This window comes from Lissotriton helveticus, chromosome 2_1 (assembly GCF_964261635.1).
Source record: "Lissotriton helveticus chromosome 2_1, aLisHel1.1, whole genome shotgun sequence".
In the NCBI taxonomy this organism is placed as follows: domain Eukaryota; kingdom Metazoa; phylum Chordata; class Amphibia; order Caudata; family Salamandridae; genus Lissotriton; species Lissotriton helveticus.
In genome coordinates this window covers 1,921,911,002-1,921,983,090 of record NC_136059.1, presented here as the reverse complement: position 1 = coordinate 1,921,983,090, position 72,089 = coordinate 1,921,911,002, and positions in this window count along the sequence as shown.

Below are 72,089 nucleotides of genomic sequence, written 5' to 3'. Positions count from 1 at the left end.
CACTAATATTCTCCTTAACACATCCACCATCTTGCCAGACTCTACATGTAAATTTTTGCTCCACATTTTTCCAAATTAGGCAAACAGGTCCAAGTGCCTAATTATCTGTAATATTGTGTCACTGGAGTAAGGCAAAATTACCAAAATCACTCTGATTTTCGCTGGGTAATTAACATTTCTCACTTGCCTAATTAAATGCCAGTCCACATGTTTCATTTGATAACCCACTAATGATTTACTAGGCCAACCCACATAAATGTAATCTATCACAACTTTTAGCACTTCCTCCGAATTATATTTATCCTGCCTGTTTTCTTTGGCTAATGCCACTGTTCCAGAGAGATTTTAAAAAGTATGTGATACATTATTTCATAGAGAACACAAATGGTTGAAAGTACACATTGCAAACAATAGACACAGTGATACATTGAACAGAGACAAGTGTAGTAGAAGCACTGTTAAAGCATGCTTTAAAATATGAGATGAAGAAAATACACACATAAGGTAATATTAATACACATAAACTAAATGTTACTAATGATTTAATTATGCACAGGTTGCTTATTAACCTACATTGATGACGTTTTTGTGCTAAGTGAAGTGGCTTAGGCCCAATAGCTTCGAAAAATGTATTTGCAATTCCATAATAGCGAAAAATAAGGATTCAGTGTTTACCGAATCTCTAATTGCGAATTCGCTATTACAGAATCGGATATTGTGAATTACCCATATTGCTGTATTTTGATGACATCACAACCAGGAAGTCTTTGACTATTCAACACACCTGTACATGAGGAGAGGAGGAGGAGGAGGAGGAGGAGGAGGAAGACTGCTGGAGCACACCTTGGAGGAGCTGTTTCTGAAAAGGAGCTGTGAGAAAAACACACCATGGCCAATGAAAAAGCACAAAGAGAAGGAGAAGGCAGGAAGAGAAAGATCAAGTTCAGTGACAAGGAACTTGAAATCCTCACTGAGGAAGTTGTCCAGAGACATGACCAGCTGTTTGGGTAACAATCCCTGCATGTTGCAGAGTCAGTGAAGAGGAAGATTTGGCTTGGGATTCAAGCCAAGGTAAATGCTGTGGGGGGGACACACCATGACATACAAAACCTGCAGAAGAGATGGTACGACTTGCGCAGCTGAGAAAAAGAGAGGGTGGCAGACAGGCTAGCCGCAGCAAAAAATGCAGGAGGGGGACCATCCAGCGAGTGTCCAAACACCCCACTGGAGGACATGGTGGAATCTACTTTGCAGTCAGAGGCAGTTGTTGGTGTGACACAGATCGACACCTCAGGACATGCAGGAACTTCCGAAGGTAAGGCACAGCTAAACATGTGTGTATGTGAAGAATAATCACAATCTGCCGCAAATGCATACCCTGCGTAGTGTAGCACACCTGTGTCCAGTCCACATTTTACTTGCAACACCCTAATGCATTGTGGGAGTTGTATGCAGACAAATGTAAGGGCAAGGCATGGAGGGACTAAAAAAGCACTAGTGCAGCAGAGTACAGCAAGAAAGTGACAACAGTAGACTATTTATATTACAGAAGTAGATGTAATATAACTGCGCAGTGCAATGTTACAAACAAGTGCAAAAAAATTAACTGAACTCGCACTGTTCCAATCACAGATGCAAAAGACACACAATTGATGGACGGAATGCAGAACAAATAAAAATATTCACCCCTAGTCAAGAGATCTTGGTTAAATCCATCATTCTTTTGCTCACCATGCCACCCCAGTTTAGCCCTGGCGATATGCAAATCAGTCTTGACCCTGTGCCTCATGGGAACAGTCCAGCCCGAAATGCCAAGCCGGTCCTCCCATGAACCGGAAACAAGCATCCTAGGACCTGTTTCAGGGGTTCACCCCTCTTTAGCCAGGATAGCTTGATTCCAGTGGCACAGTGAGCCCAGGACCCACATCTGGGCATACCTGGCACACTTAGGGCGAGAAAGCAAAAGACACACAATTGATGGACGGAATGCAGAACACATCAAAACATTCACCCCCAGTCAAGAGATCTGGGTTAAATCCATCATTCTTTTGCTCACCATGCCACCCCAGTTTAGACATGGCCATATGCAAATCAGTCTTGACCCTGTGACTCATGGGAACAGTCCAGCCTGAACTGCCAAGCCAGGTCCTCCCTGGACCGGAAATAAGCATCCTAGGACCGATTTTGGGGTTTCACCCCTCTTCAGCCAGGATAGCTTGATTCCAGTGGCACAGTGAGCCCAGGACCCACGTCTGGGCATACCTGGCGCACTTAGAGCGAGAAAACAAAAGACACACGTTTTGCACCAATCACAGATGCAGCACAGGACAGTGACATGGCTGATGACCATGAGTCCGAGGGACACATGTAATAGCATGATGAGGGACAAAACATTCCAGCATCCTCACCCATACCTGCTCCCATTCACCGCAGGAGAAGTATACAACCACTCCCTGATTTGTAGAGTGATGAGGACAGCAACAGAGGAGCTCACACACAGCAGCCTGCACATACACCACCATCACCACCACCACAGTCAACAATGCTGCGCAGTACCGTGCAGTTCCACAGGCGAAGGCCTAGGGCACTCCTCACGCATGCTGAGGACAATGATGAAACCACTGCAAGTGTTCTGGAGTCCACGATGCTGAGGATCCTGCGCCTGCAAGGGAAGAACATCTGTATCATGCAGGGCCAACTTGGAACAATGTCAAGACACATGTGTGATATTCATGACTGCTTGAGGGAGCTAACTACTGCAGTAGTTGAAGGGCTCAGGGCCAACAGCGAGAGACTAGACCGTGTTAAGACTGCCATTGAGGATATGTGCAGGGTCATGCAGGTTGAGCATGTCTCTAATGGCAGGAGGCATCAGACTTTCATGGGTCCCATGCAAAGTTACACCAGGGCCATTAATAGGCTGAGTCATACCACAGCTCAGCTTTCAAGGCATGCAGTCTGCATGCAGGTGAAGATGGCTACTACTGCAGGGATGTGGCGAGGGGCCTCATCCAGGTCACCACAGCTGTGGAAGGACTACAGACTGCAGCAGCTAGTGGAAGCCTCATATGTGCAGGGGGGGACAGGTAGGAGGGCTCCAGCCTGAGCAGCCTACTGGTACCTGTGTCACATGGCAGGAGGCACAGTACCAGAAGTCAAGCGGGCACAGAGGAGTCACTGATGGGGGTTGCAGAGCCCACAGACAGGGCCACAGGAGTGCATGGCAGGAGGAAGTAGACAATTGGACATGTACCAATCTGGTGACATAACCAGAAATATGTATCCTGACCACACTGATGTTGCAGTACCAAGACAATGAGATTTGATTGTCTGCACCCACACTGCACTTGTCTGACAATGGTATGTGTGCATCAACACAACTACCCACGTAACAAAATAACCCACGTAACCTTCATGAAAATACTGTATTGTGTCGTGATTACTCATCTTAGAAGTAATGTTGCATGATTTCTGCCCGTCTCCGTGTCCCCTCTGTTGCATTTGGAATGCATGCTTCTTGGTGTGGTTGTCTTGGCTGGATGTCTTGTTCTGGCTCGCTATCAGAGTATTCCAGGGGAATGCCCCTATTAGTGGCAATGTTGTGCAACACTGCACATGTAGCAATAATTTTACAGCATTGTACTGTAAAGCCCCACCGTTTTGTGCAGAATGCGAAACCTGGATTTGAGTACACCAAATGTACTCTCAATCACATTTCCTGCCACAATGTGTGCAAGATTGTATTGCTGCTCCCTTTGTATAGTAAGATTCAGATAGGGAGTGAGGATGAACGACCTCACAGCATGTGCACTATCACCGACAGGATGTGAAAAATAAATATACATTGGTTACTGCTATGTTTCACCATGGCAGACAGGTGTGCAAGTCGACAGTATTACATCTGTTTATACAGCAAATAGCCTTCTCCAAATTCACCGGCATAGACGTCTGTGTATCCCACTATGCCTGAAGATGTAGGAGTCATGTGCACTTCCAGGTTAACTTGCCACTATGACTGTGATTATTGTTTTAGAATTTCAGTTGACTTGAATGTTCAGTGAATGGTATGATTTCCGGTTCCGGTAGATGTGCTCATTCACTGAGGGGGGAAATATGGGTACATGTGTTCCATCAATAAAACCAACGACATGTAGAAATTTTGCAACCTGATGAAAATCTAATTTAGTTAGCATCAATTCCTGAGGTGTTGTGGGGAACCTAATGTGGTGGTGTATCCTCTGCAACATGGCATTTAAGAAAGCGTTGAAGAAGCGTGATAGGACACCTTGAGAGACACCACCAGCTGCTGCAATTACTCCCTGGAAGGTCCCTGAAGCTAGGAGATGCAGAGAGCATAGGACCTGCACATGGGTGGGGATGGCATGTGTCCTGCGAGTCTGACGCTGCAGTATTGGGTCTAACTCAGCAATGAGATCTAAGATGGTGGCAGCATTGAGCCTATATTTATCATAAATTTCTTCCTCCATCTGCCCTAGCAAAGTGACGTGCACGCTGAAGATTCTCTCCTGTATCCTCCTTCTTCACTGTGCTGCTGCTCTTAGCCTCACTCTCCTCGCCATGACGTAGAGCACTGCCATTGTGAGACACTCTGATGCATTCTGGGACTGTTTAAGTAGTTTGCTGATGATTCACACTTGATTTGTTGTATGTGAAACTTTTACCACCTGATATGATTTGTTCTTATTTAGGAGGTGCAATTTGCGATTATTGACTAATTCTATATTTGCAAATTGTGGTTGCATAGGAGTTTAGGATTTTGTTGAAGATAAGCAGTACAAAAAGAACCAGGATGCAGCTTAGGTTAGTACAACTCCTTTAATGGCCATCCACTCTCCTCACTGAAACTATTCCCAACATTCTATCTCAAGCTTCACAGCGGGAGGTACCAACATGGGTCAGAGAGCAGGGGTGGACGGAATGAACCACTGGTTGCAACACATCTCCCTTCCTAATAATAAGTGCCCAGCCGGGCGTACAAATAGGAAGAGTTGACATACAGAGATCGGCTCTCAGGGAGACGATTGACAGAAAGAATTCTGCAAAAAAAAACGGGTTAAGGCTGCACTTTTACAATGTGGTCAAAACTCCACCATTGACCATTTTCAAACTGTACAACATTTTTTAACACTTTTACAATCTTACTGGGGGAATAGAACTTGCTGATGTCAGTTCCTAATTTGGTGTTCCTTTTGGCTTGCGCCATGTCTCCCACTTCCCACCTCAGAGACTTCACACCATGTTTCTTATCATACCACTGTTTGTACTTATCTTGATGTTGTTTGACCTTCTCTCCTGCCTCCTCCCAATCTACATCCCTGACATCACCCCCATTTAACCAGCAGGGGTTAAACTTGGTACTAGGCTCCCTTCCACGTAAAGACACAAAAGGAGAGACCACAGTTACTTTATTGGGCGCCGTGTGGTAAGCCCACAAACATTCTCTCAAGCAATTCTCAACATCTTGCCCATTAACAATGGCCAGCTGGATGTTCTCTTTGATGACTCTGTTTGCTCTCTCCACCATGCCATTAGCTTTTGGACAGTAGAGAACTGTGGTCTCATGTTTGATTCCCGAAATCTCCAGACAATTCTGCATTTCCTCAGAGGTGAACTGTACCCCATTGTCCGTAACTAAAATGGAAGGTATACCTTCTTCACAAAATACTTCTTTCAGGAATAGAATTACAGCTCTGGTGTTGATGTTGTACACAAATTTGTGCTTCACCCAGTGAGAGGTGTAGTCAATCAGAACCAACATGAACTTTTTTTGTACACCTAGCATTTGCATGGGTCCAATGATGTCTAATGCCAACTTACTCCAAGGCTTGGTTGGAACCTCTACTGGAGAGAGTGGGGCCTTGTGTATAGTCTTGGACTTGTCGCTCTTGGCGCATGCTCCACATTCCTTCACAGCTTCCTCAGTCATGTTGTCCATTCTGGGGAACCAGAAATTCATTCTCACTCTAGCTTTGGTGGCGCTACGCCCAAGGTGGCCTTCGTGTGCTAAGTCAATGACTCTCTTCCGTAATTCCCTGGGCGGAATTACCCTGTTATTTCGGTACACTTTCCCTCCGATGGCACTCAATTCATTCCGTACTTCCCAGAACTCTTCTAACTCAGCACCAACGTCCCTTTTCTTATTGGGCCATCCTCCTTTGATCTGCTCCATTAGCACCTTAAGTTCATTGTCTTTCCTCATACTGTCTTCCCATTCTTTCTCAGTGATGGCAGGAAAATTCATCATCATTATAGGGCTGTCTGGAGCTTCCTCAGGTCCTTCTTCCTCTGGCAGCGGTGATCTTGAAAGGAAATCAGCAATAATATTTTCTTTGCCTGGCACATGTTCGACCTTGAAATTATAATGTTCTAATCCTAGAATCCACCTGCTGATGCGTGGAGTACAATTTTCCAAGCCTCTCACCGAAAATACACATACGAGGGGTTTGTGATCCGTTCGTATAGTGAACCTCACCCCCCATAAAAAAAACTTAAAATGCCTGACCGCCCAAAAGCACGCCAGGGCTTCTCGTTCAATTACAGAGTAGTTTCTCTCCGGGGAAGAAAGGCTCCTGGACGCGTAGGCAATAATCTTTTCTTCACTACCATCCTTCTGCACTAAAGTGGCACCCAACCCATAGTTTGATGCATCAGTTGTGAGAATGTTTTTTTTTGTTGAATCAAAAGTACCCAGAGCAGGGGAGTTGATCAGATCCTCCTTAAGAGCATTAGCTACAGCCTCTTGTTCTTCGCTCCACACAAAGTCCTTGTCTTTCTTTAACATTTGTCTCATTGGTTCACACTTTGTTGCGAAATTGTCCACATACTTCGACATGTACTCCATGAGCCCTAAAAAGGATTTAAGTTCTTTCTTGTTACGTGGACTCGGAGCCTCCTTCACTGCACGAATTAAACTTCCTTTTGGTCTGAAACCTTGTCCTGTGATGGAATGACCCAGGTACTCAACTTGTTCCACCTTGATCCTGCACTTTTCTTTTTCAACAGTTAGCCCTGCATCCATGAGTCTTCTGAAAACTTGCCTTAGGACATTATCATGTTCTTCTGAGTCTTTACCATAAACCAAAATGTCATCTTGAAAACACATGGTATGTTCTACTCCTTCCAGGATTTTCTGCATGACCCTTTGGAAAATGGCTGCCGCTGACGCAAGTCCAAACGGCATTCTTTTGAACATAAAAGCTCCAAACGGCGTAATAAACGCCGTGAGTGGTCTTGAATCCGGATGTAACTCAATCTGGTGGTAAGCCATGGATAAGTCAATAACACTGAAATATTTTGCAGGGCCCATGGTGCTTAGCATCTCATTTATGACCGGCAAAGGGTGTCTCTCCACCCAAATACAGTCATTTAAACTGCGTAAATCCACACAGAGGCGGATACCTTCCCCATTGGATTTGGCTGCGAGAACAATAGGGGCCAACCACTCAGAACAACTCACTGGCTGAATAATGTCTAAATCACACAGCTTGCGCAATTCATTTTCTAGTGGTTCTTTAAGTTTGAGGGGCACAGTGCGCAGACCATGCACCATGCGTTTGGCATTAGATTTTAGCTTAATCCTATGCTGGAAGTTGTGCAGGCATCCTAACTCCTCTTTGAAGAGTGGGTAGAATTCGTCACAGATCCTTTCATTACCTGGAATATTTTCAGTAAGCAAAACCTGTTCTGGACTATTGGGGTCCAATATGATTCCCAACTCTTTCTGGTGCACCCACCCCAACAGATTAGAACCAGACTTGACAACATATATTGTCCCATAAGTTTTCCTATCTTTGAATTGAATCTGCGCATCCTTCATTCCCAGCAGGGGTATATCGCCCTTATTGTAACCTGAAGGGGAAATAGCAGGATTCTTAAGGTCACTAATCTTACTTCCCTTCATGGAAACATAGTCATCCTTATTGATCAAGGTGAAAGGAGAACAGGAATCAGCAAACATTTCAATGCATTCATCATTAATTAATACATCACATTTAGGATAAATGGAATTCACAGTGTCATCAATATCCTTCACTTGCAAGATAAACTTTTCTATTTTCTGTTCAATACATTTAACTTCTCTATTTGTACCCTTTTCGGTTCCTCTTTTATTTTCTCTTGAGTGCAACTCGCCATCACGACACACCCTGGCAAAGTGCCCCCTTCTATTGCATTTCTTGCACGTGACATATTTGGCGGGGCATTGAAAATAGGTGGCAAAATGATTGTTACTGCCACACCGGTAACACTTAGGGCCCTTTTCTCTGTGTTCTACCTTGGTACTAGCGTTTTCTTTAAACTTCAATTTGTACACATCTAAACTCTCTTCAGGATCACTTATGGTAGCCACTACCTCCCTTTCTGGCCTCATCTCTTTGACACATCTTGCTGTATGCTCCACTGACTTAGCTATTTCAACAGCTTCTTTCAGCCCTGGATTCTTAGCCAACAACTTCTCCTGAATATGTGGATTATTGGTACACCTTACCAATTGATCTCTTATTAGGGAGTCAGTGAGATCCCCAAATTCACATAATTGAGTCAGTCCCCACAGCACAGCAATATAATTCTGTACTGACTCCTGTTTCCCTTGACATCTTTTAAAGAATTTATGACCCTCCAGGACCACATTGATCCTATCACCAAAATGTTTCTCTAATTTCTCCATAGTCTGCACAAACACATCCACTTCCCCCACAGCATTAGCATCTTGCTCAGATACAGGTAAATTTTAATATACTTTACGCCCTTGCACACCCAGATTGTGGAGTAATATGTGTTGTTTCCTTATAGAGTTGAACCTCTGTCCCCCAATAGCTATAAGGTAAGACTCAAAAAGCTTCACCCATTCCTTCCAGCTTATCTCAGGTTCCCCTATGTCATTTAGGAAAGGCGGGGGTTGATTCATGCTTGCAGCTGCCATGGTGGTAGGACAGGTAAAATAAAACCTTAGTACTGAAGGTAATATACACCCAGGTTAGAACTGATGGAAATGAAAACAACCCCCCTTAAGACGAGACCAATCCTATACAGTAGATCTGAACCGAATAATAGTTCACAGAAAATAAAAGGAAATGGTGGAGAGAGGGTGGTTATATAGTTTTGGACCTTTCAACCAGGGTCTTTATTCAATGAGGCGAACTATCACAGTCAAACAACCTGCTTCACGCTGCGCAGTTCTTACTGTTATTCACTTCCACGTCGTATCTCCTTGTCCAAGTTCTGTAGCATAGACTAACATCCGATGCAAACTGAGCGCAGTGTTGAAATGAGAGGAAAACAGGCCCAGAAAGGTTCCCGGGCGAACACAAACTCTCAAACACTATTTCCTTTCCTCAGGCAGGGAAAGACGATTGCGCAAAAGCCATAGGGAGACACTGCCCCCAGATGAGGTGACTGCGGAAGACTTGACAAAAAAAATGAGCGGCAATGTACTGAACCGCCGCGGGGCTGAGACACTGACTTGAACAGATTCTTCACACCGGCTTTTAGAAATCGGGGGCGGGTTAAGGTCACAGAGGCGCCGCGCGGCTGAGACACTGCTCTACCCGCAACACTCCTCACACCAGACTTCTCCGGCAGCGAGGGCAGGACAAGTTCATCGAGGCGCTGCAGGGCTGGGACACTACTCCTGAGGTAAACTCCTCACAAAACCCTCCTCCGACGCTGACAGAATTAATTTCAAAAGGGAGTCCCATTACCTTGGCGCAGTTCGGGGGCAGAAATGTAACTCACCCACGCCGTACACAGTGCTGCCAAAGAACTCGGGTAAGCAACCCAAGACGGACTCCCGCCGATGCCCGATGCAGTGACACTAAGAAACCACTTCTGTCAACCCTCGAGTATTCGTCGTCGTGGCTTCCTCCACGGTAAGGTACGTTGACAGCAGGATTCTATAGTGTGCTTCCCGTCCCGATTTCCAGCGCTCCAAACATCACAACAGCTCTTGGACTTCCTGCCGGTTTCTTAACTTTGCAATCACCAAAATTCTCGGAAGTAAGTACACAAAAAGGAGCGATCACCATTCCAAATCTCTTGACTCCAAATAAGTGTCCGTGTGGAGAGAGCACTCAAAGGGGAGATGGCCACACTGTCCCCTGCACAGGTCCGTCGCCAGTGTTGAAGATAAGCAGTACAAAAAGAACCAGGATGCAGCTTAGGTTAGTACAACTCCTTTAATGGCCATCCACTCTCCTCACTGAAACTATTCCCAACATTCTATCACAAGCTTCACAGCGGGAGGTACCAACATGGGTCAGAGAGCAGGGGTGGACGGAATGAAGCACTGGTTGCAACAAATTTCTTATTTGCGATTCCATGATACATAATCGCTATTACAGATTCAGTAAATTAGAAATTGCAAAATTTGTGAAAAGTACGTTTTTATGCGAATTTGCTTCATGCATTGGAAGAAGCTATTTTGCTATCGCAAGCAGCCTTTTTCTGAGATTCGCAACGTTTGTGATCGCAAATTATCTTGATGCATGTGGGCCTTAGTGTTTTGATGCTCTTTCCTAATGCGCACCAGTTAGAATAGTCAGTGCAAAATTGTGTAAGCAATGCAGTGCAAGCTTGATATTTTTTAGAATGATACTAAAGACATTATAGCGGATGTATATCATTACAACGCATGCTTTTACATCGCATGCCATTACAACGCTGTTTTTACAGCGCATGCCTTTACAACGCATAGTGCTTTTGGGTGCTGGATAGTGAATTGTTTAATTTACTATTCCAACTCCAGTCCCCGTGGATAGTAGGGAAGGTGTTGGATAGTAAATTAAACCTATTCCCTATCCTAAAGCGCCCCCCAGCGCAATGCGTTGTAATGGTTTGCGTTGTAAAAGTTGCGTCGTAAAGGCACTGCGTGGTAAAAGTTGCGTTGTAAAGGTTGTTCACCCATTATAGCTAATGAAAACCTTAGCAATATGTTTTTTAAAACACATGCATTTATATGTATAATGGGAACATTTGTGGTAGTAGGGTATTTCTAACGTTACTCATTTCTGTGTAGTAATATTTTGTGAAAGTTTATACATTCTTTATTTGAAATTATTTAATTTCATTATATATGAAGTAAAGTCACAGCTTATTTCATTTAAATGTTTGAAGCTAACTTAAAGGCCTTTTTCGAGATGCCTTTTCTCTTGTGTTTTGACTCTTTCCCTGATTTAATACAATGGATCGTTCTTTGCAAGTGTAATGTAATTTATTTGTTCTGTACACTTCTACCCCTTGAAATTTGTTCAATGTACTTTCAATGCACAGTGAAATATTATTGTGTGAATAGAATTCTAGCTGTGGCTATAAGCTGCAAATTTGTATTTGTTCTCTACCAATGTAAGGCCTTTGTGGACGCGCAAAACTTACTTTCATGGGAAAACAGCTCAATAATTCAATCATCTCAGATGTGTGGTAAATAAATAAATAATACCCTATTTTTGACTAGACATATATCATAACAGATAGCTCAATAAATAAGAGTCAAGATTCGAGGTAGTAGGAGTTTTTTGCAGGTTTAATACAGCATAAGGACAGGAACAGGACAACCTGCATAGGAACAGGGGCCCAGCAGCTGCTGGGGCTGGGTCTGGGATGAGCGCGCTAACTTTTAATAACAATACATGAGCTTATATACAAAACGCAAACACATAGCATTACATTGCAGTAGGCGTAGCAGTGGGTGGAACAGAAGGCGTGACGCGTAGCAGTCGCGAAAGATAAGAGTAAAAGTAGGTGTAACTGGGCGTATACATAGACATGTGGTGCAGACGTAACAGAATATGTCATGAATGGGCGGAAACATAGGAGGGGGCTACCTAAGGAGCCGGGACCTCTAACCTGGTGGTGCGCGCAAACTGGCAATGACGTGTTACGAGGAGAAGCTGGGGGCTATGAACTCTGTGCTAGGAGCAGAGACTAAAGTCTGGAGGGTCGGAGCGACATGTACCTAAACTCTATCTAGTATCTGATGTTTAGAGAACATGTTGATATAAACTAAGAGTCAGGAGGGGAGAGGCTAACGGACTCTAAGACTGGAGCATGCATTATTCTACATGTAGTGCGTGATGAAGAATATTAAATGACCATTAAATACAGTATTTCTCTTAACATGGAGACGTGAAGGCTAGACAATGACGGAAACTATTGATGCAGTTCAGTAGCTTAAGAATGCAGAGAAGGAGGACTGAACTGATAACTGGAATTATAACATACTTTTGGCAGACTCAGAGGCAGAGCCAAGCTGCACCGGGCACTGCGAGGCAGGAAGTAAGTGAAGGGTCGAGGATACAGGTGGGGGCTGTATCGCTCCTCAGCGAGGACTTCAGGAGACAGGAGCTGAATCTGATGTCTCAGGCCCTTTTGAGGCCTAGAAACGGGGACTTTATAATGGAATAACGTGCACACTGAGAAACGTGGCAACATTACTTTACATAGGCCTGATATTCGTAGTATTCACGAGGCCTGGAAACTGGCATACTAGAGGTGGACACAACTGTAATTGCGTCATTAATCAGACATGAGGAGTACATATGCATATTGATCATGCACACATAACATATGATGGATGACACGTAGGGACACAGAACATGGCAAAATTTACTTTTCCACATTCCCTCCTTGTCACTACGTTTCCATCAGGAAACATCAATATTCATGATACCATCTATCATTTCATACAGTATCATTTGCTCGTCTCGAATTATCCTGGAACGGGATTTAGAACGGGGCTTAGGACTAGGAATACAAGAGGTAGCACAAATGCCGCAAATCGCAGGGCCACATTGTATACAGAGACAGCAGCTAAATATGATCGCTACTGCAATACCTAGAAAGGACAGGACTTTCCATCCCCATGCGGAAATTATATTCCAGAACCAACCGGACCATGTCCAGGTGCCTGGATCTTGGTGTAACAGATGGGCAATTTTATGGAGTCTGGTTATAGCTGAATAAACAGACGGCGCGTTATTTGGAATGAAAATGCAGCAACTAGATCCGATGACTCTACAGGCCCCGCCCCTATCGGCCAGTATGACGTCAAGGACGAGACGATTCTGTAAAACGACAATTCTCATAAAGGATTGCTCTTCGGTTAAGTTACCTAGAGCAGAGGCAGTCTCATCTACTACAGCTTCAAGGGTTCTTGTTAATCTACGAATTAGCTTACTATTTACAATTGTACCTAAATAAGGGAACACACCTTTATCAATATCAATGAATTGTTCTGCAGCAGTTTCAGTATAATCGACAATCGGGAGATTTCTCTTGTGTCTAGTATGTACTAGGAAGGAATTCCTATGGTAGTCAGGTGGGGCTAGAAAAACAGGTGGCAGTAGGAAGGCAATGTAACAGGTTCCCTCCCAATCGAGGGGCAGACGAACATATGCAGTTTGACCACAAACAAAATAAGAATGACGTGAAGCTTTATAAATAGATTTCCCACTGTCACTATACTTGACAGTAGTAGTACAATCACTATGTCCTACATGTACGGAACCCTTATTTCGGACACATAATTCGCCTTTGACTGGTAGTACTGAAATAGCGGGTGAGTCTGGAGTAGTATCAGACTGGACATTCAGGACCATAAAATTCGAAGAATAGTTACCTAAATTATACACTTCATTTTCTAGATCTAAACCTGTTCGGTGGGGGAGACCTTGCTTGTCTGGGAAACATGTGCTGTTAAGAAAAGACATATCTGTTGAGGATGACGTTAATGTGGACCATGCTCCACACGAACCATTATGTGAGAATGGATAAGGAAAGAGTGGCAGAACTCCCTTCGGTGTCTGGAAAGGGGGGAGTCGACCACACACCCAACAATTAGTGGCATTGCTGATCTGGTGTGAGTAATGTAACATGCGGATAAATGAGTTATTACGCATAGCGAGGCGGTAGGAATATTCGTGAGGAGGCAGATCACTAAACGTGTGCTCTACTGTAGCATTAGCAGACTTATTTACATGAAGAACTGGGAAATATAGGAAAAAGGCATAACTGGTGCAGGAAATCATAATGCTGATGAATAATATGAAACTTAGAAAAACGATACATTGAATTGAGTTTTTACTAACTCTCTCACTATGGGGGTCTATTTTATACATGTCAGAAACAGTCTAACCGTTTCACCTAGGGGAGGACTTAGACAATCAAACTGACTGACTTATTTTACTAGACCGGAGTTTTTGCTGATACTCCTGTTGCGGAGTTTTCTCTACCAAGGGAGGGGTTATATCAATGTCATTTGCGGGACAGTCCTTAGGAACAATGTTTTGACAAGTCTTGATATCCTGGGAAATGTTTTTAGAGACCGGTTTCAATCCGTTAAAAAGTTTAACATGAGAAAGGTGTATCCATCCCTTGCGTCCTTCCAACTTCACGGCTGTACGGGTGGTGAGGAGGACCTGACGGGGCTCCTTCCATCGAGGCTCCAGCGGACTTGATCTGTCAAAGTTACGGACCATCACCATGGAACCTGGAACGATTTCATGCGGTGCCACCTCGGTATTGTCTGGAAATGCGGCAGCAACCTGTGAACGACATGAGTTGAGGGCAGACATCAAGGAAGCTAGGTAATCTGTCAGCATATTACATGAAACATCAGTAATACTTCGGGGTCTAGGAGTACCCCACATGTTAGGGGGGCGGCCGAATACGACCTCATACGGGGACAGACCTGATCTGGAATGTGCGACCATGCGCATATAAAACAAAGCGACTGGCAGAGCTACTAGCCAGTCCACACCCTTATCTTTACATACTTTGGCGATGCGGATTTTCAGAGTCTGATTATGTCTCTCGACTAGACCGGCTGCTTCAGGATGGCGTACACAATGAAACTTCCACTGGTACCCTAACAACAGGGAAACGTGCTTCATCAACTCAGATGAGAATGGCTGACCGTTATCAGAATATACGACTCTAGGGAGTCCATATCGAGGGAAAAACTCACGAACCAACTGCTTGGCAGTGGTCGCGGCTGTATAATCTGGGACTGGATATGCTTCTGTCCATCTGGACAAAGCGCATACAACTACAAGGACATACTTGAAACCTCGACATCGCTCCATCTGAATATAATCCATCTGGAGGACTTCAAAAGGGTGGTCAGGAGGCTGGAAACCACCTTGTTCCACCGGGACACTTTTACCTGGATTAAACTGACAACATATCATACAGGTACGGACTTTCTGCTTGGCTGCAGCTCGTAAATGCTTGTTGAACCAAATGTTCTGGATACTGTCTAACATAGCTTTTTCTCCTAAATGTGCTGGACTATGTGCGGTATTAATGATGACTTGAACCATAGAGTCGGGGAGAAACCATGTGGCTCTACCCTTCGTTAACCATCCTTGATCTGTCTGGACCCCTCCTTGTTCAGACCATTTCTTGATTTCTTCAGGAGTAGCATGTAACTGGATATCTATGACATCTTGTGTAGGGTCCTTAACTGTCATACATGTAATCGGATCTGGAGCATGTGTCTGTGTCGGATTAACTTGAATGTCTGGAGTCTGAGCTGTAAGCTTGGCTGTGCGATCTGCTAGATCATTACCTTGGGAAATAATGTCAGTAACTTTCGTATGTGCTTTGCACTTCATGATAGCAATAGATGTCGGTAAGTGTATGGCATCTAACAGAGCTTGAATAAGGAGACCATGCTGAATCTTGGTTCCATGAGAAGTCATGAAACCTCTCTCCTGCCAGAGCACTCCGAAGTCGTGTACAACTCCAAATGCGTAACGTGAATCTGTGTAAACATTAACTTTCAGGTTCTTGGCGTGTATACAGGCTTGTGTCAGAGCAACTAGCTCTGCTGCTTGAGCGGACAGAGTATCAATACGGTGTGTTTCAATAACTTCAGTGTCAGTAGCCACTGCATACGCGGCGACTAGTTCTCCTGTACTAGTTCTCATACATGAACCATCCACATAAAGTGTCAGGTCGGGGTCTGGTAACGGAATATCTGTCAGATCTTGTCTTGGCTTTGTCGTAATGTTGACTACTTCCACACAGTCGTGTGTGGCAGAATTTGAATTAACTGATGGTAGCAGTGTAGCAGGATTCAGGATGTTGCAGCGTCTAATATCTATGTGTGGCTGGAACAGTGTCAATTCATAACCTGTTAAACGTGCAATTGTCAAGTGCTGAGTTTGTGTTCGGTTTAAAAGGACTTCCACGGAGTGTGGGACTTGTACTGTCAGGGAGTGTCCTAAGACTATGGAATCACTTTGTCTGATAGCTAGTGCTGTGGCTGCAACTGACTTGAGGCACGCAGGCAATGCCTGGGCGACTGGATCTAATGTGCTAGAAAAATAAGCACAGGGCTTGTATTGTCCTGCTTGATCTTGTGTGAGAACAGATAATGCTGTACCTTCGCGTTCAGTAACGAAAAGTGTAAAAGGCTTATTGTAGTTCGGTGTAGCTAGAACTGGGGCTTGGCATAGGGCTTTCTTTAACTCGTTGAAACTAAGTGTATGTTCAGATGTCCAAGAGAGGACAGTCGATACGGCTGCCTCCTGTGTCGTTAACTGTATCAGTGGCTTGGCTAGAAATGCATACTGGGGAATCCATTGTCTACAATAAGAAGTAAGGCCGATAAAGGCACGTACCTCCTTCTGGGTTCTGGGCTGGGGAAGACTCGCTATCAACTGGATACGGCCTGGTGTCAACTGCCTACCCCTCTTGGACAGCAAGTGTCCTAAGTATACCACTTGCTGGACACAGAATTGAAGCTTCGAAGGTGACACCTTGTGCCCCATCTCGGCTAGGAAATACAGAACTGTAAGTGACGCTCGCTCGCAGTCACGTTCAGAACGGGCTGTGATCAGGAGATCATCGACATACTGGAGCAGGGCAGTGTCAGTTGGCATGTGAATATTGTCTAGTTGTCTCTTGAGTGCTTGACTGTAAATACTAGGGCTTTCTGTGAAACCTTGAGGAGCGCGTGTGAACATATAGCTCCTTCCATTTAAACAAAATCCGAAAAGAAACTGGCTGTCTGGATGAATTGGAACACTAAAAAATGCGTTCTTGAGGTCTATGACAGTGAAGAACGTGGCTTCGGAATCAATGGCTGTTAATAGGGAAGAGATGTCTGGGACAACTGGGTACTGCGGAATAATACATTTGTTAAGTTCCCGTAAATCAATCACTAATCGATATACAGGGGGTGCATTTGGATCAGTACGTTTCATGACTGGAATGATCGGAGAATTACATACATTGGAGTCAGTTTCTACAACTACTCCTTGAGCCATGAGCTCGTCTATAATTTTGGATAAGGCTGCTACAGCCTCAGGTGGCAATCTGTACTGTCTGATTCGTGGTAACACTACACCTGGTTTGAGAGTCACACGATGGGGTGTGATTTGCATGTAACCTACATCAGTTGGACCTTGCGCCCATAAATACTGCGGAACTTTAGACAGTCTTGAATCAAAATCTCGTAATACATAGTGACCCTTAAAGTCACGTAGGAACAATCGTATTCCCTCTGGGGAACAGCATATAACTGCACCTAATTCTTTCAGTGTCTTAATGCCTAATAGGTTTTCTGGACATGACTTAGTAAGTAACAGATCAGTAGTACGGGACAATGGACCTACTTCCAGAGTAACTGGCTTTGAAATCTCATTAACGATAGGCTTTCCTGAAAATCCAAGGGAAACATTTCTTGAGCCTGAGAGCGGAGCCCCTGGAACCTCGGCATGACTAATTGTGGTCCTACTTGCCCCTGTATCAATCAAAAACTTTCTGTCTTTCCCTAATACTTGACTGTGAACATAGGGACCTTCTTGATCTACAGGTATCTCGATGAGAGGCAAGCCTACCTCCCTCTCTAGGCTGTTTCATGAATATGGCTGGTACTCTGGATACTCAGACTGTGCATACTGGTACATCTGCGATGTAACGTGCTGTGTTGCAGCGATAGGCTGCGGTGCTGTAACTGTCTGTGGTGCATTCTGTGACTGAGGAGTCTGTGAAACTTGTTCTTGTCTAGGCGGACGTGGTCTTTCTTTAGTCTTACCAGTAGCTATGTTGTGTTTCAGAACTGCACAATCATTTATAAAATGACCTGGCTGTTTACAATAATTGCAATTCCCTTTAACGGGAGCTGCAGGATGACTGGCTTGATTCGGACCCCTCTTCTGACTGTCTTGAGGAACAGATTGTGCAACTAGTACTTTCATTTTCGTGTCTTTCATACGTTTTCTTTCGTGTTCTTGCTCTTCCCTGATTCTATTCTGGTGGTACTGGAGCATCTGGAGCATCTGGGACGGGGTATTAGCTTGCCAGGTGCTTTCGACTTTCAGAACTCGGTTTTTAATTGGTGGACTTGAATTCTCGACTAATTTAGTAACAAAAAGGTGAGGGTATGACTCACTACTTGTCTTGAGACCACTGTTGATACTGAAACATTTTTCGAATCTAGAATAAAAATCACTAATATCTTCATCTTGCTTCTGTTTACAGGCTGAGATTGCATCCCAGTCTTCTTTTCTCGTTGTTAATAATCTGGGTAAAACTTGTATCAATAATTCTGGTAATTCTTTACATTTATCTCCAAGACCGGTACCTGGTACTCGTGCCTTGTCTTCAGCTTCTAGAACTGTCCAATCGATCTTTTTCTCTCCCACCTCCCATTCTTTTTCCTTTAGCTTTTCATACACCCCTGCGGGCAACAGGACCTTTAACATTTTAATGATATCTGGGTAAGTGTATTCTCCCATACGGAGCATGTCTTTTAATTCTCTATGGAACCCTGCTGGATCTTTGTCATGACAGGGAATTAATTTCTTCATTTCAAGGAGTTCCATCTTTGTGATTGGAGTGTATACAAACACTCGTTGCATTTCGCCACCCGTTCCTCTGACTGGGTGGACTTCTCGTAGCGGATTCTGTCTGTCTATGTAGAATGATTTACTTTCTGGGGGTGAGACATGAACAAAATGCGGGTTCAAGAATGTTCTATATTTGTGGCGCTGTACTAGAATGACACTAATTAAATCGGTACCTAGACCTCTCCATTTATACTGGAGTAACTCGTTCAGGATATCATGTAACGGGCCTGGATCAGAATGTTGACCCTCATACAGAGTAATGAGGTGCTGAATCATATACATACCCACCAGTCGCTGCTCGGCTGGGGGCAATTTCAGAAACATTTGTGCCACTATTTCGTCTGGAAAAGTGGTAGAATCAGTAATCCATCGGACTGCTGATCGGGCTAGTTCCTGTTCATGCATGGTACTTAACTCACTATAACCGATTCGTGATTTCAGAATGTGATCGGTAGCTTGAAATACTTGTTCCAGAGAACCTTGTTCTGGTGCTGGATGATGAAAAATAGACTTGTGTTCTAGGCGTAAATGGCGGTCTGGAAATCTAGATTTTCCTACATACGCTATTCTGGCGGGATTCTCGTCCTCTACCTCTTCAGTATCAGAGATACTTTCTTTCTCGCTTTCTTGTGCTGCTTTACGTTGTTCGTGTATCTTTATTATCTCTCTACGGATTTTCTTGTACATACTTTCCATGGCACTAATGGTATTGTGCTTTCCTTCGGCTATATTATCACTCCACTTTGTCAGGATTTTCATTTCGGCTGGATCTTTAGACGGGTAATCTTGTTCTCTTATTAGACAGTTAATTAAGAACTTTAATATCATGCGCTGAATCTCGGCTTTCCTTTGAGACATGGCATCACTAATACTTTCTGGATCATCCCCTGTACGGATGAAACGATATATTCTGTCTAGATCTTCTTTCATATTCGGCAAGGTGACTAGATACTTGGTCACCCTCCTTACGCGTACTGAATATAAAACCATATTAAATTCGCCTGGAACTGGGTCATAGACACATTCGCCAAGGGTTTGCCTGATTTCTGCAACAGACTTATTACTTTTAGGAGTACGCTGTGATGCTTGAGCATGTAATTCGAGTGCTGATAAACGCTTGTATGGCGGCGGGGTTTGAGGAAGACCTCCTCCTGCGGCCCCTAAACTGGAATCATCAACTGATACTTTTCGTCCTGGCAGGGTCGGTAATTGTAACGTGGGCTGGACTTGTATGGCGGGCTGACCCGGGGGGGCTGTTAAAGGCACCCCGGTGTCTGGAGGAGCAGGAATTACCTGATTTACAGGGACTGGCGGAGCGCGAACAGGATTTGCATATTCGGGGACTGTGTCGTCCAAATAGGACGAAATAAAAATATCAGCTGCAGTCTGTTTGTGACGTAGCTTGGTCGGAACTAATGGTGGCGGGAAATTACTGGATGCCTCTGGGGTCGCTTTTGGCAAGCCTTCGGCAAGAAGAGGATACATACCCCTAATAAGGGCATGCCTCTGTCTGTCTGACTGTTCGGCTTTGACTTGTTCACCTATCTCGATTAATTCTTTTTCTTGGGCTCGTTCTTGGGATTCTCTACTTAGTTCTGTCTTTCTGATTTCCTTTTCAGTTCTTTTATGAGATTCTTTACGCCATAACTCGATGGCATCTTTCTGTGACCGTCTGGCTTTCTTTTTCCATAATGCTTCTTCTACTCGCATGATGCATTCGGCATCCCATGTACCCGATACGGGCCATCTATACTTTTCTTCTAACTGTTTGGTATACTCTACCCATAAATCTAGATACAATATGGCGCTTATGCCATGTTTCTGATACATAAAATGACCTGGACTGTCCCTGGGCGGGACAGGAACTGCTTCTTCTAACAAACCCTTTCTAGTTTTTAACTGACGTAGTCTCGAAAAGAGAGACATTGTAAACTTGAATCGGAACACAATACAATAAACGAGAAACAATAACAATTGGGAGAACAATTCAGGCATACCACGACATTGAAAATACATTGAACAACATCATAACATTACAGTTCGGACAGAAATATTACCTGGAATACTGAGAACAGAAACACAAGAATTTCTCGAGAACGGAACAGACTAGAGTTACTGGATGCACTGCTGAAACAGTACGGAACATACCGGTCCCATAAAGGGACGCATCAAGACCCGTATCCACCTAGGTGAACACTTCGTTTGTGGGCCTGGGTACCACCTACCCACGGACCAGAGTCAATTTAGATTGACCCTGTCTAGATACTACCCCAGCAATGGTACTCACCGGGCAGCAAGAACGGAAGGCCTTGGACTGGACTGGACTGCTACGACGACGGACAACGAACTTCGGACTTCAGTTACGGGTGGGCCTCCGGATACCTCGGACCTTGGACTCTTGGCTTGGGCTCTGGTCGGGACTCGCCGCGTTCCTCCACCGTCTCGTTTGGATGCTGGACCGCCTCCTCCGTCTCCTCCGTGGGCCTGAGGGATACTTGAGCAGAAATATCTGCCACTGCGCAGAAGAGTTCCGTCACGACTGCAGAGGGTCAGGGGGTCGGCGTGGCTTCACCGACGCGTGGGGAAAGGGCAAGTCCCTATTCGGGCGCCATTATGTGGTAAATAAATAAATAATACCCTATTTTTGACTAGACATATATCATAACAGATAGCTCAATAAATAAGAGTCAAGATTCGAGGTAGTAGGAGTTTTTTGCAGGTTTAATACAGCATAAGGACAGGAACAGGACAACCTGCATAGGAACAGGGGCCCAGCAGCTGCTGGGGCTGGGTCTGGGATGAGCGCGCTAACTTTTAATAACAATACATGAGCTTATATACAAAACGCAAACACATAGCATTACATTGCAGTAGGCGTAGCAGTGGGTGGAACAGAAGGCGTGACGCGTAGCAGTCGCGAAAGATAAGAGTAAAAGTAGGTGTAACTGGGCGTATACATAGACATGTGGTGCAGACGTAACAGAATATGTCATGAATGGGCGGAAACATAGGAGGGGGCTACCTAAGGAGCCGGGACCTCTAACCTGGTGGTGCGCGCAAACTGGCAATGACGTGTTACGAGGAGAAGCTGGGGGCTATGAACTCTGTGCTAGGAGCAGAGACTAAAGTCTGGAGGGTCGGAGCGACATGTACCTAAACTCTATCTAGTATCTGATGTTTAGAGAACATGTTGATATAAACTAAGAGTCAGGAGGGGAGAGGCTAACGGACTCTAAGACTGGAGCATGCATTATTCTACATGTAGTGCGTGATGAAGAATATTAAATGACCATTAAATACAGTATTTCTCTTAACATGGAGACGTGAAGGCTAGACAATGACGGAAACTATTGATGCAGTTCAGTAGCTTAAGAATGCAGAGAAGGAGGACTGAACTGATAACTGGAATTATAACATACTTTTGGCAGACTCAGAGGCAGAGCCAAGCTGCACCGGGCACTGCGAGGCAGGAAGTAAGTGAAGGGTCGAGGATACAGGTGGGGGCTGTATCGCTCCTCAGCGAGGACTTCAGGAGACAGGAGCTGAATCTGATGTCTCAGGCCCTTTTGAGGCCTAGAAACGGGGACTTTATAATGGAATAACGTGCACACTGAGAAACGTGGCAACATTACTTTACATAGGCCTGATATTCGTAGTATTCACGAGGCCTGGAAACTGGCATACTAGAGGTGGACACAACTGTAATTGCGTCATTAATCAGACATGAGGAGTACATATGCATATTGATCATGCACACATAACATATGATGGATGACACGTAGGGACACAGAACATGGCAAAATTTACTTTTCCACAGATGACATGATGTGATCAAACCAAAATGATGGTCTTTTGATGGTGCTGTGATTCCACACCACTGGACTTTACTAAAGAACTTATAAAAGAAGAGACCCCAAAGGAGAGGCAACACCATTGAATTTTGACATTTGATAACTGCTATTCTGATTTTCCTTACTTGAGAGCGGGATGCTCTGCTATTTGATTGTTGAACTCTTTACTAACTTTGAACTGCATAGTCAATTCTACAGTAGGTAGCAGACAGACTGAGCCTTTTTTGCTGAACAATTTCCCATTTCTTATTTACTGGACTCACCCTTAATGGACTCTAACTGAACCTTTCCCATTGTCTTAGAATCTGAGCTGTTAGACAATTTGGTAGTAGAACTCGGTAAATCAGTGGCTATTGCTGATTTGAATGCTTGCTTAAATGCTTTACACTGTTATGAAAGCTGTTATTTTGTTGACTGAACTTCTTAAGCAAATGCTGGTTATGATGAATTTTGAATTTCTAATACAATAAAAAAAATATTCAACTTAGATCTGTGTCTATTATTGAGTCCTTTTGATTCTTCCATTTGACTGTTACTAATGATTTAAATGTTTTGTAGAGAGAATCAGTGAGCTCTGACTGAACACCAGATGTTGATTTGCATAATTCTTACTCATGTACATCCATGGTAGACACTTTACAGTCTTCCAACTTTCATCCTTATTCTGTTCCAGAGTTGCAAACATTCTGGATAGAAAATCTGCAACCATGTCCTTAGCCCCCAGAAAATTTACATCACATGAGTAATTCTGAAATCTCCTTGACAATCTTGCCTTTCTATCTGAAGAATGTCATAATACCTCCACAGTGGTCAATAGTGATTTTCCAAGCTTAGAATGTCAGAAAAATCAAGCTTTTATTAAAGACATGGCAGGTCGGATTTTGTGTCAGACCATTGTAACAGAACTAAACTGTTAACAACATTCTACTCCTTCTAGAACACACTCCATGTAATATTGTCTTCAAAGAATAACATTGTCTTCAGACTGAATAATAATACTTTCTTGCTTCTCAAAGGCTCTCGCAAATAACTTCCACAATTAAGCTTCTCAATGTTCCTGAAGAATGAAAACTCAAAAGCTTACCCACAGAAAAAGCAATACATCGGCTATGCCAAAATTCTGAATAGAATATAGAAAAGCAAATTTACTTTATAAAAGAGGTTAGTCATGCTGACATAGAAAACACTAAATAAATGACTCTATGAATATCCCTAAATTACTATACTGCAAGGATGTGAGGTATACGCAGGGTAGGATAATCACAGTTTCCAAGACCAGAGACTCCGATCATATGCAAAGTCAAAGACCCTGCATCACATACTGAAGTGTGTACAGTTGTATTTAAATACAACTTGCAAATTAAGTCACATTCAACTAATGTGCAGTATGCAACATGCCCTTCAATCAACCTCCTAAAACATAAGCCTAATATGAAATTGCACCTCTCTAGGAAGGAGCCACAAACTCATCCACATTCACTCCTGTTTCCCTCTTACCACATCTAACCTCTCTCACAAGTGTAACCGCCAGCTTCTGATTTAAAATCAACAAATGACTCACACTAAGCAGCCTTACATCACAAGATCTTGTTTTATATTCCTTGACACATCTCATCACACACAACTTTGTTTGTTCCCTTAGTGCTGAGTATCCATCGCTCTTTTAGCTGTAGTTCTTCTTGCTAGGCTGAATACCACCTTCTCTGGCTCATAGCACCTATTTTATAAATACAGAGCCCTAATGTTGATAATTGTCTGGTAAGTATACCAAGCAAAGCAATACTGTCATCTGCCAAAACAATTGTTTCTATGGCAAATCTCTGTTATCTGGCCTGTTGATCAATAACCACAACACAACAATTATGTCCCATAAAAGAGAACATCTAGGCTTAGATGCTTAGCATAAACATACAAGCCTGCCACGATCATCAATCTATTGCATCTGGGGGCATATTTATGAGCCCTTTGCTCAGCCTTAGCATCACTTTTTGTGACAGTCCTGTGGCTCAAACTACAAAATTAACGTAATATTTATGAGGTCAGACAAAGCCACTTTACTTGGCTTTATATGGCCTCATAGATATTTAGTAAAGCAAGGCAGCACAAATTGCTGTGTTGCCTTACTCTGCGCTAGGGAGGTGTTCCATGGGCATTGCAGTTGGTGCGCCCACACAACTCCCCTAGATTTTGACGCGTCCCAGATTTACAAAACCATGTAAACCTGTTGCTGCACCAAAACCTTATGCCTCCCCAGGGCAGGCATATTGAGGTGAAATACCTTTATTTCTCCTCGTTCTTACCTCTTTCCATGTGTGATGCATTCTGCAGCACATATAGAAAGAGGAAAAAGCCTCCTATGATTGTTTAGGTGCAGGTGGGGCACCTTCCTGCACAAAAACATGCAAGCCAACAACATAAACACCCTTGCGCCATGGCAAAAATGTGTCTGTGTTGGTGCTAGGCTGCCAAAACAGCGTCAGTGTAGGGAGAACTGACAGGAATTCACTATATTGGAGACATATGGTACATTCCTGGCCTTTCACTTTCACGTCGGGCAGTCCAGCAAGGTGACTTGTTGTGCTGCCCAATGCCAGAACCCCATAAATGTGGCTCCTACTCTTTGGAAGTTAAACCTTTTGCTGTAAAGATTCACTAGAAAATGCACAACCTGTAGTTCAGTTGATCCCAAGGAATCCAAACCCTGTTCAATGCACCAACTTTTCCAAGCTTTGCTAGCTGAGCAATATCTCCTCTTTTATCCTAGTCCTAATGCTCTTTTGACCAAAATAAGCCTCCTCTGAAAGGTTTTTGATGCCCGAGGCACCCCATAACCTTCCGGGTCAATTCAATTCAATTCATGAAGCTTCATTTGGAACATATAAAATGACCATAAAAGCACAAAGAAAAAGATAACACATTATGACAGCGATTGCAAAATTCAGATCAATAAAAAAAAGGTACCCTAAAAATACATACAAAATTCCTAAAATGACATGCTTTTACGTTCATTAATAGACTGGTTTAAAAAAGTAGCAGTATAAAAACAGATATCGACAGATTCCAGATTAAATATTAATCTCATTGCCTGGTTAACTGTACGTACGCCATATTTGACAAACATAGGTTTCAATTAGGCTATTCGAAAGTTCATATACAGTTTACAAAATAATAAAAAGCGCAGGGTGCTTTGTTTGGAGAGGCCATCGCACAAGCACGGCCCTATCGGCTGTTTCTTAAGGGTCGGTAGGGCCACTAAGTGGTGTGCTACCCCAAACCTCAGTCTGGTTAGCACAAACTTATGGGATGGCCTACTCACCAAAACTAGATAGAGTGGGAAACCTTCAATGATAGTATAGTTGCTGTAGAACATGACAGAAGACAGAGATCCATAGGCTGAAAGCCGCTTCCTAGCCCTACTAGCCAAAAATTTGTTTTTCAGCTCAGCTTTGGGGATCTGAGAGGCGGCAGTTGGGTCAGCCAGTACATTTATGCTAAATATTTCTGAAAAACAGTCAGCAACATATTTAAGCCAAGGGATATTTCGATATTTATCCAGTAATAAGCAATCCTCAATTATAGATCTATTAAAAGACTTTTCTCCCTGGAGCCAAATAGAACGTCAGACCATAAGTGGTCTTAACGATAATAGGTCAGTTAAAAAATCAATGTCTAGTTCTCGATGGATCAACTCAGTGGGGGCGGAGAGAGGTAAACACAAAAGCTTTTTTTAAAAGGTGTTCTCCTCCTTCTGCAAATTATAGTCACATCTGTGACCCCAAACACCCGCCCCATACAATGCTATAGTGACACATCTGGCTTGGTAAATTCGGAGCATATCCCTGGTCCGTCTGTCCCCAACTTTTGCCGCAAATCTAAAAACACCATGGGCATTTTTAGCCATTTTATTACTAATATTACTAAATTCATTAGTCCATTTTCTGTCTTTAGAGAAGGTTATACCCAGATAACAAAATTTGTCTACCTGTTGCACCTTTTCACAGTCAATAAAAAAGGCATTAGTAAATTTGTTTCTGACCCCACAGGTCATAGTATACGTTTTCTCCTTATTGATGGTAAGTTTTCTATCCTTAATAAAGTTGGAAAATCTATCGATCAGACGCTGTAGTCCACGTGGGGTTCTTGAAAGCAGTACAGCGTCGTCAGCGTACAATAGCACTGGTACAGAGACACCTTTGATCTTGGGGGCATCGGCATTTACATTTTTTTAAATCGCGTCGATTTCATTAATAAACAGTATAAAAAGAAGGGGGGCTAGTACACATCCCTGTCTGATCCCTCGTTTGACACTGAATTTGGGGTGCATTCCCCATTAGTGCCGTAGCGCACGCAGGTTTGTAACTTTTCGTACAGCCTGGCAAGGAAAAAAATAATGCCCTCCGGTGCTCCAAGCTGTAACAAGGTTGGCCATAATATGGTATGGTCAACCATATCGAAAGCGCTACTTAAGTCCGCGAAGCAGAGATATAATGAACCTTGTTTGGCTTCAGTGTATTTGCCAATCAGTAGATCAAGGTTTATACACTGGTCCACTGTTCCCCGACCCTTCCTGAATCCATACTGGCTATCGGCCAGGATGTCCTCCCGCTCGACCCATTCTTCTAGCCTGGCTAGCATGACTCTACTCATGATCTTAATTGAGGAGTCTAAGAGAGAGATAGGACGATAGTTCTTAACATCTGCCCTACTACCCTTCTTGTATATTGGAATAATAATGGATTCCTTCCAGGTATTTGGTGCCTCGGTACAGACTGCTGCATTAAATACAATAGCCAAAAGAGGGCTCCACATCACCGGGGCTGCTTTGTAGACGTCCATAGGAACCCCGTCGGGTCCCTGGGCTTTGCCCCCCTTACTTGCATGCATGCCAAGCTCAACCTCACTAACAGTAATTCCCAGAGGTATAATGGGCCACCTACTAGGGTTGGAATCTACACAGCTATATGATCCAAAAATATTTGAAAGATATGAGACCCAACCATCACTAGGTACATTAGAAGTTAACTCCGGTATATGCTCTTCCTTCAAAAAAGGGGAGTTTATCGTGGCCCAGAATAGTGTATTGTTAGATAGCTCAGCGGCTTGGTTAAGAGAGTCCCAAGCCTCCTGCTGTAGCTCACTCTTCCTCCGTTTCAGAGATTGCTTGTACTCTAGTCTTAGTTTAATTATTGGGCCAGGATACCTAGGCTTTGTGGCTAGTGCGTGTTTTAACTCAGTTAATAAACTGGTACACGTATGGTCAAACCAACCCGGTCCATTTCTACACTGAACTCTTTTAGGTCTGGTGAACCTGGCCTCAATAGATTTGTTAATACAGTTAAAAACAAATAAAACCCGTTCAAAATCCATGTTATTATCAAGAATCAGGGTAATATCAATCAAGTTATCTTTAACGATAGAGCTTATCAGTTCTTTAGCTTTCTCCCCTATCCTTCTTAGTCTGACCCCATTCTGTCTATGGGGCTCCACATTAGCGATTGTGGTTCCTACACCTACAGAGCTTCTACCCCAGAGTGTACATGCTAAAATTATACAATTATGGCCGCTTAAAGAGGTGACTTCAATCCTAGGGGGAGCACAATATGAGGTAATACTAGAAGAAACAATTACATGATCAATAACTGAGCTGCTCAGCTTGTTCTTAAAGGTGGGGATAATCTGGCCCTTTTCATCTTTGGCAAAGTCCAGAATTTCCAAATCATAACAGCAGATACATTTATGTAGAGTTTCTCCATAGCTGTTATGTCTAAAGTGCAGGTCATCCGAGCCATCATAGTTGTTAACCCCACAGACTTTTTGGGTTGACAATTCACATAACGGGATATTAAAATCACCCACCCAAATAATATCAAAAGAAATACAACTTTCTACATTAAGGTTATCAACTACACTTGCCAAGTCATTACCTGCTGTCATCCTGGTAATATTGAAGACATTATTATAATAGTTCACAAGTAGTATGTTGCGCCCTTGGTCCTCAGTGAACCATAGAATCTGTGCATGCGTACCCACAGTCAGGTACCTTTTTACTGTAAATTGCCGATTAATAGAAACCAGGATCAATAGACCGCCTTTAGCTCTCCCTGATAAGGATCCTTCCGCCAACAGATTATAAGAGACGAACCCCTCATAATTTACATCTACCCTGAACCACCTTTCCTGGAAGCACAGAATATCGGGGCTATTAATAAAGTTGTTCCAGCCTAAAACATTCCCCTTAGACTTCAGTCCGGCAATATTCCAACTGAGAATAGTAATACCTATAGTTCCAGTTTTTCTAGCAGCATCCAGTACATCAGTGCCTTGGAGGCCGTCTACCATCTTCAAGTTTCCAGTTGGTATATCCGCACAGATATTAATCACATTCTGATCGACCATCAAAGTTGGCACAGAGTGTATATGCTTTTCACTAGATTCGATCACCTGTCTGCTGGTAAACACCTGGTTATTTGTGGGTGCGTACACAGAGGACCCACAGGCCTGGGTAAGTCAGTCATTTGAATCCAGGGAGCTTAGGGCTTGGTACCTGTTTTGTGTTGGGACTTTAAATACTGAATGGTGACTAGGTGTGGGGGGTCTATTTCTGTTAATAACGAAAGGCGGTTTAATTAGGTGACTATAGAAATAGCCCAGTGGACGCACACATACACTATTCTCATTGTGTGATAGGGAAGCTGCTCTTAACAAAACGGTAGCAACGTGTTGGGGGTGTTTAAAATTTACAATGACGCAGTCACCCCTGCAGGTCTTTCTAGAATTGCTTATCCAATTTACCCGTCTGGTTGATAATATTTGTTCAGAATAAGCGGTTGGGAACCCACATTGCCTATGCAGCCATGAGACTGTTTTGTTTTTAAGGGAATCATGAGGTTCCTGCTGGTGCTGTATAGGATGTTTTTCAATAGGTGGCACATTAGTTAGGACAACCACATACGGTGCACAGTCAGGGGAAGGTTAATAAAACGGCTTTTCTTTACTTCTATTGGTCCGGTTTTAATCTCTGGTACTAATGCAACCTGTATTTTCTGGCTTGGTGTTGGCGTGGGGTTAAGCATAGCTGTTTCAGTTACATTAGGCCCCTATTGGATACGTTTGGTACATCTTTCCTAGCTCTAGGGCCCTTCTCAGCAGAATCATCCTTGGCAGCCCTAGACCTTTCAGCCAAGTCAATGTGGGAATCCAGAAGACCTCCTAGTCTTAATACTTCAGCAGAAATGATATCAAGTTTAAGCACTAAGGGCCAGATGTAGGTGGCCATTTACCGATCGGTAACGGCCGTTACCGACCGGTAAATGGGTTTTTAGTATGTAGGGGGCTACATTTACCGATTCGGTAAATTTACCGAATCGGTAAATTTACCGAATCGGTAAATTACTGAATCGGTAATTTTACCGATTCGGTAATTTCGGGATGTAGGTGGGACTCTTCAGAGTCCCTAAGGGGTTACAGATTCGGTATTTTACCACCCAATTCAATTGGGTGGTAAAATACCGAATCCAGGTGTGCATGCACATGTGTGCATGCACACCTATGCCATGTGACAGAGAGACATGCCCTTAGGGCATGTCTCTCTGCCACATGGCACACATGCCAGTATTTGGGGTGCTAGAGGGTGTCAAAGTGACACCCCCTGCACCCTTGCTGGAATCGGTATTTACCGAATCGGTAAATACCGATTCGGTAATGCCCATTGATTCCTATGGGCTTCAATGCCCATAGGAATACCGATTGTTACAGAATCGGTAATTCAATTACCGATTCTTCCTACATCTCCCCCCTTCTATTTTACCGATTCATAAATACGGAATCGGTAAAATTCGGTATTTATGAATCGGTAAAATAGATTTACCTACATCTGGCCCTAAGGGTTTAATGAGTTTTTCAATCTTAGCGTCTATTATGCTCACTAGGAGATCAAGTTGCTCGTTATTTATTTTGACTGTGCCATCTTTATCCATTAACTCCGTGTCACCTAGGGTGCTTTTAGGGGGTGTTTTCCATTCTTTTCTTGTTGCGATTTCCCCCGCGTTTAGTTTGTAATTTCCTACATGCCCTCACTGCTCTAGGGGCCGGAGGGCACTGTTCAGAAGCGTCATTAGATGCATCCGATGTATCCTGATTTAGATCTAGTTGGGCGGGCTCTGTGAAAATTGCATCTACAGGATTACCAGGTTCACAGCTATCATCTAAAGGTGAAGTGGTCAATAGGGTTTGCATTGCAGGTGGTATAGCAGGGGGACCCCCCTTACCTAAGGATGCTCTCCGATCATTATTGATTTTACTAACCACTTTCACTAAATAATTATCCAGCGTCGCTAACACTGGTGGAGTGTTTACAACTTTCTGTTTGGACATTATTAATACTGCCAACAAACACTATCATAAAAAAGAAAAGAAATAAAGACTATCATGAATTGCTAGATACTATAAGGATAAGACCAGCTTATACTCTAATACCTTTAAAAGTAAATGAATGAAGAATAATACTCAGTCACAGTGAGGGGAATCGAGAGTCTCACTTCACGGGTATGGGCAGCATCTGCAACGACCAAAGTCTGTGGCCCAGCCCAGCCTCGTTCAGCCTCGGACTGCCGCAGACTGCCCCGCCCTTGTCCCGGGCTTCTCCCGGCGCGTCCCGCGCGCGTTCCAGCGACGCGGGGACTGGGCGCGATTTAAAGCGCCTCCGGGCGCGGGAGTTGCCGTGGGCGTCTTCAGCCGCTACGATGCCTGGGAATTGTAGTCCTTCCCACTGCGGCCGCGTAGATGGTAAACGCGGCGGCGGGAGGACTGCGGGAGAGCTGCAGGGAAACAGGGAGACCAGCGTATCCCGGGGAGCCACAGATAGGACCAGCGTGGTGTAAGGAGCCACAAGTTCAGCCCCCCAGCAAAGTTCGACTTCAAAGTCATAAACTGTAATTAAACTGTAACTGTCCCGTCTGAACTCCCTCTGAGCATTCCTCAGTAAAGGTGGAAACACCTCATTTAAGAGCGGGACTTCTACACTTAGCCCCATTAACTTTGGAAACCAAGCTTCCACCAAGGAGTGATATAAACCCAGACAAACCTGGTCTTCCTTTGTCTATGACAGGGCTATGAGAAAAGCGGAAACCATATGCTTCCATAACTTGCCATTTCTGTAAAAAGGCATTGTTATACCTAACAGCCTAGGTTGGTCTTTCCCCAACTTTTTGCCTGCCTCCCTCCCTTTTTCAGAACTCATTTTTGCTGGTTTTAGGACTCTGCACACCTTACCACTGCTGACCAGTGCTAAAGTGTGTGTGTTCTCTCCCCTAAAAATGTTAACATTGGTTTATTCCTAAATGGCATATTTAATTTACTTATAAGTCTCAGTAACATCCACTACATGTGCCCAGGGCCTGTATATTAAATGGTACTAGTAGGCATGAAGCACTCATTGTGCTACTCACGTAAATAGTCCTCTAACCATGACTCAGGCCTGCCATTTCAGAGCCTATATGTGCACTTTCACACTGCCAGCTTGATTTGGCAAGGTAACCCTAAACTGTGGTATTCACTTATGCTATTAAATATGTTCGTTATGCTATTTCATTAACCTTAAGTCTGATGAGCAGCTCTAGTTTGATGAGCTGCTCTAGAATATAGAATGTGTTGGGTGCTTAGCTACGAGGTTCTTCAATGGTCAGTTGCCGTTGGATTCCCTGTGGTTAGGAAGTTTATACATTTACTCCTGTGAATAAAACAAGGATATTATCTTCATCATTTGTCTCCTGGTACTTCATTATACTGGCGACGACCGGAAGTGGATCTTTCCCATGAAGACCTCAATGAAGACAACCGACGCAAGACATTAACATCCAACATTTTGTGGAACTTATCTTTCATCAAGTGAAGCGTCCTAACACAGATATGTAGATATTTCAAAACTAAGGTGCTGTGCTTGGCTTTATATTGCACACTTGCTGCCTCTTTCTAATTTAGCACAAGGACTTCTTCATATGTGCTTCGTTTCTTGAGCAAAAGCTACGTGAGACTCCCTGCTTTCTTTCTAAAGAAAACGCTACGTGAGACTCTCTTGATACCCCGTATCACCCGTCGAGATTTATACAGTGAGCGTTGTACTTTGCCGTTGCTTATGTACCAAAACATTTATTTGTTCTGTAGCACGTACAGTCTAAAAAATGGAAGAGAGAGACCCCTTCAAACAACCAGGGGAGTAGGGTACTAATATCTAGTAACTGTGGGGTTGTCCCTTGGTAGACACTTTCTTTCAATCACAGGGTTTTATCTATGGTATTGAATGTAGCGCATACCATACAACTATTACCTCAAAGCATACACAATCCAAATCCAATTTAGTATAGTACAAGTATTTCTTTATTTAAAAAAATATTTCTTGTGTTATATGATCTGCAGTTAAAACATATATTTATAAAAAAACACAGTTCATAATGCCCTCTAAGTGTATCTGAAAAAACAATTAATCATACAACTACATACAAATCAATATTCGCATGACAGGGAAGAATACAAATACATATTTCAAATGTGGAAACTAATAAACCCACTATTACCCCTTCTACTATTCAAAAGCACAACAATAAACAGAGAGACAAAAACATAGACGATTCGATTTGTCATTCTACGACACATCGAGGTCACATTAATTTTTCAAACCAATCCTCTTAGCATATGCCCTTAGCTTGTGTTTAGGAATTGGTCACAGTCCCAAATGTTTGTGTCTATTATTGGCGTCAACACGTTTCGATGGCGTTCTCTTAATGTTCCATCTTTTTCAAGACCGGATATGTCTCTCTTTTTTAGGCACTGATTGGTTGATTGGTTAACTGCAAACCTCTGCAGCACGTACAACTACACGCTCACCTGTGTATTTATTTAAATTGGAGCTCCATTGTCGTGTTCGACTGCTCGTGTCTTTTCGCGTCACACTCAGACGCATACCAACGTCTTCAAGCTGTGCGTCACTCTGACCTGTCTCCTAGCAGCGCATCACGGTCAGCTGTGTAGCTACATTCCAACACGTCTTCGCGCTACGCATCAAGATCTCCTTAGCAACGTGTTGGTGTCACGTCACAAAGACCATCTTACGGATTCACAAACCTGCAGTACCATTATGAGTTGCTTGTTAGTTAAACAGCGCTGACAAGCACAGCATACAACTCTACAAATCTACAATCCACATTCTTAAATACTTCATTACGACTTGCTTGTCATAAGAATTGCTGACAAGGACAGCAGTTTTCTTATTTACTTATTTAACACACACTTGTGTCAGCAGTTCTTTTAGTTTTTTTTTTGTTTTTTTCCCCTTTACTCTGATGCACCCAGCAAGTTGAAATACTTCATTCACTATGCACGCTGACAAGCACAGCACTGTGAAAATATCATTGGTTGCTTGTCTTTTACTCTACGCTGACAGGCACAGCATTCTGTAATGTATTTGATACTTAAACTGCACTGACAAGCACAGAATTCTCTACGCTCCAACACCCGCTACACACAGCATACTGCTTTGCATTTAATCAATTTACATTTAACTTAATCTTCATTATTCTTGCGGATATGCACAGCAAATTATTTTACATATATACTTGTAATAGTATTACAAACTCAGTCTTAAATACTGTGTGTACAATATATTTTATTAATGAACCATGCTTGTTACTCTCTGATACATACTGCTGTATGCTTTCTCAAGTTATACTCATTATATCTGTTACATGCATATTACTCGGTCACACTCAGTTTTATAAATTTAATTTGCTACTTTGCTTCACAGATTGTTTATTATTTGTTAAATAATATTCTTAGATTCATTGTTATTTTCTCTTGTTTATGAGTCATCATATTTGCTTTCCAGGTTAAAAGGCAAAACAAGAATTTGCTTAATTTTATATTCAACATGCAAAATGTGACACCTCCACCCTTCTTTCCAATCCTGGTGATCCACCTTTACGCTGGTCGAAATGGAAAAAGGAATTTCTCAACTATGCCAGGGTCTGCTGTGTATCTTTGCGCACAGAAAGGAAATCTGCTCATTTATTACAGTGCCTCGGCTCAGTGGGCCAAGATGTATTTGAACACCTCCCAGACTTAAATTATGATGAATCTGACAACCTCAATGAGTTTGAAATTGGTCTTAAAAAATTGGACAAACATAACCTTCCAAAACTAAGCACTATATTAGAACGTTATCATTTTGGGAGGCGTGTGCAGAAATCTGATGAGTCTGTAGAGACTTACATCACTGCCTTCCGCAAGTTAGCTGCCACTTGCAAATTTGAAGGCTCAGTGGAGGAATGCATACAGGATCAATGTATGCTTGGTTGTAATGTTGAAAAGATAAAAGATGAACTTTTTCAAAAAGATGATCCAAAGCTTGATGAGGTGATTGTCTTAGCCAAGAGAATTTAACATTCTTTAGCTTGTGTGGAGGTTATAAAAAAGGAGAATGGAAATTCTGAAGAGGAAGCTCATACTATCAGTAAAAATCCTGTGAAGCCTTCTTCGAAGTAAAGTGAACCTGCTTGGAAGGGTCGCTATACTAGTAACTTTTCCTCTACTTCCAGATGGAAAAAAAATGTATAAATCAAATGTTTTCGTTGTGATCTATACGGTCATCTTGCAAATGCAAATCCTGCCCTGCTCTTTCTTCAAAATGTCACAACTGTGGCAAAATTGGTCATATTTCTAAAGCTTGTAGAGCTAAAAAGTCTAAATCAAGTAAACGTGTCAAGGAAGTTTTTTTTAAGTGATGACTCTGAACATTAACAAGAGGATATACATTGTGGCAAGGTTATATCACCATGTGCTAATAATAAGTGTAAATGGCCTGTTGATTCTGTTCTTGTAAATGACTGTAATATTAGGATGCTTTTTGACTCAGGTGCTTAAATCTCGCTTATACCAAAAGATGTCTTTGATCTAAAACTACACTGTAAAGTGAAAGTCTATAAACAAGATATCAAACCTTTGGCATATGGAGGACAACCTATAAAACTCTTTGGTTGTTTTATTGGCAACATTGAATATAAACAAAGACTAACTGCTGGGAAAATGTACATTTTAAGCAGAGGTGACAGCATTATCAGCTGGTTTCACCAAGCTGATATAGGTGTCTCATTAGTCCCTGGGGCTGATCCCTGCCTTGTCTTAAGAGACATTTCTCTGTCTTCCTCCACAAAAATTTGATAGCGTGGAGGTTTGTAAGGAGGTTTCTTGTGAGAATGTCTCCAGCTCAAAGTTAAGAGCTGAATTCACAGAAGTTTTTAATGAAAAGTTAGGTTGTCTTTCAGATTATGTTCACAAGATTACTTTAAAAGTGGACTCTGTTCTTGTCACAAGCAAAGTACGAAATGTTCCTCAAGCCATGAAAGAGTCTATGCATTTTGGACTTGACTAATTAAAGTGTGATGGTATCATTGTTGAGACCGAGGCAAGTCAGTTGTTGGCTCCGGTTGTTCTTGCACGCAAAGCCTCAGGTGAGGTGCGCTTGTGTGTGGACTTGCACTCTCTCAATCGTTCAGTTGTTGCGGACAGGTATCCGCTCCCAAAAATTTCTGAAATGCTTGCACAATTAAAGGATTTATGTATTTTTTTAACATTAGATTTACGTGCTGCCTATCATAAGGTTAAAATTGATACTGACTCCATGGATCTGACTCCCTTTATTACCCTTTTTGGGACTTACAAGTTCACACGTCTTCCTTTTGGCTTAGTCTCTGCAGCCTCTGTTTTTCAGAGGGTCATGGAAGATGTGTTGAAGGGAATAGAGCGAGTCAAGATCTACCAAGATGAGGTGTTGATTCATGGTTCTTCACAAATTGAACATGATTCAAGACTGAGGTGTGTTCTTGAATGATTTCGTATGAGAGGTTTAACACTACGTGAAAATAAATGGAAGTTTAATCTTGCTGGAATCGATTATCTTGGACACCGTTTGACATGTGATTGTGTCAGACCTAGAGAGCATTTGGTAAAGACTATTGATGAATTGCCTGTTCCTCAATCTCGGGAAGAGCTTGTAACATTTCTGGGTATGGCTGAGTATTATAATAAGTTTGTGCCACATTTTGCCAGCCACACTCATGCTCTTAGTTCTCTTCTTAAAAAAGGAATAAAGTTCACATGGTCACCTCAGTGCCAATTAGAGTTTGAGGAGGTCAAGAAAGCTCTCAAGTTAGCTCTTTCCTTACAGAGATTTGACACATCTTCAGACTCTGTTCTTATCACTGATGCGAGTTCCAAAGGTTTAGGAGCTCCCCTTAAAAAAATTAAAGATGGTGAGGAGGACACCATTATGTTTCTTTCAAGAGCTCTTGTGGGCCCAGAGTAACAGTATTCTGTAATTGAAAAAGAAGATCTTTGTATATATTGGTCTATCAAGAAACTTAAGATGTTTTATGGGGTTCTTCCTTTGCTGTACACTCTGATCACAAACCCCTTAAGGATTTGTTTTGCAAAAAAGATCTTAATGCAGTTTCCTCTAGGATTTGTAAGTGGATTGTTGGCTCTACAAGACTTTGATTTTCTTGTTAAATTTATCCCAGGAGTTGACAACAAAGTTGCTGATTGCCTTTCGTGTCTACTACTGAAGGTTCTTCTGATCTTGACTCTGATGACTCATGGGAAATTGATCATTTCAAGGTGTGTGAGATTGTTCAAGGGGTTGAATCTGAAACGGAATGGCAAGATTCTTTAAAAAAATGACAAAGTTTTGATTGAAGTTTGCAAGTATGTGTCTGATGAGTGGACAGGTATTAAGTCTCTCTCTGATGATGTCAAAGCATTTTGGAATGTAAGACATGAACTTTCACTGTACAATGATCTCTTGTGGAGAGGAACACGCCTTGTTCCACCATTTTCTCTTCATGAAAAAATTGTTCATTTAGCACATGATGGTCATCAGGGTACATCCAAAACCAAGGAGAGGGTTTGTGTACACTTCTGGTGGCCAGGTGTTGACATTTTGGTTGAACGGTTGGTCAGAGACTGCTCTGAGTGCAGGGTGTCTGACAAAGTGTTTAAGACTAAAACTCAACCGATGGTCATTCGTGATCCTCCAACTAGGTGCTGGCAAAATGTTGCACTTGAACTACTAGGTCCTGTTTCTTCTAAGACTGGTCAGTTTTATGTCTTAGTCCTTATTGGCATGTACTCTAGATGGCCAGAAGTGAAGGTTACTCAGAGTATTGAAACTAGAGATGTGGTAAGGTTTTAAGAAAACATTTTTTAGAGAGGGTCTTCCTGAGACTCTTTTGACTGACAATGGTGTGCAATTAGTCTCAAGAGAGATGGAAGAATTTCTAGGTAAAAGAGGAATTGTTCATAAACGATGCTCTCTTTATCACCCAGAATGTAATGAAATGGTTGAGAGATTCAATTGTGTATTAAAAGAATCTATTCAATCTGCCAAGGAACAAGGTCGTGGCTGGAAAAATGCAATCCTTGAGAAAGTTATGGCCCCTCATTCTACAACTGAGAAAGTTCCCTTTCAGTTGTTTTGGGGACGTACACCTAATACTCAGTTATTTCAATCCTGGATGAGAGGTTATGGGGCTGAAACTAGCGTTCCTGAGGATCCTCAGTGAAGGTCTCTTCAAGATATCAAGTCTAAAAAAATGAAAGCTAGCTTTGTTGTCAGACATGCTGTTGGTCATACTCTAGTTAATGTTGGTTATTGTGTGAGAGTTCGGTCTCCACAAAAAACTGGAGGAAATAAGTTTTCTATTCCACGTAAGATGGTTAAGTTGTTTCCAAATGCTGTGAAAATTGATGATGGTTGCATTTGGAACTTTAATAGAATTGCTCCTGTATGCAACTTTGCACCATCTGTTATTCATACACAACAATCCTCTTCTTCAAAATGTATACCTCCTCTGCATAGGAGTTCACATGCTTGTTCTATTCCTATCAAATTTCATGATTACGTATGTAACTAGTTTTGAGATATTGTTCACATGTTTGTGTTTGGGGGAAGGTGTGTGGTTTTCACTTACGCTATTAAATATGTTTGTTATGCTATTTCGTTAACCTTAAGTCTGATGAGCAGCTCTAGTTTGATGAGCTGCTCTAGTTTGATGAGCTTGATGAGCTGCTCTAGAATATAGAATGTGTTGGGAGCCTAGCTACGAGGTTCTTTAATGGTCAGTTGCCGTTGGATTCCCTGTGGTTAGGACGTTTATACATTTACTCCTAAGAATACAACAAGGATATTATCATCATCATTTGTCTCCAGGTACTTCAATACATAAACCTTCCCTTCTCAAACATAAAAGTCACCTGTCACAGCCCCTTGTAGTGGGACTAGCATGCAGGTCTCATGTTGCTTTACCCCTAGGGAGTTTTATGGCCTGCTATGATACACTGACTGATGTTCCCCCAGCTCCCTTATGACTGGTGTGCCCCCAGCATCCCTCATATCAATGGTTTCGCAGCACCCTTATGTCTAATGCTCCCCCAGCACCCGTAATTTACATTATGCTTGAAACCCTGCAAGCGTTCCCCAATCCCATGAACCAATAGATTACCTGTTCTTGCTGTTCCTAGGGCCCTGATGTAGTTTTCCATTAAGTCCCTGCAAGCTTCCCCCAGAGTCCTGTGAGCCAATGGCTAGCCTGGCTCTAGCTGTTATTAGGGCCTTGGTGTTGTTCTCCACTATGCACGTTTGAGCAAAAATAATACATTAGTTTCCTGCTATTTGGTTCCCATGAACATGTTGCACTTGCCCATTCTGCAAGGCCATGGAGAGTGTACTGAAATGTGTTTTTACCCAAGCTTTGACACCCCTCCAGAATGCCATATGTGTTGCATGCAACTTCCATTTCGACTTTGAGAGGGTATATAAATCCACCTAAACCCAAATTATGGCTTGACCTCGCTCCCTGCCTTTTCCACTCACCTAAAGAATCCTGCTGGAACCAAGAAGCACTCAGGTCTCCTTAAAGTCCATCCAAATAGAGTTTACTGTGGCACTAGCTCCCTCGATGTTTCCCCCTCGTTCCCTCCTGCTCAGCTACTCTGTACCCCCTCATCTCCCTGAGTCAAGCTTTCAAGATCTTCTTCAAATTTCAGACAAGTTGAAGAACAAGGCTAAGTACTTGATATCAGGTTAGACTGCACAAAACCTTCAATAGTAAGGAAAGAGGACTGATTATCCCCGTCTTCAAAGACTATAGACTTTTCTATTATTTCCACTCTGTGAATTACTCCAGTGCTTCTTTTGTGTTTATACTTGAGACCCTTTTGAGACCCTCTCTACAACCTTGATGCTAGAACTGTCACTACTCAAGGAGTAAGGACTTTAATACTGTTTTTCTCTGATGAACTGCATGGCCTCGAGAAAGAACTTTAGAGTCTTTGATGCATGTATGGACCTTGTGCCAAAATCTGAATTTCGAGTTATTCCCAGTGATACTCTCCCATCTGTGATTATGGTGATTCTGCTCTCATGCTGAGCTGATGATACAACCTGTCAATTTGTGTTACTGAAGTTAATGCATTTTCATTGTATGTAGAATCTTGTTAGTGTACTGGTAGTAACTGCCTCCTCTCATTACTTTCAGTGTATTTTGTCATTGCAGAAACATAGATTCTGTTCCCAGGCGCTTCTACCTCACAAACTGTAGAAGGTCTCAGAGGTGACAGATCCTGTTACACAGTGTCACACATCCGTAGAGCAGATCTAATACCGCAAGTCATTCTTTTCTTATTTGATCCCAACCCCCTTTGCCCCCAAGTGCCCACTTTGTTTAAGGAGTTTTATTTTCCTTGAACGGGATATGCCCCGAGAGGGATGGGAGGTTCAGCATCAGCTCCAGTGTTGTCTCCACAGTTGGGACCAGGTAAGTGAATGATATAACCCATAAATTAGACCCTGTCTACTCACAGGGCATGTATTGAAAAGGCAGGGCATGTAATTTTAAGATTTACATGTCCTGGTAGTTAAAAACTGCCAATTTAGTTTTTCACTGCTGCAAGGCCTATCTCTCCCATTGGACAACATTTGGATTACCTTATTACATCTTTTAAGTAGAATTCACAATTGTAAAGGGATAGACTTTTCAGGTTTGGTGTCACTGAACAATTTAAAATCACAACTTATTATGAAGTTGGATTTTAAATTCTGGTTTAGCAAATGGCACTTAAAATTTTTTAGCATGTTTCTACTTTAAAGAATGTGTTGGAACAAACACAACCTTTATGAACCAGCTGTTAAGTTTGTTGAGTGCCTCAGGGGTCTCATTCTCTGGTCAAGGAGTGTGAATTTGACAAAAAACAAGTAGCGTCTCCTGATTAGGGGACGTCCCTCTGAGCACAGTGTAGCCTCTCTTGAGTTAAGCTGGATTGCTCTGTGCCAAGCTACCAGTTGGTGAGCACAGGATAATTTAGGGTGTGTTGTCACTTACCCTGACTAGGACTGTGGTTCTTGCTTGGACAAGGTGCATTCCTCTACCAACCAGAAACACAATTTCCAACATGCATTTGTTTCCTGATCAGTCATTCAACTGTAATACTTTTGAAGTTGCCCCAAGACATTTGATGCAAAAAGATCAACTAAATGTTCCTACCTGCTCTGCAACCTCAGTAACACAACCCTGTCTAAAAATCATTCACTAAAATCTTTTTTTAGCTCAATTTTGAAGTTATCAGTACTTTCATGTTTTCTGGGATATGTACTGCCCTCAGACATCTGAAGATCCAGGCAATAATGGCAAAAGTATTCCACTAGTTCTCCTTTTACCTCATTACTCTCCATAGAGTGCCACAGCAAACCACAGAAACATTGTCCATGCTTAAAAGAATTGACTTACTGATCCCCTCTACTAAACTCTTCACTTTAAAAGATCCTGCCATTAACTCTTGACAATTGATATGTCAATCCTGCTCTTACTTTGTCCATTTTCCTCCTGTTGTGCAAGAATCACATTTTGCACTGAATCAAATGCAGCTCACTTCTGACTCTATGGAATGGAGTGAGAATAGTACATAATACCCCTTCAGTGTCTAACATATTCCACAAAGTGATTTAGATTGGAATTGGAATAATAAATCTGACCTATTCAGTGTGTAACACCTTCCCCAATGTAGTTTACATTTGAAAGTGAATGGTAAATAGGATCCCTTCAATGTCCGACAAATTCACCGAAATCGTTTAGACTGGATTGGGAATGGTACATTTGAGCCCCATTAGTGTCCAACATATTTCCCAAAGTAGTTTTGATTAAAGCGGGAATAGTATATCGCACCATGTCAGTGTCCAATACTGTCCCCTTATGGTTCATTTAGGAGTGGGATTCATACTTTTCTCCCCTTCAGTGTCCAACACATTTCTGAATGTGGTTTAGATTGGAGTGGGAATAATAAATCAGACATATAAAATGTCCAACACCTTCCCCAAAGTGGTTTAGATTGGGTTTGGGATAGTAAGTTTGGCCTCTTCAGCAGAAACCACATTCTCCAAACTGGTTTAGATTGGCATGCCAATAGTAAATCTGAGCACTTCGGTGTACAAAACATTCCCAAAGGGGTTTAGAAGATTGGAGTAGGAATTGTAAATCTGTCCCCTTCCGTATCCAACACCTTCCTCAAAGTAGTTTAGATAGGCGTAGTAATAGTAAACATGAGCCCTCAAATGTCAATCAAGCAATCATTCAATCAGGATTTATAAAGCTCTGTAAATCACCCTCGAGGCTCTCAAGGCACTGGAGTTACTAGCTGCTTCCGGGGGGTAGGAGAAAGCAGCGAAAAAACAAGACAAAGGTATGAGAAAGCAGTTGGAAAAATAGGGGGAGAGAAAGAACTATGTAGTCAAAAATGCAAAAAGAGCAGGAGAAAGCACTCAGAAAAACAGAGGGAAAGGTAGGAGAAAGCAGTGAAAAACGGCAGGAGAAAGTACTCAGCAAAATCAGGATGATGAAGACAAAAGAATTATAAAACGAGGCAAAAGCTGGAGAAATCACTTTGAGAAAGGAGGGAAAGCAAGGAGAAAGCAGTGAAAAAAGAGGCAAAAGCAGGAGAAATCACAGAAAAATGGCAGCAACATGGAAGAGCTGGGCCTGGGGTGTCCAAACCAATTCCCCAAAATGGTTTATTATGGAACGTGAAAAGTATTTGTGACTCATTTAGTGTCCAATACACTCCCCAGAGTGGTTTTGATTGGATTCAGATAAGTAAATCTGACTGCTTCGATGTCCAGCAGCTTCTCCAAAGTTGTTGATTTGAGCGGGATTATTAATTTGGACTCCTTTAGTTTCCAACACATTCTGCAAATTGGAGAATAATAGAGAGGGGATGGTAAATCTGACCCCTTCAGTGTCTATTACTTTCCTCAAAATAGTTCATGTTGGAGTAGGAACAGTAATTTAGCCCCCTTCAGTGTTCAATGCATTTCCCTAAGTGATTTAGATTGGAGTGGGAATTAGATTCTAGTGACAATACTAAAGATGACCACTTCAGTGTCCAACACAGCCCCCAAATGGTTTAGATTGTAATGGGAATGATCATTTTGACCCACTTTGGTGTCCAACGCATTCCCCAATGTAGCAGTAGTACATCTGACCCCTTAAGTGTCACACACCTTCCTTGAAGTTGTTTAGATTGGAGTGACAACAGTAAATCGGAACAAAAATGGCCTACTTTAGAGTGGGAATAGTACTTTATTTTGTTTCCTTTATTGTCTAACACACTCTACATAGTGGTTTAGAATGGAGTGGGAATATGAAGTAAGACACCTGCGGTTTCCCTCACCATCCCCAAAATAATTTAGATTAGAGCTGTCATAGAAATGTTAACACTTTCAATATTCAACACCTTCCCCACCACAGTGTTTACAATGGAGTGGGAATAGTAAATATGATCACTTCAGTGTCCAACACTATCTCCAAAATTGGTGGGATTGGAGTAGGAATGTTACATTTTACCCCTTCAGTGTCCAACATCTTCCTTACAATTGTGTTCCCAAAAGGTTTTAGTGGGTGTGCAATATGTTTAGTATGTAGTATGTAATGTAATGGGTAATGTATTGTAGACCCATGTAGAATAAATAGGTTGTTTTATTGAGTTTTATTTTATGTTTTGTGCTCCTGGTTGAATTTCAGTGTTAGTGCTTTGATGCTATAAAAATGCACATTTATAGTTTAATATATATTTTATATATACAGTTTTATATTATTTAACCGACCTACACATGCTTATTTTACGTATGTGTTTATTTTAAAACCATGAAAAATAAAACATCTTGCCTAACTGTTTGCTGTAGGATAATTTTTATGCATTCTTTTTTTATGTTAATAAATGTTATACTGTGAAAAGTAATGTCACACATACATATATAGTTCAAATTGTTGCATATTCTTCCAATTTCTCATTCTTAGTTAAACAAAGAAAATAAACTTTTTTAACAAAATATCATTATTTTTACTATATATTAACCCCTTCGGCGTGGGGGGCTAGGGGGTGAGAGTGGCGCTTTCGTGCTCATGATGGAACCATGCCGTCATGAGTCACGAGAGGCGTGTGCTCATGACGGCGTGGTTATGCCATGACCACGCCCGCTCAATAATTCACAGGCAGGGAATTAGCCCAGCGTGGGCGGAGCAGCATCAGTATGACGGAACCACGCCATCATTAGCACACGCCGCCCGTGGCTCATGACGGCGTGGTTCCGTCATGAGCATGCAAGGGGTTAATTAGGACTTGTAGTTCATTATAAATATTTTATAGCACTATAATGTTTAAAATGTCTATTGCATTTGTATACATTAATATATATATTATGTTGCTATTTTAGTACATTCATTTTATTTTTCTATTGATTTTCCAGTTTCAATAGATTTCTATTATAAGTCTTATTTATTTCCAATTAGTGGCTATTTTGTTTACTGCTAACTATATGTGTTAGTCTATTAATATCATCGGTAGGCCATCTTGATTCCTTGTGGTCACAGATTCCTACTTCTTTTTTTTTTTTTTTTAAGTTTGAAGTTTATTAAGGCATAAAGAAGTAAAGACAGTACATGAAGAAACAATCATAAGTTATAAAAACAAGAAATCTCTCTTACAAAGGAAGAAATTAGTCAAAGAAATAACGTATACAGAAAAATAATTTGCAATAAAAATTCAGGAATATTCGTGTAGGAGGGAAAATATTGGAATTGTATAACGTAGAGGTGATATAAAGGAAACATAGGAAGCAATCAATAATCTTGCATATAATTAAGATAAAACAATCACAGTGGTTTTTGAACTTCTACATTGCATATTGGAGAAATGGGAGAAGGCCTGGCAATGCTGGATAGATATTCGGTCAGGGGGAGCCATAGAAGGTCACGCTTAATTGCTAGGGAAATAGGGGAGACAAAATTGGTGTCTAGTCGATGATTGAAACAAACTGCGTTCCACCAAGCGGAGAAGGAAACATCCTTAGCTTGTTTCCAATGTGACGTGATATGATGGAAAGCAATAGCTATCAGGAGATCAAGTAATTTATGTCTATGGTGGCATCCAGAAAGATCGGGGGAAAGGGAACCTAGAAAAATGTGAACGATTGAAAAGGGGAGAGTGAAATTGAGAATTCTATGAATTTGGGACCAAACTGCTTGCCAGAAAAGTGAAATGGGAGGGCAATCGAAGAGCATGTGTTTCAGATCGGCCAAAGGGCAGGGACAGGACCAACAAGTGGAGGAAGTGTCTGAGGAGAAAGATGACAGAGTTAAGGGAGTAAATAGTGTACGATTATAGATAAAAAATAAAGTTTGAGTATTGTTAGCAGCTCTAGATGTGCTGTGAATTTTAGACCAAATTTTATCCCAGAGAGTAGAGGGCCAAGTTTGAGATAGATCTTTTTCCCAAGCCAACTCAACCTTAGATTTAGTACGTTCAATAGATGAATGTAGAGATTTATAGAGAAAAGAAGCAGAGGGGGATTGGTCGAGAACATTTGAAATAGAAAGGTGTGTTGGAGGAATAGAGTTGGTAGCAGGGAGGGAGGAGAGATATTGGGTAAGGGAGGGGATCAGCGATAAATATTGTTTACGATAAGAGGATGGCAATGAAAATTGGGTTTGAAGGAAATGAAAAGGAAGAGGATGAGTATCAGAAAGAAGTTGAGAGATCCATTTCAAACCTCGTGAATGCCAAGATTTCCAATATAGTGAGCGGTTACGGATTTTAAGGTGTTTATTATGCCAAATAGGTTGGGTGTGAGTAGAAGACGTAGAAGGGTAAGAGGATAATAAGTAAGGCTGAAGAAGAGAACAAGTGTGAGCAAAAATGGGAGATCGAAGAGATGTTACAGTAGAGGAAAAGGAAAGAACCTCAATGAATTCATAAGGATGAAGAAAAGATGATTCTAACGTCAGCCAGAGTGGAGGATAGTAGGGAAGATCCGAAGAAAGCCAACGTAAGGCTTGTTTTAAGGAGAAGGCATTATGATATGTTTTAAAACTGGGAAATTTGACTCCACCTAGAGATTTATCCTTTTTTAAAACAGAGATGGCTATTCGGGATTTTTTACCTTTCCATAAAAACTTTAATAAAATAGAATCTAACGACTTAAAGTAGTGATTAGGGATGCGGATTGGAATCATAGAAATAGTGTAGAGGACCAAAGGAGCTAGCATCATCTTGATGGAGTCCAAGCGACCCCACCAAGAAAGAAAAAGAGGATTCCAACGATTGATGGATGTAGAGAGTTTAGTAGAGAGAGATTCGAAATTGAATTTGAGGGTATCAGAAAGACGAGGGGCAAACCAGACACCTAGATATTTAATCTTAGAGGGTTGCCAGGAAAAACCAGATGTATCAAATAGATGTTTTTGACATAAAGGATTTAAGGGTAGAATTTCACATTTGTCCGTGTTAAGTCGATAGCCAGAGACCTTAGAGAATGAGGAAACTTGATTCAGGAAGGAAGGTAATGTCGTTTGAGGGTTTGAGCAATAAAATAAAATATCATCAGCGTATACCGATAGTTTAACTTGCTTTTGGGGGCCATATTGAAAACCAGAAATATTATCATCGCGTCTAATCTTGGTTAAAAAGGGTTCTAAAGCTAGAATAAACAAAAGAGGAGAAAGAGGGCAACCTTGTCGTACGCCGCGGCGAAGAGGAAAATAATCAGAAGTGATTCCATTAGCAAAGATGGAAGCGTGGGGGCTAGAGTACAATAAAGAAATAAGAGAGATGAATTTAGGAGGGAAACCGAACCAACGAAGAGCTTGAAACATAAAATCCCAGCCTATTCTATCAAAAGCCTTCTCGGCATCAAGAGAAATGGCAGCTAGTGGGGAAGAGAGGGAAGTGGCCTTACTCAAAATATTAAAGAAAACACGAGAATTATCTGACGATAAACGACCTTTAACGAATCCAGATTGTTCGGGACCAATAAGTTCTGGTAATAGAGGGTCTAGTCTGAGGGCTATAATCTTGGCAAAAATCTTATAATCTGTATGTACTAGGGAGATTGGGCGATAGTTTTTACATAGGGTATGATCTTTATCTGGTTTAGGTATTAGACAAATTAACGCTTCTTGAAAAGTCCCCTGAGAGGAACCAGAATTAGCAAAGGAATGAAATAATAATAAAAGTTTAGGAAGGAGAAGGGAAGAAAAGTGATTATAGAACTCAATGGTAAAACCGTCTGGTCCAGGAGCTTTGCCACGACGAAGGATTGAAACAGCGTGTGAAATTTCAGAGAGGGAAATATCTAAGTCCAATGATTGAAAATCAACATGAGAAGAGTGAGGGGAAGGAATATCTTGAAAATAAGCAAGTAGATCAATGGGGTCAGGACTGGATTCAGGAGTGTATAAATTTTGGTAGAAAGAGACAAATTGAGCCAATATGTCTTTGTCTTTAAAGAAAGAAACACCAGCTGGACTCTGTAAAGATTCAATCTTTGTTTTTTCCTTGCGGATCTTGAGGTAATTTGCTAGAAGCTTGCCCATTTTGTTTTGGCCGCCGTAATAGCGGGAGTTACATTTAAGGAGAGAATTTGAAGCCGCATTTGTGGTAAATTTATTAAACTCAATTTTTGCAGAAATAAGTTCGCGAAGTGAAGATTCAGAGGTAGAATTATAATAGGTATATTCTAGTTTCTTAATTTTATCTAAAAGTTGAGTTGACCTGGTTATTGATTGTTTTTTCTTTTGAGAAACAAAATTAATGATAAAACCTCTAGCAGCTGCTTTGAAGGAATCCCACACCGTGACAAAGGGAGTCTCAGGTAGTTGATTGAGAGTAAAGAATTCAGAGGTAAAAGCTGTAAATTTAGTGCAGAAAATAGGGTCTAGTAGTAAGGAGTTATTAAATCTCCAGCGTCCTGAATGGGGAGAGAAGGGGATAAGATCTATGTCGACATAAACTGGAGCATGATCTGAAATTAAAATGGAACCGATGTCAGAGTGAGTAGCTAGCTGTGCTAGGGGCTTGCTGAGGAAGAGGTAATCAATACGGGATTGGGAGTGATGGGTGGGGGAATAAAACGAGTACTCTCTAAGGTCAGGGTTACATAGTCTCCAAATGTCAACTAGAGCATAGTTTCGAATAGAAGTAATAAACTGGGAATGCATCTTAGAGGGAATAAACTTAACTTTGGAATTTCTATCTAGAAAGGGGTCCATAACTTGGTTGCAGTCACCACCAAAAATAACATATTGCTCATTAATTGTAACCAATTTGTCAGAAATGGCAGGCCAAAATAGTTTATCAATACCTGTAGGAGCATAAACATTGAATACAACAATAGGAATTTTATCAATAAGGAGATTAGTAAGAACCCAACGGCCATTAGCATCATTTTCATGAGATATAACTGAAACTGTTAACTTTTTATGACATAAAATAACAGTACCATTTTTCTTACCTAAGGCAGGAGATTGAAAAACATGACCCACCCAACAACGTTCAAGTTTGTTAGCCTCCTTGTCCGAAAGGTGGGATTCTTGGAGGAGAGCTATGTCGGCTTTAAGCCGTGTCAAGTGTGTTAGAACACGTTGACGTTTAATGGGGTTATTTAACCCCTTAACGTTCCATGTAACTACTCGGAATTTGCAATCTCAGTAAAATGATATAAATATACGAAAAGGTAAGCTGAAGAAGTAAGAGAATAGTATGGAAAATGGAAAAATAGTAAGTGTAAGAGAAAGATATCAGAAGCGAATAAAGGGAACATATTAAGAAAAAGGAAGAGAGAAGATTGAAGAAAAGAATAGAAAAGAGAACAATAGTAAGAATAGAAGAATGCATGAAGAGAGTAAAAAGATCTCAACATATAGAAAACAAGTCAATAAAGAACTGAGGGATGACGACGCCAGAAGAGGACGACATCAACAACGGAGACTTACACCGTCGAACACCAGAGGAACCAGCGAAGGAACAAATTGATGGAAAATATGGGTACACCGGGATGAAGAAACACGGGGAGAGGATCTGTAAGAAGATAAAAATCAGAAGAAAACATTATAGAAACATGTGGTAGACGAAACAAAAAAGTAGCACGATAACATTGCACAGAACAGGTCAGACATACATGGGCAAAATGGACTCAATCATATACAGGAAGCAAAGAACAAGATACAGCAGGGTGGCGGGGAGGTAGACAAGTAATAAAACATGATAAAACAAAGATGGTTAGACAGGTCTTGCAGTGTCCATGTTTTCAGCTTCGTGACGACGAAGGAACTCTTCAAGGGCGAGTGGATCTTCAAATCTTGTTGTCCTGTCCTTGTAAGTCACCTTGAAGAGACATGGATGCAGCAGTCCAAATCTGGCACCAAGGGTTCTCAAACGTGGTCTTAAATCGAGGAACTGCTTTCGACGATCAGCTGTAACTTTAGCAACATCTTGAGAAAGGTATAACCTGTGGCCCTCCCACATAACTTGTCTTTTAGCCTTTGCTGCCGAAAGTACTTGAAGGAGGTCAGTATATTTGAGGAACAGCATGATGACTCCGCGGGGTTTGGTGGAAACTTTCGGGCCCAGTCTGTGCGCACGTTGGATGTTAAGTGAAGAGGAAAGAGGAAGATCTAAAATTTTTGGTAAAAAGGTTTGGAAAAAAGCTGTTGGATTGGACCCTTCTGTAAGTTCCGGAAGATTATAAAGGCGAAGGTTATTTCTCCGGTTGCGATTTTCCAACTCCTCCGACTGACGTTTCAGGAGAGAGACATCTTTTTCTAAGAGTGAAATTTTTGCGCAGGAAGATTGAAGTGATTCCGTAGATTGTTCCACCAAGAGGACCCGCGATTCCAAAGTAGACCATTTGTCGTGAAGAAATTGTAAGGTTTTTGTGGTTTCGGCCATGAAGGGTTTAAGTGCACGAAGTTCCTCCAAGATAAGATCCATGGACGTTGAGTGCGATGAAGAACCTGGAGAGGGAGGATCTTTTTTCAGCCTTTTCGTTGAACCTGGTTGTAGAGGCTTACTGGATGTAGCAGATTTAGGAATTGCGCCTTGGGTAGCGTTTGGTGTATGGAGAACAGGATCATTCATAGTGTGCGTAGCGGAGTCAGAGTCCGAAGAAAGTTGTGGTTTGGCTTTAGAAGCTGTAAGTTTGAGGGTGCGGAGCTTCCCCATATACTGCCAAGGAAGGAAGCGCAATGTCACTACAGATTTCAGATGAGATGATTTGTAAATAAGAAACAAGAGTTACGCTCTATGGTGAAAAACGGTGAAAAAGCGTAAATATGTTGCACTAGGAATGACGAAATGCTACCAAAAGTTAGTCCCAAATCCAATATCTCTCCACAGAAAAGCCAGATAAAATTGTGTAAAGATAGTATCACTGCATGGTAAGGAATTACAAATTGAAACTCCTATGCCGACTTGAGAGGTTCTGTGTATGCCATGCAGAATAGCGTGTCACCATATTGTGTGGAGAAAAGCTTCATGCGTAAGGAATGAGCGCTAAGGTTGGCTGAGAGGAAATGGTGCCGTTTCGTCAAAAAATAGGCAATAAGAGTCTGAAGAGGAGAGACATGACGTATAGGAGAGTCTCGTTAAAGCATGAGGCTGGTATATGAAGCAGCTGCAGCGCGCACGCTGAGGTAGAAAAGCGGCGCTTGTTGATTTAAGAGGAGCGCGGCTGAATTGAAGAAAATGGCGGTCGCTGGAAAAGCGAACCGCGTCACCAAGGAGAAGAGCGCATTAGCGTCGGAGTAGAGGAAAGCAGGTTAGCACATTCTGCTCACCTCATGTTCCGACAGCGGATATATTATTTGCGCTTCCAATTTCCCGGTGAACTTGGAGAAATTCGCCGGTTCCGGTAAACGAGCAGCGCAGCTCCGCTATCAAGCCGCCATCCTGTGCGGCGTTCAAGCCACGCCCCCACAGATTCCTACTTCTGGTGTATGGGTAAATTAAGAATACTAACTTCTTAGTTAGGGTAGTTGGGATAGTTAGCGTAGAATAGTGTATTTATTTATAGTGGTAGTGTAATTTTGTGTTAGGTTGTTATTGTATTTATGTAGTTCAGTGAGGTAGGCCTTAGTACTCCATGTGTAGTATAGATATTTTAATTAGTCGTTTTTATGTTGAATTTTGGGGCCAGATGCATCAAGCAAAAAAACGGTCGCAAACGGGCAGATTCTCAGAATCTGCCCCTTTGCGACCGGTATTTTTGCATTTGGGATGCATCATCCCAAATGCAAAAATCACAATTAAGGAATCTCTAAATTGAGATTCCTTAAATTGCGATTACATTTAAGGAATCCCAAATTGAGATTCCTTAAATGCAATGCATCAAACAAAAAAAAATAGCGATTTTGCTAATAGGAGTAGCAAATTACCATGAAGTTGAACTTCATGGTAATTTACAAAAACTGTGAAAAATGCACTTTTGTGCTTTTTCAAAGTTTCATGTTGCGCACACACATGCCCTTAGGGCATGTGTGTGCGCAACATATGTGCACAGATCAATTTCAGGGGTGCAACAGGGTGTCCTTTGGACACCCCTGCACCCTTGAAATTGCATTCTCAATTTGCGATTCTCTAATTGAGAATCGCAAATTGAGAATGGCCCACATGCATCATTGTTACATTTTGCACTTCCTAATTTGCGAAAAATAAGGAATCGCAAATTAAGAAGTGCAAAATGCTATGCATCATTATTTTCGGTATTCATTTGTGATTCGGTAAAAATCGAAATTTTTACCGAATCCCAAATGAATACCGAATTCTTAAGTTAATTTTCGCAATTCCCATTGATTCCTATGGGCCAAAAGGCCCATAGGAGTGAATGGGAAGGCATCAGCAAATTGCGAGTGGCACTTTGAAAATTTCATGGGTGCAGGACCCCCCCATGCACCCCTGAAATGTATTTTTCTCATCATGTTTCACACACACATGTCCTAAGGACATGTGTGTGTGAAACATGAATGTTGAAAAAAAACCATTTTCATCATTTTAAACACTTTTTCCAAATTTACCGAGTGGTTCAACCACTCGGTAAATTTGGCACCCTAATTGCGAATTTGCACTTCTAAAAGTAATGATGCATTGCTTTTAAGAAATCGCACATCTGCGACTTCTTAAAAGCACCCGCAATTTTAGAACTCGCAAAAATGTTACGGATTCTAAAATTGCTTCATGCATCCCAAAAAGCACTTTTGCATTCGCAAACGGCCGATTTTAAGGAATCGCACCGTTTGCGACTACAAAAATGCTTGATGCATGTGGGCCAATGTCTTCTCATTCATTCCTATGGGCCTCTAGGCCCATAGGAATGAATGGGGAGGTATTCCTTAATTGCGACTCGCAATTTGCGAGTCGCAATTAAGTAATATTAAGAAATCGCAATTTTTTTTGCGATTTCTTGATGCATTGCATTTTGCGATTCCCTATTTGCGATTCCTTATTTTTCGCAATTAAGGAATCGCAAAAAGCAATGTTGATGCATGTGCCCCATAGTTTGTTTTGTATTTTATATTGTTATTTATGTTATTGTAGTGTATATTATGTGAGGGTTGATATGTTATGTATTGTAGAGGATTTTTGTGGAAGCCTTTCCTTATTTTTAGATGCATTATTTTCCAAAGGAACCTTGTGCCATATAAGTGGACCTTCTTCATTCATTAAGCAGGGACCCCTACGCTTGTACTCACAGGTTTGTAGTTATTTCAGCCAGCAATTAAAATTTCTGTTTTTCCCCCCTTTTTTGTATGAATTTAGAGGTTAATGTATTTCTATTTGTTTTTTTACCATGTGTGCTAATACAGAAGTTGTTAAGAGGAGCCCCCTCTTGTTATAGCTACATGAAGCATTGAATCCCTCTGGAGTTACGGTAGAGTTTGTTTATTGCAGCACATGTCTTACTTCAATTTCTATTTTATTTGAGGAGTACTTGTGCTCACTAACTTCAATTACAACAAATTCTTAGTAGATAACAAGCACTAGCAGAGTATATAGATCATTTTCAATACAAATTCTTGTTGTTTTGGCTAGCTGTATGTTTATCCCATGTGTGATAAAAAATGGTTGCTTTCTTGGAGGTGATGTATATGGCTGTTTCTGACATTGGGGTATATTTACAATTTAAATGTCACTCTGCTGTTGTGTCGCAGCGGAGCGTCAAAAATCTTCCCTACCATGGTACGACTGTTCCTAACACCATGTTAGCATTACATGATGCTAGGAAGTGGCAGCAGTTGTAAAAACTGATGCTGATGTATAGGCTGTGTTGTGAGACAAAGCCACGCAAATGCTGCAAAAGTGACGTTCGGCCACTTAGCAGCTAGAAAATAGATTCTAGCCGTCCTAAAAAAAAGCCTGCTACAAGCAAATAAAAAAATATAACTTACCTGAAAGCAGCAATAGAGCAGCCAGGAGTGAGCACAGCCCAGGACAACAAACCTAGCAACCCCACTACCAGCTAGAGTCCCACGGGAAGAGGAAGCAAAAGTTCAGTCTGGAGGAGAATGAGATACTGATCAAGGACATGATGGAGCACCAACACTAGCTCTTCATCAGATCCAAAGTGCCATTGGGGAGGAAAAAGGCCATATGGCAAGCCATAGTGGACAAGGTGAACAGCGTTGCCAAAGTCAAGAGGACAGTGACTGACAGTAAGAAGCGCTGGCATGATTGTAAGCACAGGGCAAAGGAGAAATTGGCAACCAATTTCAAGGAACCATTGCAGACCAACGGTGGTAGTCCAGTGCCCCAGGAGGAGATGGATCCCTTAAAGGAGCAGGTATCTGCTGTCATCTCTGAGGAGTGGCTGGTTGGATCTGCGGGACAGAACAGTGCTGGCAATGACAAAAGCCACCGGCAACATGGTAAGTCGCAACATGGGGCAATGTGGGGAACTACATAATTTCATGCAGTGCAGGCAGCTATGGCCCAGTGATCTGTGGCACTGTCTGAAGGTCAAAGGGTAGGATACTGGCTCATCTGAGGTTAAACATGACATCAGTGGAAGGCTTATGGGCATTTTGATAATATGTTGGCTTGGGGCAGCCCTGCAAGCCTTCTAGCAGTGCTACCCTACGTCAAAAGGAAAGGGCATGAATGCCCCATATCTACAAGATACAGGGCATCACTGTCCTTTCTGCCTGTGTGGTGCAGAGGTCCATCAAAGCAGGCACACTTGCGCCATGGTGTAAGGGTACCTACGTTGGTGCCAGCCAGCTGAATGTGCACCAGCATAGAGAAAAAGCACAAAGATGGGTTGTATGGTCATAACCAAAGCACAATCCTGCACATTCCTAATAACACAGCTTGGTGCAGTAAGAAGGTTTGTGGTTCTACCCTGAACCACATGTCTATGAAATATACCTCCCTGTCTCACCTGGGCCCATACACATTAATATAGCTTGCGAATCCATAGCATAGAATTGGTATCCCAGAGGAGAAACAACACACCTGAGGGGTGGGAGAAATGTAGGCCATGTGTATTACCTACACATAGGGATTTTTCAAGATTCAGGTCCATAGTCACCGAGATCAAACTACGTAGTACGTAGTTGTCCTGGCATGCATGCTCAAAGCACACAGGTGTTAGCTGCCATGGTAGGGACCATCTGAACTCCTCTCATCTACTAAATATGACTGGGTGTGGGGGTGAATGCAAGTGATGTGCACCAGAGGACCATAGGCCATATTTACATTAAAATGCTGCACCACATTGATGCAAACATATCAGCTGCACTGAGCTGCATCATTGCAAAAATGCATGGATGGGCTGTATTTAAAGAAATATGTGCCACCTTTGTGCACACCTCTGTGCTGGTGCAAAAAGAATGATAAATTCAAAAAGGATGGATGGATTACTGAACCAATCAAACATTTACCCCAGTCCCAGATGTAGGTTAAATCGATCATTTGCTTTGCAAGCCACACCATTCCAGTCTAAACCCAGCTATATGCAAATCAGTCTTCACCATATTCCCCATGGGAACAGTCTAGCGCAAACTGCCAAGCCAGGTCCTCTCTGGACCAGAGACACGCATCCTGGGTCCGGTTTCAGGGTATCATCCCTCATCAGTCAGGCTAGCCTGAATCTGGTGGCATGGCAAGCATGGGACCCATGTCTGAGCATTCCATTCCCACTTAGGGCCAGATTCCGATGCAGTTGGAAAAGCATTTCCCACTTAGGGCCCGATTCCGATGCGGTTAGGAAGGCCTCCTGATGGCATTTGCTCTTTCCAAATCGGATCGAGAACCTATCTTCCCGACCGAGGGCCAGATTATGATGCGGTTAGGAACATAGGCTCCCATAGAAGTCAATGGGAGTCCAACCAAATCGTATCTGGAATCATCCGGATGCATCATACTTAGTCGGTCGGACTCTCCCGATTTGAGTTGGTTGTAAACCATTTACAGACCGATTCAATCAGGAAGATTTCCTAACCGCATCAGAATCAGGCTCTTTGAGTGACCAATGTGAAAAGAACAGAGGATGGATGGAATGCTGAACCAATCAAACATTCACCCCCAGTCAAAGATCTGGGTTAAATCTATAATTTCTTTGCATGCCATACCATTCCAGCTGGCTTGGCAGTTCAGGTTGGACTTTCCCATAAGGAGCAGAGGCATGGCTGATTTGCATATTGCTGGCTTTAAACTAGGGTGGCATGGTAAGCAAAAAAACAATGTATTTAACCCAGATCTTTTGACTGGGGGTAAATGTTTGACTTTTTTGGCATTCCATCCATCATTTGGGTTTATTTTGCTTTCTCGAACTAAGTGCGCCCAAAGCTACTAAGGTGCACTCTGTTGAGATTGCCAACACTGTTGGTGTTTCAATTAACATGTTTAGTCAAAAATTATTTCTATGTTGTCACTAGGCTTATTGCAAAGGATGGATTTTGTACAATGCAACTTTCATAACATGTATTTTTCGTCATGTAATTCTATTAATAGATCTCCTTTGATGACACAGATATGTTCACTATGTGATTTTATGAAAAGGTTGTATATACATGAATATGTTTATGATGGTTTAATCAATTTTTCTAGTAACTGTTTTTAATTGTATGACTATACATTAGTATTTTAGGCTGGGCATTTTTTCACTTGTCTGTATATTTATTTTTATTTTTAATGTTTTTTCTTAAAATATGCTTTTCACATCAGGTGATTTGGTATTTAATTAGTTTCATATTTAATGTTTTGTTACGTATTGCTGATTATTTGTTTTTTGGATTGTTTCAGCCCTGACGAAGTTCCTAGAGAACGAAACGCGTTGGCTGAGGAGTTTGTTTTTAAAAAAATTGGAAAATCAATACAAGAATCGCTTATAACGTTTTGGATGCTGTGGACTATCTTCTCTGGTGCACTGTTCTTTTATATGTAAGTGTGCCCAAAGCTAGCCTGGCTGATATAGGATGATCCCAAAAAACGGGTCAGGATGCTTGTTTTGGGTCCAGGGAGGACCTGGCTTGGTAGTTGGCTCTGGAGTGTTCCCATGAGGAACAGGGTCAAGACTGATTTGCATATGTCTGGGTCTAAACTGGGGTGGCATATTGAGCAAAAGAACAATGGCTTTCGCCTAGATCTCATGACTGGGGCTGAAAGTTTAATTTGTTTTGAATTCCGTTCATCATTTGTGTGTTTGCTGAAAAAAGAACAGCTGTGTGACAATGTGGGCACCCTTGCACCATGGTGCAAGGGTGTCAGTGTTGGTGCTCAGCTGTTCTTTACAATGCCAGTGGCGAGGGGAAACACATGGGGTGCGCTGTATTCTTGTGCATATGGTACATCCCTATCTTTTTTAATTGATTCAGCCTGCGCTGCTAAATTTCTTGCACCATCATGTTGTGCCATTTCTATGTGAATATGCCCCTTGGTAGATACATGTCACCATTCCCAGCACAACTACCATCTAGGAGGCTGCCTGACACACATCATTCCATAATAGCCTGCCATGTCAGTCCATTGGATATGGCTACGCATGATGTAGGTGTCATAGGCACATGAGATTCAATGTATGATGCGGGTGCCATCACTGTGTGTCAGTGAGTTGTCTGCCCGGACCAATATCACAACAGCAAGAGGAGGCATGTACACATACAATTGTATGGGTCTGAATATAACAATGTGTGACACTGTGCAGATAACCTCTAGCCTTGAGGTAATGGGTTGAACGTCAGTGATCGTAATCTGACTACTATGACATGACCTAGCCACTCAGAGTAGGCACACAGTGATAGTGAGAACAATGCTGAGACCCAGTCATACAGAAGGGAAATACAGTGAGATTTGTAATCCATACCCTTAAGTAACAGGTGTCCTATGCATCAATGAGGAACTGATAGTGAAATGTATTTCACCTTGATTGTCAACTGTATTGCTCATGTCAACATCTAAGAGAGATCAGCAATAGCATTTCTCCATCTCATTGCAGAGGAGGAACCATACCGTCCTGGACAGCACGATGTTCCGGACTTCAGTGATGATGGGGATGATGACAACCTACAATCCATCTACTAGGACACTCTCCAAGAACTCGTAGACTCCACCTGGACAACATCTATGGAGACGGGGAGGGTCATCAATGTCACAGGGTCACCACATCCCCTACCTACCAACAAACAGGAACAACCTGCCACTCCACCCAGATCCTTAGACTCCAGTGACCCATATTTCCTTCCAACATATTGTAGTAGAAGTCCAACAGGAGTTAGTAGAACAGGTGTTGGTGGGGATGGAGACTGTAGGGGCCACCCTAGGGAGAGTCTGTGGGTGCCTCAGTCCCAATAGAGACACCTACTTACCGCTTCGTGGCATCCAGCAGTTCCTGGCTGACCTTATTGATATCATGAGGCAGAGGTTTGAACACATTCCCTGCCAAAGTGGTACCAGCGAGATGAACAACCAGCTGGGGGCAAAGATGTATGAGATTTCGAACTAGGGAAAACATGTGTTCTGAATGCAGTGTAATATCTAGGTAAAAGGTCAGTCCCTGTAAACCGTGAAAAGTGTAATGTAGGGAGAGAATATGGGTGAAGGGTAACAAGTTTACCAAGGCCTATATTACAGTACATACATGGAATATAACAACAATCCAAACCCTGGTTCACTGGCTCCCTTAATGATGAACGCTGTAAACAGAGGCTCTCAAAGAGACGTTGGAGAAATGCTCCCTCCACTTCTAGTCTCAATCAGTTAAGGAGGATAAGAAGCTCATACAACACACACATTTGCATTGCTAAAACAAATCATTTCAGGGCTCAGCTAGACAGGGCTAAAAACCAACCCAAGAAACTGTTTGATATCATCAAACAACAGGCTAACCAATCTACTAATCATATCCCGACAAACAAGACTACTGGCCCCAGTGAGGAGGACTTCTCAGCGCACTTCTCAGAAAAGTCTACGATTATTGAACAGGAGCTACAACGTGCCGCTACTAACTTGCTGTCAAAGAGTACCCTGGGTTTGGCAGTACCTACGGCAGTGTGTGCACCTCTCTACCCCACAGAGTACACTCCCAAAAACAATGCCTCTTGAAATTCCTTCCTGCTGCCAATGGGGAAGAGCTGCCACATTATTTGGCGTCTTTTAAACCATCCAACCATTTCAGTGAGCCACTTCCCTCTAAGTTTCTCAAAGATCTCAACTCAGTCATTCTCCCTCACTGGACCCGGATCATTCAACAATCTCTCATATAGGGGAGGATTCTCGAGTGCCTTAAGATGGGGCAAGTCACGCCCTTCCCCAAGAAGCCTAATGCAGACTTAGCGGATCCCAATAATTTCCGTCCTATCACCAGCATCATGTCTTTTCCGAAATCGCTCGAGAAAAGCGTTCACACACAGCTTTGCAACCACATTGAGAAACTTTAGCTCCTAGACTGACACCAGTCAGGCTTCAGAACGGGGCACAGGACAGAAACAACTCTAACTCACATTGTTGATGATGCCTTGAGGGCTCATGACCAAGATGTTCCTTGTCTTCTGATCCTTCCTGACTTGTCCTCTGTTTTTGACACTATCAAACATGATAACTTGATTACTCTTCTTCAACATAGTATGGGGTTATCTGGCCCTGTCTCAAATTGGTTCTCCTTTTTCCTACATAACCGAACCCAAAGAAACAAATTCAACCAATCTCTGGATGCCAGTACTCCGGTCTCTATTGGGGTACCTCAAGGATCTGCACTCTCGCCCATGCTCTTCAATCTCTTCATGGAACCTCTAACTGTTATTCTAAACTGAGGTAGCATCCAGTGCCATATGTAAGCAGATGACACTCAACTATATTTGAAGTTCTCCTCTCCAGATTACATTAAAACTCTTAAAGGGGTGCTTCAAAAAACTTAACAATGGCTAATGCATGATAATCTGTTACTAAATACCCTTAAAATAGAATTTCACCTGATAACCTCCCGTAATCACTCGGCCTCTACGCAAAACTGGATCAAACAGCTTTCAGCACTCAACTGCACCCCTCATATGGTGGACTCTGCTTGTTCCTTAGGCGTCACCCTGGACAAATTCCTAAATATGCAAGGGCACATCATTGCCACCATTAGGAGTGCCAATCATCAGCTCAACACCCTTAGGAAAATCAAGCCTTTCCTAACTCCTGAGGACATCAAGTCAGCAGTCCAATCTCTAGTTATCTCACGATTGGAATATGCTTTGGTGACCCTAGCTGGGCTTCCTAAGACTAGGTTAGCTCAGCTAATGGCTACTCTGAACGTCTCTGCCAGACTTATAACCGTCTCCAGAAAGCATGATCATATCACAACTGACTTAATTCAACGTAACTGGCTTTCCATTGAAGCAAGGATCCACTTCAAGAGAGCATGTCTGATGCATAAAGCTATTCACTTCAACACCCCCGTTTACCTGGCAAAAAAACTAGAGCTCTCCGGTTCTAGTCAGAATTTAGGAAGCTCCAATACGCTACTACTGAACTCTCCTAAATTCAACAAAAAAGAACTTACAACCGTGCATTCTCAGGGTTGGCTCCAAGAATTTGGAAGGCCCTTCTGCCGGAGATCAGAGCAAACCCCTTGACTGCTTCATTTAAAAAACAGGTCAAATGGCTACTCACGGTGAACTTCATCAGCAGTAGCCTCCATGACATTTGCAAGTAACTTCCTTCTTTTGCTTGACAATAGTTTTAACATTGTGTTTCAAAATGTATGTTATTGTCCTTTTGACATGGTGCTCTGCTAAAACTTCATGCGCCTTCTAGTAGGGCTGTTACCTGTCGATCACTTGCTAAATCATCTTCCCCTTGCACTCCCATTTCATGTTTATGTTTCAGGTACCTCTTATGTCCCCTTATTGTATTGTACTCATGCTGTTTCCTCTGGTCAGAGTTTTGTACAGCACTCGGATACCCATATGGGTATACTTTTCAAATAAACAAATAATAATAATAACTGTGTACAATTTGCCTCATGATTGCCACGTCCACTGCTCAACAATGTCTTATAGGAGGATGTTGTAAAGTCATTGCCAACAAGACAGATACTTCACCATAGGTAAGACACCTACTTTCACATGTTGCCAAACACTGCTAATACAGACATATGCATGTACCTAACATTAACTTAACACACATGCTAACACCCACACAGTAAATCATGACACAGAGCTGTATTTAGCAAACAATGACATTTAATGTTACTAGAAAGGTAAAAAAATTATAAAACTACCTCACCAATACTAACCAACTGTTCTAACCTAACCTACACTATCTTATCCTACTTACTATCTAAAACTACCTTAACCTAGCTTACTCAACACATTTAACACGACATGATAAACATTAATCCCTACCACTTAAAACACGTTTTCACACAAGGACAACATAAACTAAACCTAAACATCAATTACCTACCCATAGAATTCTAAACATTCACATTTTTATGTACTTTTAAAAGAAATTATATTTGTTTTTGTATTTTCTGTTATAAATATGAAACACATCAAACCCCCCTAAAAAATACAAAAAGTAAACCTACCCACTAAATTTCGAACCCACCCCTTCAAAACCCATAAAGCCACAATCCCTACACTACCACTACACTAGCTAACCTAAACTATACATTAAAAACATTAAAACTGTAAACAAGAGGAAGAACAGAACAGGCACTCTGAGGCTATTGTTGCTTGGCTCTTCGCACTGCATGCTTGATCTCATGGAAGAATGTCAATGCCTGTTTCATTTTGTTCTCCGAAATAGCCACCAACAACCTCAACTCAGATCTGTCCTTCTTCATGTCCAATTAAAAGAGCTAGGGCATCCTGTGGCCTGAGATGTGGGGCCAGGTGTTTGGGAAGGTCCACTGGTGGATGGTCTGGGTGTGACTGCCTTGGAGTAACCTTCCCTAATTTTCCATTCCTTCCTGAGCCCCTCTTCTCCCAGGTTAGCGGTCCTAGGGGAAAGCTTTTTCACTTCCCCTGAGCCTTTCCCTCCTCGTACCATTTCTTTATAACCCTCTGTGCCTTTGCAAATCGTCTGAGGTGGTGGTAGCCCTCCTTATGTTTGTTATGCTGCCTCCGCTGCTCTTGGGTGATTTTGTCTGTTGAAGCAATAAGAATAGCTGTCAGTCAAAGGGTGACTAGGAACAGGCACACATATCATGAAACAATATTATTTTCCAACATCTAGGTAGCACCCATACAGCCTAAATTCCTCTTGCAGTTAGAGTGAGCATACACATGCCAATTATTTATCACATCCGGTGTATTAAGCCCTAATTACAAAGGCAGGGTAATTGTTGCACAATGCAATTGCAACACCATGGTACAACTAAGTATGACCATGTCAGTACTTAGTATGCTTGGCAACAATGCTCTTTGGTACCTATGGAATGGTACACCTGTCGCATTTACTGTACATTAGTGTGCCTTCTGCATCCTGTAATGGCCTTTATGCCATAGGCATTTGCCACAGTAAGATGTGCAATATCTGCAAAGTGCATGTGTTGTCTCATAACGTAGTGTAACTGATATGGCAAGGACCCAGATCAGGACACACTGCTAACTATACTGAACACTTGGTAGGTATTTCATTTAACAATGGACACTGGATAAGTACCTCATATTACACTGAGGCCTATAAAATGTCTCCTATCTGAACTTTTGTAAGTCCATGTTTGACCATGCCACTCCTCATTACATTCTCCCAATATCATAGCATGTGCAACTGACATGTAATCCGAATACTTCACAACCATGCCCATGTTCAGATGTGTATACAATCCACTACCATAAATATAAATATTATATATATATATTCACTGAAAAAACCATAGGTTATAGACCATATATAGTTAGGAATTAGCATTTACAAAACCTTGAAAATTCACTGAAAAAACCATAGGTTATAGACCATATATAGTTAGGAATTAGCATTTAAAAAACCTTATTTTACTCACACAAAACCATTGAAATTCCATATATAGTTAGTTGCACTAACTATATATTGCGCACCCGCAATCCACTGCTGATGATGTCACATATTACATCATTCATGACATGGTCAGTGACATCACTGATGACATCACTGATGACATCTCAAATGACATCACTGATGACATCACTGATGACAACATCCAGTGACTATGTTTCTGTAAAGTTAAAATATGTCTTACATATTGAAGAATGAGTGGATGTATAAGTGTCTGGACGAAGGATTTAGTACGTGCATGACTGAATGTATGAGTGAGTGATTAAATGTGTCTCACTGAGTGCATGGGTTAGTGACTAAACTGTCTTAATTTGTGCATCATTATGTCTGTTGTTCTGTAAACTGCTGCATGTGTTGATCAGTAGCTATATGAGTAACTATATGGGTTATTGATTGATTGCCCAAGTATTTGCATGGGAGACTGAGTGTGTGTGTGGCTGGATGGGAGGTGTGTGACTCTGTACAGATCAATGTGTACTTGTATCAATGATTGTATAAGAGAGTAAGTATGTGTTAGTATATGGTTGAAAACGTAAGGTGCTCTATGTTTAACTGTATAGAGTAGAAAATGGAAGTGTGATTGATTCTTTACAGGACTGACTAGGTGTGTGAGTAACTCCATGGATGAGTGGCAGAGTGTGAGTGTCTGTATAGGTGTATGAGTGCATATGATTGTGTTGTAAACATGAGTGATTGTATGTATGAATGATTGTATGGGTGAATGAGTGAATGTGTGTGTAGACGTAGGAATCAGTGAGTACGTATGTAGTAACTAGTATTGGTGTGTCAATGGTTTCAAAAATTATACTCTGTTTTTAACACTGGGTGAAACAGAGGTTATATTAAAATGTGAGGAGATGCATTGTATTGTCACATGAATGATATCATCAGTGATGTGATCATTGATGTCAAGTGAGATGTCATCAGTGATGTCATTTGAGATGTCATCAGTGATGTCATCAGTGATGTCACTGACCATGTCATGAATGATGTAATATGTGACATCATCAGCAGTGGATTGCGGGTGCGCAATATATAGTTAGTGCAACTAACTATATATGGAATTTCAATGGTTTTGTGTGAGTAAAATAAGGTTTTTTAAATGCTAATTCCTAACTATATATGGTCTATAACCTATGGTTTTTTCAGTGAATTTTCAAGGTTTTGTAAATGCTAATTCCTAACTATATATGGTCTATAACCTATGGTTTTTTCAGTGAATTTCAATGGTTTTTTAATAGCAAATATCATAAGCTGTCGAATGTCAAGTACGTGGTAAGAATTTTTTTTTTCGTGTTTATGCACACTGATCTGCTTTGATTGCTGCCCCCCACCCCTCATTTCTATTAGGAGTACTCTCTCTTTGCAGATAGTGAAGGGTAGTTATCGCAGCCCTTTCCCCCTTTGTAATCCGTCGTGCCTGCTTCTCTCTCCATTTGATTGATTGTTCTCTTTGGTTCATTCTCTATTTACAAACAAGCACAGAGTCGCAATACTCTGTTTAGTCTTTGCAGATAGCGAAAAATCGTGTAAAAAAACAAAAGGAAGCGAGCAAAATCAGTAGGCCACTAATGGGATCTCTTTTGACCTCGCTAAAATAGAAACATTAGGAACAACCTGTTGAAAATAGCAATGCGTATGTATATAAGCGGCGTTCATTTGTGTTCACAGTACCCCTTGTTGATTGTTTCAATCGAGCATTGAATTGTTCGAAGTTAATTCTCTTAACGATCTTCTCTACCTGCAAACGAGGAAGAATAGGAATATTCTATCTCCCTTTGCAGATAGTGAAGGGTAGGTAACGCAAGCCTTTAACACGTCGTACCTATTTCATTCCTCATTGATTGATTGATTGTCCGAACATTGACTGTTTGGGAATTAGTTCTTTTTGGAGGTATTCCCTGTTTGCAAATAAACGTAGGAAAATCTTTGCAAGTAGTGAAAGGGTACGTAATGCGGACCGTTCTCCCCCGTTGTAATCTGTCATGCCTATCTACTCCCCACTGATTGATGCACCTTTTTCACCCGGACCATTTACTAGAGATACGTCATCTGGCCCGACCAGAGAGCACCCCTAGTGAAAAGGACATATGCAATAATAACGAAGTGATCACTGTATCCTGTTAACAGAAACTTTACCATGAAACAACCTGGAAAGAAAAAAATAGGAAAACGAAAATCAGTAGGCCACTGATGAACATGAACTTTTATTAAACAACGAACAAAGAAACGATAACATAACGTAATGATAAAACCTATTAATGTCCTAGAAACAAGAAAACGTTAAAATATGCCAGTGGTGAGAGACCAGAAAAACAGTAAGAGAAACCAAATCACCCCTCGCTGTCCCACCGCCTGCCACGCCAAAAAAATCGATAGACTAGGGAAAATGCAAGTCAGTAGAACATCCACCCCCACTCTGGAAACTTCCAAGGTGGGGCAGGGTTCCGGCTACGCCCAGCCGGGAGCAGCCCATATAAGGCAGGTCCTGCTGCCACGCCTCGGCCAGGAGATCCTAACGTAGGGTGTAGCCGGAGGAGAGGCCGAGACCAGCGGGACCCGGCCAGGGGATTGCCTTTACAACGCTGAACAGTTGCAGGGGGGGGGAATGTCTCCTCGACCCTCCCCTCTCTCTCCCAGTCCGGCCGCGGTGGCCCTTGAGAGTTGCAGGTAGTCCCGCCACATGCTCTTCCGGTCCGACCACCAACGGTCGGGGGGCCGAGGCCGACGGGATCCGGCTGCAGCCGATAAACCAAGAAACCCGTTCATGGGGCCAGAGCCAGGGGCGTCCGGCCGACATCCACCGGAAGCCCGGCCCGAAGACGGACGGGACACTTCTTTCTTTTATAATGGCTGCGACAACACTGGAGGGGGATGTCTTGCACATGCCTCCGACCCCCCCCTCGTCCTCATCGCCTGGTCCGGCCATAACAAATCTCAAGCGAGACGCCGTGGGGTGCACTGGGAGGGAGAGACGGTGCGAACAGGCCTCTCCCGCCTCCCCAGGTGGAGGCTTCCCAGCTGCACCCTCAGCGCTCCAGGCGGTGGCATCCTAACAACTACAGTGCTGCACAGTTTCGGAACGACCTAGATAACGGTTCTTCCACTGTGGCCATGCTGCAACGTCTCGCCCGGCAGGGTGGAGCCCGTCCGCTCATGTGACCCCGCGATCGCCGGTAGCTGCCGAACTCTCAAAATGGCGGTCGACCTGGCAAGAGCGGGCCCAACATAAAGAAATGGCCCGGTCACTGGTTGACTCCACCACCGTAGTCCTCCACGACCTTGAAGATTCTAGAGGAGCCGCGGGAGTCTCCGACCCCCGATGGGGAATGACTGCCATGATCGCCCGTGGAGTGACGAAACTGTATCCGCGGGACGTCGGCGCTCCCATGCTGGCGCCAGCCTCACTTTGAATTACTACAATCCTGCAGACCTTACTTCCGGTGAAAGCACAGTGTGACCCGGTAGGAAAAATTATTGCACCCCCTCCCCTTTTTGACTGATAGTTCAAACCACCGATCCTTTCCTTTGCCCTTTTAACGGAACTTTGGACTGCCTCCCCCTCTTTTACATTTTCTAGAGAAAACAAAACATTAACCACTACATTAGCATAGCAGTTGACACCAGAACTGTTTTCAAATTGAAAACCAACAACATCTTCAACAGAATCCTTTTTGTTTCTGCTGTGACCCTGCTACAGCACAGGCATTGTCCCCAGCAGTAATTCTGCAATGCCGGTAAGAATAGCTGTGGTGCCTACTGGACTCACTCACCCCCGCGGCGCCCCACGCCGTTTTTTGCTGGGCGGCAACTTACTAGACATCACTTTCGTGCCATCTAGATTTCAGCGCGTTCTGCTGCCTTGGAACTATTCGCACAACAGACCGCTACTGACAAGAATATTTCATTATTGGTGCTGTCAATTTCAATAAATCTATTGGATAATTAAAAAGAAATTGCCACGGTCTCTTCGTTGTTTAAATGTTTTTACTGTTTTTGTTTTGTTGTATATATTTATATGTTATTAAAGTTTTATATTCCTACTACTTTGTTGGAGTGCTATATATTTTTAATGTGACACATAATTGTAAAAACTTTGATGTACAAAGAGTCATTCCTGGAATCTTCCGCTTCAGGCTCGGTCCCCTCCCCAATCACAATACAGGATGGTTTTCAGATAGTAGGAACGCGTGTGCTGTGACGGATCACATCGGGTGTGGGCCTTGATCTACTATAACTCCTTTGAAGAGGGGTGATTCTTTACAGCTGGGGCCATAAACTACATCTGCAGGGCTAGCTGATAGCCTAGGACCGGCCTGGACATTCGGACACAGAGGAAGAGGAGTGTCAGAGGGTGCGGTAGTGAATAGGGCGAAAGGGAGGTGTCGGGCGGGCACAGAGTGTGATTCTCAGGGAAGAGCAGCGCAGATGGGGGAAGGTTTATTGCCCATGCATAAGACAGAGAGCGGTGGTGACCAGTGCCTGGGGGAGATGCTTACGAGGGTGAGGAGCCATGCTACGAATCGACAGCGTGCAGAGAGTGGGTCTGGTCAAGACATCTAAAATGGCTGCCGTGCACGACAAAAGTGTGGCATTTCAAAAAAGGCAAGATGGCGCAGACAATGTTTTTCAACACTTCCTCATTTCCTTCGAATCGAACGTTAACAGACGTTGGGGCATATTACCAAAGTTAAGCGATATTTATCGCTAACGATGCTTACCAACCAATTTTTTACCACTAAGCATCGTCAGAAATTATCGAAGATAAACCTTACTATTATCAAGGTTTATCGCAAATGCGATAATAAACGGCCGCAATGCATGAATATCGCTAAAAAGTCAGCGATATTCATGCATTACCGAGCTAATACTCTTAGCCATGTTATCCACCTCCCATTGGATAACATGGCTAAGAACTGCTCAGGGCAGGTGTTACTTTTTGGAGATATTCGCGCTTAGCGCGAATATCTCCAAATGTTGGTAATAGGAGATAGATATCTTGCATGTTGTAATGCAAGTTATTGTGGTATATGGAACTCATACCATAATCTCTCAGGAAAGCAGAAACTGATCCTTTTGGGACCGCCTAAAAAGGCCTAGGGGGTGAGGAGTACTCTACTTTGCCCCCTTTTCACGTTCCGAACTATTTTATTTTACTCTCTTCTGTAATTACACAAAATACCAGCGATAAGATGCATCGGAGACACACAGTGAGAGAAAGGAGGCCGGAGATGAAGAAGACATGTCAAATACACATTGGAGATAATATAGTGGCAGAAGGGAAGTAAATATGAGTAAACTTACCATGTAACATAAAAATGTTGCACTCTATACTATAAGTCTCATTTTATACTACAATCACTTCGCTACAACCTCATAAATTAAAAATAAAAATAAATAATGTCTCAAACAATTTTTGATTTCTAAATATAAATTTATTCTTCAGAATTTTCTAAATTTGAAACAACTAGTAACATGTCCTCATCAGTAATTTCCTCTTCAATCATCTCATCTGGAATCTCCTCATTAAAAGTCTGCAATGATGATTCTTGTAACTCTATGGTCTCCAAACACTCGATAAATTCGCCATCAAGAGATTGATCAAAAAAATCATTCAAGTCATCTCCTCCTTCTGACAATATTTCATTATTGGTGCTGTCCATTTCAATCAATGTAGTGGAATCATTCAAGTCATCTCCTCGTGACAATATTTCATTATTGGTGCTCTCAATTTCAATCAATGTAGTGGAATCATTCAAGTCATCTCCTCCTTGTGACAATATTTCATTATTGGTGCTGTCCATTTCAATCAATCTAATGGAATCATACAAGCCATCTCCTCCTTGTGACAATATTTCATTATTGGTGCTCTCAATTTCAATCAATGTAGTGGAATCATTCAAGTCATCTCCTTGTGACAATATTTCATTCTTGGTGCTGTCCATTTCAATCAATCTAATGGAATCATACAAGTCATGTCCTCCTTGTGACAATATTTCATTATTGGTGCTCTCAATTTCAATCAATGTAGTGGACAATTCAAAAGAAATTGCCACGGTCTCTTCATTGTGAGCCATTTTATTTTGAAATTGCTTGCTGTAAATTGCAGAAAAAAATAATCACTTTCATTTATCGTTTTTAGTAATACATAATATAAAACTAACTTCATCAAGTATTTAGTATAACAGAAGGACTGCAAATAAATAACAGAAAACATTTTTCAAATTATCTTCAAGTGTACAACATAGTTCCCCTTACAAATTAACAACTCACCTTTTTAAAAGTAGCAGAAGTGTTAGTACTGTGTAAATCAAACACCAGAAATTCACCACCAAAAATTCCTCACAAATGTACCTCAGACAGTAGTATCACAAAATGGCTGTGGTTTCCTCTCATTTGACATATATACATAACCAATTAACTTTCATCACACACAAATACAAAACCAAAGTAACATTTTAATTGGTTCTAAATTTCAACACTTTCAAATGTGTTTTCCCCATGCAATTTTCCATAGGACATTTACATACGTCTACAGCCTGAATGGCTGAACGGAATTACACCAAACTTGGCAAAATGGTACATCAAACCTAAGAGGTCAGGAAGGATCTACTATGCCCCCTTATGGTCATTTCCCCCTTCGCTTTGGCCTCCTCTTGTCTCTCAATCCTACCGAGGGACAAGATGGCGGCCGCTACGGACTGTTTGGAATGTTGACAGACGCCGGAGAACCAATCAGCTTCGCAAAGCTCCGTAACGCGAAAAGTACGCGAAGCGGAGCGCTGTTACAGATATATATCTTTTTTTCAACGTTAATTTCTCAAAATCCACTGGAGCACATATATTGAGACCTAGCAAAGGCACATCGGGCTACCAGTCCCTAATATTTTGCCAAGTTTCGTGCAAATCCATTCAGCCGTTCGATTATTATTATTTTGTTTTTTTTTTGCCCCGCGGGGCCCTTTTAAAACCTCCACATCAAACCTAGGGGGTCAGCGAGGATCTACTATGCCCCCTTATAGTTATTTCCCCCTTTGTTTTGACCTCCTCTTGTCTCTCGATCCTACCGAGAGACAAGATGGCGGCCGCTACGGACTGTTTGGAATGTTGACAGACGCCGGAGAACCAATCAGCTTCGCTTCACAAAGCTCCGTTGCGGGAAAAGTCCGCGAACCAGAGCGCTAACCGGTCCGCTGTTACAGATATATATCTTTTTTTAAACGTTAATTTCTCAAAATCCACTGGAGCACATATATTGAGACCTACAAAAGGCACATCGGGCTACCAGTCCCTACAATTTTGCCAAGTTTCGTGCAAATCCATTCAGCCGTTCGGGCTAAAAGTGAGGCCAACCGCCCTATGGAAAACTCAATGTTAAAAACACGTTTTGGGACCCCCCTTTTTTCTCGGCCCCCACTGGACGAACCCCCCCCAAATTTTCAAGGGCTGCTCAGAAACAAAATGTGCCATTTTCCTGAAAATTTCAGCCGATTCCGTCCACAAACGCCAAAGTTATTAGACATAGAATTTTCAAAAAACCCATAGAGAAAAAATCCTAACTATATATACCTACTGGCGACCGCCAGTAGGTAATATATATATATATATATATATATATATATATATATATATATATACATAGTCCACCACTGTGATTATGGTTCTACTGTCAAGCTTCTATCATGTGGTCCATCCCAGACCGGCAATGTGCCCTCAATGACAGTAGTCAGAAGCTGATAGACATGCAATACTTAATATCCAATTTTCCTGACCTATTTATCTATTTTATGCACATTCAATTTGGAAAGTCACAAAGCATCTGACATCACTCTCAATCCTTGCACTACACAATTACCATTGATGAAGGCACTCACTGGTGAAGTTGGGTTCCTTGAAGTTATTCACCTCATCACGTGTGAATGATGGGGGTCCAGCTACAAAACAGAACATGTAAAACATGAACACATATTTGATATGCAGCAGAAGCACAGTACGTATGCATAGCTATTGGCTATGTAACCCTTAAGGTTGTAAGTAATAAAATGACACAGCTGGCATGCCTGAATGATGCACATCGGTAAGGCTGGCTGAAGTGTACATACATATGAAGAACCAAAACATGCACCAGTTGGTCAACTTGCGGAACCAGGTCATGAACCTCATCACTACTAAATTTCTTTATGGTAGCTTACTTTTATGATTCTCTGCATCTACATAAATCACTTACCATATTCAGAAAGATACAGCAATACACAGGCCCTCTTAAATTATGACACCAGGAAACGAGTACGCTACGTACATCTCACATCATGCGTACTTTTTCTCTCGGTTAGGGGAGTTCTGTACCTGTCAGTACTGCTGAGTACATGATATTGTTCACACATGTTCCATGCATTCCAAAGTTTGAAATAGAAGAATAGAACATCAACACGTATGGTATAGGTTGAGATGTGCTGTAATCAGGCTAGCATACCCTTGGATACAGTACTGTGTGAGTGAGCTCCCAACTGATATATATTGGGCATCTCAATCTAGATGCATGTACTATGTGAGTCTCGTATGCAAGGACAGCTCCAGTGGATCTAGTTTAAAACATTCCTCCATGAGGCCATGTAAAGGCAACATGTGGGCTATGCTATGCATTCAGAGTTATGAAGTCAGTCAAGCCAGTGCAAAGCACAGCGTAACTATAGTGGCCATCAAGAAGCAATACCTTTCATATAGGAAATACTGTTCAAGACCAGTGGTATGTGTTTTGCCACATTCACAGGTTAGCTAAGCAGTGTAAGCCATGGAAGGCCTCATTAATTCTTGACAACCAAGGGGAGATATACCAAGGAGGATCATCTGCACATCACTATTGGGTTTATTTACAAGGCCCTTGAGCAGCTGGTGCATCACTTTTGACAATGTAAGAAGTGACAACTCAGCAGTACAAGGATCCTGTATATAAGCCACTTTATGGGTAATGTATGTTCTGTAATGGCCCACTACAGCTGTACCTGGCAAATGCTTGTTGTGAAATAAGCAGCTCCGGAGCTGATCTGCACTACCTGGTCTGGCATCAAATGAGTCGTTTGGATGGGCTATGGGAATGTACATTAGCTTAATGCTTTCCTAAAACTCATTCGTAACACCTATAGAAACATGAATACTTGCGTGGCCCGCTCACTGTCACAGATGGCACTGGTGCACAGATCGTGCCAGCACTATAGCCATGAATTTTTCTGCTTTTATAGTGAGGCCTGGCTATTTTGTGCCAAAATTCATGTGAGCCATACTTAATAAAAATCCTCAATAGGTATATGAGAGACGTAGTATAGCAGCTTTACATAATGTGTATTTAGCAACTGCACCGCCAACATCTATGCCAAAAGAGTCCAGGAGGTCAGACTCTCTGCCAACCACATCAATCCAGAGATATTTTAACTGATCGGTGTTGCGGTTAACTTCGAACATTCTCTGCATCTGGAGCCTTACAATA